At 37.8% G+C, this 64,897-nt stretch overlaps 4 protein-coding genes and 1 pseudogene across 4 annotated transcripts; 2 read left to right on the top strand and 3 right to left on the bottom strand.

Annotated features, from left to right (window-relative positions):
• The first annotated feature begins 4,740 nt into the window (after window positions 1–4,740).
• Window positions 4,741–12,268, top strand: ppp2r2d (protein phosphatase 2, regulatory subunit B, delta). Its single transcript, XM_038305876.1, has 10 exons — window positions 4,741–4,927; window positions 5,119–5,193; window positions 7,529–7,626; window positions 7,775–7,940; window positions 8,017–8,129; window positions 8,229–8,406; window positions 8,516–8,680; window positions 8,836–9,005; window positions 10,337–10,428; window positions 10,555–12,268. The coding sequence occupies exons 1-10, from the start codon at window positions 4,921–4,923 to the stop codon at window positions 10,832–10,834; spliced, it is 1,344 nt and encodes a 447-aa protein (XP_038161804.1). The 5' UTR covers window positions 4,741–4,920; the 3' UTR covers window positions 10,835–12,268.
• A 1,374-nt stretch (window positions 12,269–13,642) lies between these two features.
• bnip4 (BCL2 interacting protein 4) lies at window positions 13,643–18,694 on the bottom strand. Its single transcript, XM_038305901.1, has 6 exons — window positions 18,517–18,694; window positions 18,182–18,353; window positions 17,998–18,058; window positions 15,397–15,503; window positions 14,833–14,982; window positions 13,643–14,022 (listed from the first exon to the last, which is right to left on the bottom strand). The coding sequence occupies exons 1-6, from the start codon at window positions 18,557–18,559 to the stop codon at window positions 13,980–13,982; spliced, it is 576 nt and encodes a 191-aa protein (XP_038161829.1). The 5' UTR covers window positions 18,560–18,694; the 3' UTR covers window positions 13,643–13,979.
• A 19,129-nt stretch (window positions 18,695–37,823) lies between these two features.
• On the bottom strand, window positions 37,824–40,554 carry LOC119797037 (annotated as a pseudogene).
• Window positions 40,555–43,522: 2,968 nt separating this feature from the next.
• Window positions 43,523–50,555, top strand: smndc1 (survival motor neuron domain containing 1). The gene is made up of 6 exons (XM_038305891.1): window positions 43,523–43,683; window positions 44,027–44,153; window positions 45,766–45,908; window positions 46,379–46,540; window positions 49,708–49,861; window positions 49,948–50,555. The coding sequence occupies exons 2-6, from the start codon at window positions 44,034–44,036 to the stop codon at window positions 50,083–50,085; spliced, it is 717 nt and encodes a 238-aa protein (XP_038161819.1). The 5' UTR covers window positions 43,523–43,683; window positions 44,027–44,033; the 3' UTR covers window positions 50,086–50,555.
• Window positions 50,556–52,147: 1,592 nt separating this feature from the next.
• Window positions 52,148–63,065, bottom strand: LOC119797034 (max-interacting protein 1-like). The gene is made up of 6 exons (XM_038305890.1): window positions 62,673–63,065; window positions 60,319–60,421; window positions 60,118–60,147; window positions 58,972–59,086; window positions 54,010–54,181; window positions 52,148–53,931 (listed from the first exon to the last, which is right to left on the bottom strand). The coding sequence occupies exons 1-6, from the start codon at window positions 62,905–62,907 to the stop codon at window positions 53,768–53,770; spliced, it is 819 nt and encodes a 272-aa protein (XP_038161818.1). The 5' UTR covers window positions 62,908–63,065; the 3' UTR covers window positions 52,148–53,767.
• Window positions 63,066–64,897: the final 1,832 nt, after the last annotated feature.

The following is a 64,897-nucleotide window of genomic DNA, read 5'->3' as shown; positions in this document are numbered from 1 at the left end:
CCACGGATCAAAACTGGAAGCTCAAAAGAACTGGGAAATAGTGCATATCCAAGTCTGGGATGTTTTAGAACAAAGAGCAAAATGTATAAGAGGAGGACCCAACTTCGCTCTTTAAAAAAATGTTTAGTTTGTGCACTCAAAGGAACTAATGTGCTTACTTTATCCGCTCAAATGTGGCCCAGATATCAAGCATTCCCACGCTCCATAAGCTTTTTTTCCCCTCATATTTTCTGGAATGTGACTTTTTAATAGCACAATAAATCCCAGCGGGCAATGATTTTATTCCAAATTCATGACAGCCCTCATTGTACAGATAGCTCTTTACACAGCATCCTAAGTTTAAAACCATAAATTAATTCTGCTGCTTCAATATGTCTTTCTCTGTGTGTTTTTACATCCCACTTATTAGGCAAGCTTGATAAATACGTATGCATCATACATATTGGTGGATTTGGTAAAACATCTGAAAAGTTGTTTGTTTGATTTAGGAGGAATGCACTACTTTGTGCGTGTGTGGGTGGCTCATATTCTCAACTCTGAATTGATCTAACCCATGGTTTGAAACTCTAAGTTTTCGGTTTCATAAAGGCCGCTGTGAGTTAGTTTAATCAACTCTAAGTAGGTCCACTCAACGTTGAACACGTATGTAACAAATATGAAAAGCCATTATCAGTTAAGCTCCTATTTGACGGGTCATCATGACAAATGTGCCTATTTGACACCACTGGAAATAGAGATTTTAATATGGAAATAAAAGAAATACATGCAGAATGTGTTTAAAAGACAGAGCAAGAGCTGCAAAGGAGAGGAAGATGGTGAAGAAGAAGATTGCTGCTTACTTATATAGGATTCTTCCTGGTAAAAATCACAGTCCAGTCAGAACTGCAATAACAGAGGTTCTAAATTACATTTTTGCAGCAAAACTTGAATTTTAGAAAGAAAAAAAAAAACTAAATTGTACCAGTAAAAATTAAGTTGTATTTATCTAGAAATGTTTACACATTTGAAGTGGCCCTTTTGACATTTATTGGCTGGAAGGAATGTGTATTTATGGTATCTTTAATACATTTCCATATATTTAAAATAATAAAAATGCTGACCAGTAACAGTAGGAATATAGAGATCTAAATTTCATTTCTAGACATCCAGAATGTTTAGTCTAGATGTGAAGAATGTCATTTTGTTTGAAATGTTCATTTTGAAAAGGAAAAAAATGATTTCAGTTATCAGAAACACATATTCAGACGAGCTATTTAATATCCAAACAGCCTGCCAAAGTTTACTGTAATTATGATAACCATATAGGGGAAAACAAGTTTACTGGTTAAATGCTAGTGGTGTCAGGGTTTGGTTGAGGTTTTGAAGACCCAAATGCAGAGGCAGGGAGGCTTAGGTGAGTTATTGTAGTTTTAATTGAATTACTCAGTACTCAAAGGTAACTGAGGCAGGAATCCAAAAATCCAACATAACAAAATACAGAAGAAGAAAAAAGGAAGAACCTTGGAGACATCAAGGGAAACAAACATGAGGAGTCAGGAAAAGACAGGGACAGACAAGGAACCAACACTGAGGAACTGCACAGGGAGAGTATTTATGGCTGACTGATCAAAGACGGGACTAATGAGCTGATTAGGAGCAGGTGTGAAGAGAGGAGTCTAGAAGGGAGCTAGGGAAAAGGAGACCAACACAAGAGGGCAACAAAGAAAACCTAAGAACTCAAATATATCCAGAAAACACTACAAAAAAAAAATGAATTAAACCAATAAAACTAGAACACATGGAGCAAAGAACAACTCAACACTCAAAAAATAAATAAATAAATAAATAAATAAATAAATAAATAAATAAATAACAGAACCAAGACTGTGACAAGTGGATCAATGTATTATGGTTAGGTTAAATCTCACAGGGGAGAAGCGCACCTGGCAATAGGTGAAAATGAAGCATAAAAATTTTATTGTAACAGGTAGGACCTGTGCATCATCTCATGGTGTTCCTACTCATTTTGCCCCTGCCTCACATTGCACTGTAAATGCTAAGTGGTTTTCTGACTATGTTTTGTTTTTTTCTATGATTCTGTCATCAGACACATAAATGTTCTCCCACTAGTATCCAGTTCTGTTAAACATCTGTTTAAGAAATCTGCTCTTTGTGAAACGGAAAACTCAGAGTTTCCCTAATTTAAGTTTTAGAAAAGTAAAGTGGTTTTCAGTAAACCTGCTTTGTGAAACAGACCCCAACCTAAATAATTGGTTGTCTCTTAAGATATACAGACTATTAACGAAAAACAAAACCAACAGATTATCACACAAAAAAAACATTCAACCATAAGCAAATCGATCTCTAATCTGATTTTTTACGAGGAGTGATTTAATTAAAGGTGAACAAAGGTTTTACTGATAAAACCAAAAAATTAGTAGAAAATTCCCAAAAAAGGTAAAAAAACAGTTCACTGGACTTTGTTTCCAAGTTTGAAGATGTTTTGCATCCCATCCAGGAAGCTTTTTCAATTCAAATTTTTTTTAGGCTTTATACAGTAGCCGAACAAAGCCTTGTTTTGCTTAGAAAAGATTGTTTTAGGAAAAGGTTAGGACACTCAACACCTTATTATCTAGTCTTATGTTCTTTGCTATAATACTTGTAGTAAGAAGCCACAACCCTCTGACATCAACTGAGAAAGGTTTAACCACTTTCAGCTGTAAGGGTTTCTTTTATGATTACATAAAAAAAAAATTAAAGCATTTCAGTCTAAAGATCTGTGATTCTGACTTAAGACAAGAACATTCTATTTCTTAATTCTCAGCGACGTGTATTTCCTGATATGTTTGGGTCGGTGTTATGGTGCAGCGCACAATTTGGCTCCAGTTTAAAATATACTTTTTATACTATCTCATCTTTTCCTCAGGAATGGTCAGACATATAGCAGAATCTATGGTGGATTTAAAACATCTCCAAATCATTACCCTTCCACCTCCATGCTTTACAGTTGATAAGATATTCTTTTCCTAAAAATGTTAGTTTGTTTTATACCAAACATATTCTTTGCTCTATTGTACTTCAGAATTAATTTTAGACTTATTTTTTCAGAAAGATTATAGCAGAACCCCTGGTCTTACACTGCATTTTATCTTGGGAAACTTACAATGGTCGTTCCTCCTTTTCCTTTTCCTCCTTACAAACTTGCCATGGAAGTCAAACTTGTGCAATCTCTTTCTAATTGTGTGGGTATACACTTTCATAAGGTAGAAACATCCCTCTGTTTGTCTTTTGGTGATATTTTAGGATGTTTGGAGACTTCTTGGGTTGTCTTGCAGTCTATTTTTAGGGATTATTCTTACATCCAAACCTGATTATTCTAGCTGTTGTCTTAAACTTTTACACTATTTTCAAGTGTGGAAGGATTGGTATTGAATTGTTTTGAGACTTCTTTAAATATTTTATAGCAATCAGATCTGCAACAGCCTTCTATCTAAAAGCAAAAAGATAAGCCTTCAGGTTATCCAAAATGCTGTAGATGCAAAATGAAACATATTTTCTATTACTTTAGCTTTTTTTTTTATTTGCTCCCTTTTAAATCCAAACTAGAATTTAAAATCTGAAATCACATTTAAAGCCCCAAATAAGATCAATCTTACATCAGAGATCTGATTGTTCCTTATGTCCCCAACAGAGCACTTTGCTCCCAATCTGCGGGTTTACTAGTGGTCCCTTTAAGTTCTATAAATGGAATGGGTCTTTTAATTATTAGGCATATAAGGGAAGTGCATAATAGATCCAATTTTTATTACATATATATTTTTTAGTAGCATTGTTTAGCATTCATATTTGAACATTTTCTCCAGATCTTTTGATTGCTGTTCAAAAGAAGAAGGAAAAAAAAGTTTTTATATTTATGGCAATTTCTTTCCCGTAAAATTTCTTCACACGGTACAAGATAACTTTTCTTCATGTACTTCATGTTCTTCAAAACTTTTCCTTAACTTTCCTTATATATAAGAAACTAAAAGTTTTAGATAAATAAGACAAAATAGAAGAACACACATTTATGTCCAATTTCTTCTCATCAGTTCTGCACAGAACAGAACATATAAAATGTTAACATATAGTAGATATACATTAATTGATTAGCAAATCTCATTGGTTATTTAATTTTTAAGAAATATATTTATGTATTTTTAATGTTCTGGATCTCTAGTTCAAATCTAATGAATGACTTATTAAACTACTGCACCTCATCCCACGACTTCTAAGCTCTAATACTTGAATTTCTATCTTTTTACCACTAGATGTCAGTATTTACCCGTTAAATAGAACCAGAGGTATCGTACCCAGTCACCGTTCTTATATGAAATTCCAATTGAAAATCGCATTTATAAGATGTCATTTAGAAACTAACTACAATGTGATGTTTTATTTTATCTCTTCATGCATTTTATGATTTAAATTGCATCCACGAAATATACTACTCGATTTTTTTATTTGTTTTGCGACACATTTAATGAGTTTATTATATTTGATCTAAGAATAGTTTTCATCACTGTTCTGTGAGAAAAATGTTTGACTTAATCACCAAAGAAATAAATGTATTCAACACGTGAGACGCTTATTTTAACATCCAGTTTAGAGAAATTAAGTTGGATAGGTGTAAAATAAAAGAGGGGAGATGCATGTGTAGGAAAGTGATGCACCGGAGGATGGATGGAGCCAGGATGTGGCATGTGTGCATGACGTCGTTTCTCCATGTACCGTGCGCCATTTTGGAAGAAAAAAAAAATCACGGATAATTTCCGTGGTCTTGACAGATCTGGACCCGAGTCTTCTCACTGATTGCGGATGCTATCCGTTCCCCAGAGCGAGCGAGCCGCGTTGGGTTGATCGGGTGTCGGAAGCTGCGTGCAACAAAAGCTGCTAAATGAAGCAATGGCGGGTAAGCTACTTTTGAAGGGAAGGAAAAGGGGATCCACCTCTCTCTCTCGGTGTGGCCTGAATCTGTACCAACGTTAGCTCTGCCGAGCTAAGTTGTCAAACTGTGTCCCTGTCAGGTCATCTCATCACCGCTTAATAAATGAAAAGAAAAGGACGGTTTAACCCTAACTAACGCTGTCGTTCTTTCCCCAGGAGTTGCAGGAGGAAATGATTTCCAGTGGTGTTTCTCCCAAGTGAAAGGAGCGATAGATGAAGATGTTGCGGAAGGTATGTAGCTAGCGTTAGCTCGGCAGCTAAGCTAAAATTGCTACTCAGATGCCGTAGGGATGACGCTTAGTTGGCTTTAAAGGGAATTCTGGATAGTTAAGCACAAATGGAAACATGGTTAGTGATGAAAGGCCGCCCCCCTGTCTGCTGTGACTGTAGTTGGGGGAACGCCCTTACCCTGTGAATAGCTGTTTTCGCTAGTTAGCTTTAAGCTAGCTGGCAGCTAAATGTCAGTTTGCTGCTGGCGTGACATCATGGCTTGTTTTCATTCATACATGAACGGCCGCTGTGCGGCTCTTTAGCTGTCAGTGCCGCTGAATTATGGCCTGTTCTTCCCGTTTTCAGTACTTTGCTCCAATATGCACCTGGAAATTACTTCCTCATTGTATGTAAAATGACATTTGAAGTACTCATTAGCTACACTGTTACTCCCTATGATGTTGTATGCTTTTTCCTCACCTGTGTATAAATATATTTTTGTAATATGTTCAACTTAAACTCTTTGGAATTTGATTCTATTGGCTTTGTGTGGACATGAAACATTTCAATATGATATATAAGCCAGGTGTCTCCTGTTTATGATGCAGAAGTTAGCCTTTGGTCCAGCTGTAGAGTAACTGGCTATTTTGTCTTTTTGGCATCTGGAATATACTAGGTCAGCTCAGTTTCAAAAACTGGAACTACATGAGCAGAAATGTTTTGTATCATAAGAGTATTTGATCTGAAAGGGTCGTAAAACCACTATTAAATGCTGCCAAGTGCATTTGTGTGTGTTAAAGCTAGTACTTTCATATCTTTATAAAGCTGAAAGCCTCTGTGGTCATATATGTTCCTTGATTAACTTTGAATCTTGTGAAAAGTTATGAGCCATAGAAGAAAAAAAACACCTCATAATAATTACTGCTTAATTTACTTGTAAGCATCATATAATTCAGCCAAATGGTGACACCTGTAACTTGAGTATTTATCTCTGTACTTTTTAAAAGTGGCAGACATAAAAGCTGCAGTGGTGGTTAAATGTGCTGGTGTATCTGGCAGGGTTTTTATTTATTTATTTTTTTTCTTATTTTAATTTTGGAAAGTATTTCTGACTATTTGGTTTATATTTATATTTTACTTATCCTGAACTACATTATCATAGGACCAAGCTTTCTTAAAAGAAACCAAAGGCCATATCGCCAACACGATTTAAACGGAGGAAATAAGCTAACAAGGCTTGTTTATTGAATTTTCAACACTACAACCTGCAATGGCAATCAAAATGCACTTTTATGAGGGACAGTACGGCCCTAGCATATTAACCAGTTGATCAGCTGGATAACTAACATCACCCATCACTGCAGTATTGGGATAAATCTATAAAACTTCCTAAATGTTAACTGTAGTATTTCCAAAAGTTTCATAAAAAAGGAGACTTTCCTTCTTTTTTTTTAAGTATTGTGCCCCCGATCTTTGCTCAGTTGTGGGTTTTTCTAATTTAGACTATATATATATATATATATATATATATATATATATATATATATATATATATATATATATATATATATATATATATATATATATATATATATATATAAAATTAAATGTTTGTAGAATAAAAATCCAATCACTTTTAAATTTTTTTTTTTTTATAACATTTTTTATTGATCTAATTTATCCAAGCTCCTGTCTTGCTCCTTTACATCATCCTTTCAAAATAAGTATATACCAACTGTTGACATTGCTGTTATGTTAGGGATGATTTTAGATGCACAGCTTTTCCTGCCTATAAATGATTTCCAATCCTTTCAGAGTTCTCACCTGCCAATTGTCCATTCCTAATGAATATTAACACCTTAGAAGTGAAAAATGTGCTATGGTTCCTTTGATCGATCATGCTTCACTAATATTAGGGACATTTCAACTCATAGTGATCAAGTAAGCAAAGACATTGCATGCCATAGTGTTCTTGGTTTAACTAGAACTGCAAAACTTTTCTACTTATGTTAGTAACTCAAAAAGGTAGACAATGTAAGTCAACCATTTTTTGTAATTGCTGTCTCTGAGAATCTAGGATTCCATTGCTGTCTTCATATCAGTACAAATCTTCCTCCTCTGGACAACAACATAAACATGCTTTTCTCTTTTGACAGCATTTGAAATATCAGCATTCTGATGAGTTTAAAGTAAATTATAGATTTCATAGCTGTAGGTGTGAGAATTATGAGCGTGTTCAGGAAATCTAAAGCTTATTTCGTCTTTAAAAAATTGAATTTGTCCAAAAGGAGTTGTTGATCTCGATGAGTTTATGTGATGCATTAATGTATTGAATTTAATCTGTGTTTTTGCTTAGCTGACATAATCTCAACTGTTGAGTTCAACTATTCTGGAGATTTACTTGCAACTGGAGACAAAGGAGGACGAGTAGTGATATTTCAACATGAACAAGAGGTAAGATTTTTTTATAGTGTATAGTGAAACAGGCTTGAAATGAATTTCTGCACCTCCTCCCCCTCCTGTTGCATTGAAATTATTTAAACCTGGTGACTCATGCTTTTTTGTGTCTGTTTGTGTGTCTGTTCCTATCCATTTTTCTCAGTCTAAGAATCGTCCACACCTGCGTGGGGAATACAACGTCTATAGCACTTTTCAGAGTCATGAGCCAGAATTCGACTATTTGAAAAGTTTAGAAATTGAGGAAAAAATTAATAAAATAAGATGGCTACCCCAACAAAATGCTGCTCACTTTCTACTTTCAACAAATGGTAAGAGTTTTTTTTTTATGCAGTCTTAGACTTTTGCTTGCACATGTTAAAACTAACATGTTTTAACTTTTCTCAGATAAAACTATCAAATTATGGAAAATTAGTGAAAGAGATAAACGGGCAGAGGGTTACAACCTAAAAGATGAAGAGGGGCGACTCAGAGAGCCCTATAGAATCACATCTTTACGGGTATGTTGCAACAGCTGAAACATGTTTTCTTTTTGTCTTGTATTAGTGCTAATTTTTAAATTGATAAACAGGGTTTTTTTGTTTTGTTTTTTTAACTAGGTACCAGTTCTGATGCCAATGGATCTCATGGTAGAAGCAAGCCCGCGGAGGATCTTTGCAAATGCGCACACCTATCACATTAATTCCATTTCTGTAAATAGTGATCATGAAACTTACCTCTCTGCAGATGACCTAAGAATAAATCTATGGCACTTGGAAATCACAGACAGAAGTTTTAGTATCCTTTTCCTCTAGAAAAAGCAGATATTGAACGTGCGTCTTGTACTTATGGTCTGTATTCTAACTAATTGAAAGGCAGCTTAGTTCCTTTAACGGTATTCTCCCAGATATTGTAGACATCAAGCCCGCCAATATGGAGGAACTGACGGAAGTAATCACAGCTGCTGAGTGCCATCCACACCAATGCAATGTATTTGTGTACAGCAGTAGCAAAGGCACCATCCGCTTGTGTGACATGCGAGCAGCGGCACTCTGCGATAGGCACTCTAAGTGTAAGTTTCTCCTCTGTTGTTTTTTATGGTGCAGTGAACTGTTATTTTCTACCATAGGATATGGATGAAAGTTTTAATCACATCGGGAAAAGGATATTGGAATTAATTTGGGGATTTATTCTGCATTTTCTTTGCTTCTGGACATGTGCTTTTAGTCTTCGAGGAACCAGAGGATCCGAGCAGCCGATCCTTCTTCTCAGAGATCATCTCCTCCATCTCAGACGTGAAGTTCAGTCACAGCGGTCGCTACATGATGACACGTGACTACCTCTCCGTCAAGGTTTGGGACCTCAACATGGAGAACAGACCAGTGGAGACGTATCAGGTGCATAGATCCATCTTCTAAAGGTTTCTTTCTCTGATATTATAGGGATCTTTTTAGAGAACGTGTAAATATGCTCTGATTAAAATTACTTCTATCATTTCTTTTAATATTGAGTAAATTACACGGTCTACAACTTTGGTGAAATTTATATTCATTGTTAATTTTTAAATTAATTTAAATCTTTCGATCAAATCTTTTGTTGAAAATAATTTCTTACAATTCTAAAAATCATTTGATGCAAAGTCAATATGACAACCAATTATTTCCATATAATTAAAAAATAAAAGTTTAGATGGGACCTGCTAGATCTCATTTACTGGTCACCATCATCATATAATTGAAATGTAAGGCCTAAAAGGCATCATATTTTAGCTTTAAAGCCTCTTGAAAAATCTGGAAGAACTGTAATTATTAGAATGTCGTCAAACATGCTAGCATTTGTTTGCTGCTATCAATAAGCAACACATATTTCCAAAAAAGCTGAGTATTCTGCACACATTGGTTCATTTAGTAGAATAAGGACGTTTCTGTAAGTATGTAAGCTAACCCTGCATGTTACACAGTTTGCATGCTTATAATTAGGCATCATAAGCATAATGGCTAACACATTCCTGAGCTATAACACATTACATTGTTTGCTAGCACTAACAAATCCCATCTACTGTAAAATAAGTTATTGCTATAGGTTTGCCAAAATGCTAGTATTAGCTGACTTATGAGAGAACTGCTATCCTGTAACTTCTGAATGAATCCCTGCTTATAAACTGAATTATGGTTTGGAAATTTAATGCATTTGAAATATAACCACAGTTGAACCAAACTGTTTTCAAACTGCAGAGATCCTCAGTTTTTGTCATATTACATTTAACAAGAGTTAGGGGGTTTGTCGCCACACAGGAGGGAAGAGAGGGTTGCAGATCCGTGTATGTGGGTAGAAGTAAGAACAACAGTAACATTAAAGTGGACTCTGGAAAAGCAAGCTTCCAAGGTCACAATGAATCCTTGGAATGAAACATCTACATGCTGGTTGTTAGTACAGAGGAAAGATAAAGTTAAAATAACAATGACAATATTTGAAAAAATCCCAATTTAGATTTTTGTCAAAATCATTCAGCCCTAATGTGACTTAAATGGCTGAATTCCCTTATTGTTATGTCCTTCAGCTCTTCAGAAGCTTCACAGCAAGACATTTATTACATGCAGGTTTGTTGAAGAAGAGTTGCATCTAAAAGTTAAAGAAGAGTAACTCTACCGGAATATGTGAAGTTTATCTATGCTTTGTTGTTTAATTAAAGTATCACTGAATATTGAAGTTTATTAAACCTTTTCAGGTCCATGAATACCTTCGCAGTAAACTCTGCTCCTTGTATGAAAATGACTGCATCTTTGACAAGTTTGAGTGCTGCTGGAACGGCAGTGACAGGTAAATATTTCCCCCGCTGCTGCTTTAGATCATTCAACATCATCTGTCCAAGGGTCTCCTTGCTCTTCTGCTTGTTTTATGATAAGCCCCCCTGTGCACATAATCAACTCTCACTTCCTCCATCAGTGCCATCATGACCGGATCCTACAACAACTTCTTCCGAATGTTTGACCGCAACACCAGGCGGGACATCACACTGGAGGCATCCCGGGAGAGCAGCAAACCACGGGCCACGCTCAAGCCCCGTAAAGTGTCCACCGGCGGGAAGAGGAAGAAGGACGAGATTAGCGTGGACAGCCTGGACTTCAACAAGAAGATCCTCCACACTGCCTGGCACCCCAAAGATAACGTGATAGCTGTGGCAGCCACCAACAACTTGTACATTTTCCAGGACAAAATCAACTAAAAAAAAAAAATAAAAATGTTTTGGGGCTCCAGAGGATAGGGCTTTTACCATACCTGTGTAGTTAAGCCTACTACTTGTCTATCTGTATAAGAAGAAACAGCCTTGTTGTCCTCCTGGTGAAGAAATTGAAAGCACGCGTCTACTTTTTTTTTGCCACAGGAGGTTGATCCATAGGCCTGTTTTATTTTTGAGTCTGAGCTTAGGTTGTTTTTTGCCTTTGGCACCAGGGCAATCAGCACGATCCCACCCATCCTCTCCCCCTGCCCCAGAAAGCCCGACCCGGGTCTAACTGATGGAATGGCACTCCCTAGAGGTCAAACTCTTCAACGTCGGTATTTGTGTTGACATTTTAAGCCTTCATTTCATGATTTAACAACAGAACTCTTGGAAGTCCTTAAAATGACGTCTTGTCAAGGTTGTATTCATCTTTCAGATTCTGGGGTCCTGTGAAGCACGGGTGAATGACCAACAGGCCTAACTGTAACATTCCCCCTCATTGGTCTCGTATTGAGGCCAAATAACTGCTGGAAAAAGGCCCATGAATTTGGAAAGTGGACTTGTTTCATTTCTTCCCTTCCCCTTTTCTTTTCCCCCATCAACATAAGTTCACTGTATCTACTCGAGTACACCTTGTCATCGACATAATAAAAGAAACTAAAACTACGGATGTGTTTTTAAATTTAGAAGTAAGGTATTAAAACATGTTTATTGCTTTGCATGTTTTTATGTCGTAGAGAGGTGGAGAAATGTCCAGTCACACCACTGTCTTTTGAGCAGATCTCAAACAAACTTGTCGAGGAGATACTATTTGGGGCAATCGGTTCGGAAACTACTGTCAGAAAATGTCACGAAGAGATTGAAGTCCTACTTTTTCATGATGTTTGAGGATGCAGACTGGAAACTGAATGGCACAAAAAAAATGAGTCCAGGACAAAGGGAATCTGCAGCCTTAATACCTACTTCAACCAGTGACAGCTACGAGTTGCGTCCCTGAGCGTTATATGAACCTCATGTGCATTATTTGTAAATCCTATTTTATAGTTATGTCCTCATACACTGCTGCTACAAGTGGCCGTCAATGAAAACACACAGAGGAGGAAAATTGCACACCATACATACAGTTTATGTGATAGTGCCTCCAAATCTTGTAACAAGTAGGTAACAAAGACAGGCCTCATACATGTGCCCTTTTTTTTTTTTTTTTTTCCGATTTGATTAGGGATGCCACCCAGATCTGAACCACATATTCTGAATGTGGATCTTGGTAGTTGTGTATGCAGATATGAAGGTTGACTACACAAAGCGTATACTGATGACGTTAAAAACACACATAATGCATTGTCTTTGTCCATTGATCCTAACATGGTGGCAATGTATTCACATGTTTATTATTTTGACCAAAGTTAAATAAAATTTTAATTGTGTTCATCTGAACCGTTTCTTTTCCTTATGTGTGGTATCGTCCAGAATAGAGTCCATCAGGAATTTATGATTCACACATGAATAAACTATGATGGGCTGAAACAATCATGGTTCTATTGATCTTAAGATCTAAATGAGATTGAAAGGAAAACCAAATAATATATATATTGCATTTAATAAAAATGTGCTTTTTTTTAAAGTAACCATTTTATCCATCAGCTTTAGCTATTGGAGTAAGGGCCATCACCACTAATACTGCTAAATATATGACAGGAGTGACATATTAATGGAAAGTTAAGTGGAAGGAAAAGCAGCCATCTCAATCATGATGCCAAGTATTGGAAGTATGACAACCAGCTTTAGCTGGAGTCATAACTTCAAAAGCCAGCATATGCAGGCATATATATATATAAGACAAAATGCTGCATTCCTTTTTTTTTTTTTTTGTCCAATCCTGACCCAGAGATGAGATTAGCGGTAGCTTAGTCTGGGTACTGAATAAAAAATGATTCAGAAGATTAGAAATTGGTAAGGATACTTAAGCCTAAAACGGAAGTGTGTCAGTAGTCACCATAATAAGTGCTATCCGAATAGGGCTGGTAAGAGTAGGAAATGGTATTGTTCCTACCAATGAATCCTATCTGCAGCATAGTTTTAACTATTTAATTGTCAAAAATCCTTTGTGTGACAGAAGGTATAAGTACAAACCCCTTCCCAGACTACTCCCAGAGTTTAACAAAAAAAAAAAAATCATTTTGTGGCATATGCTCTATGACTCATGCATCTCAATGTTTTGTTTTTTTTAAAAATTGTGTAAATTGCTTTTTGTTGTTCTTTTCCAGAAGGCTGTAGTCCCAATGGCCTCTATGCACAGCTCCACTACGTCCTGAAGGCAGCTCCTCTGTTTCCTTTCTTTCTCTGCTGGAAAGACAGATTAATCTAGATGTGCCCAAACTCAGTGAGCATGGAGACATTGGCCAGACACACCTGGATTAATCAGTAAAAGATTGTGCACAGAGTCAATTTGACCAGCATCATTCATATGTGCGTTCTTGTCAAAAAGATGTCTGTAAGTGCAGGTTAACCAATCAAATGGTTGGATTTATCTGATGAGACAAAGTGAATTTTTGGTGAACTGATTTTAAAAGTCTATCTTCTTTAAGATTGATTAATATATATATTTGTTAGTCTGCAATTACAAAAGCAATTATCATTACATGTATTCCAATATCCTTAAAACACTAAATTCAGAAATGGAATGAATGAAAACAAATTTTCTAGTCCTTAGATTATTGTTATTACAATTCAATAATACTTTATTAATCCTGAAGGGAAATAAAACAGCTTATCTAAAAAAAAAAAAAAAAAAAGAAGAGACAACAACAATTTCAGCACAATAAATCAAATAAGGTTTTATTAAATCCCCAAAAATTGATTTGCATTATTATATATCTAATAATACATAATGGTTCCCTAACATGCAGATTTAAGGAGCAGTAAGCAGCAAGCATCTCTGTGAACAAGGGATACAGCATGGAGCTGCGGATTGATCGCTGTTGTATTTAACAACGCAGCAATGTGAGATCCTTTTTATGCCAGCGTGGCGTAATTAGTCAGAATCACAGGTCACATGGTAACATCTTCCATAATCTTCACAAGGTCCCATTTTAAGGCATACCAAGCTGCGTGTATTGCAGTGTCCCAAACCTTACTAGCCATTTGCTCAGTAGGTGTGATGGGAAGTGAGTCGCTTCCCAATAAATATCCTGAAAAAAAAGGCAACAATATTACAAGTCAGATGGAGCCAACATGTTCTCAACTGAGCCTGAGCTTAAAATAAGATTTTTAAATAACATCTTAAACAACTGAAATATTATTCAACAGCACTTTTTCAATGGAAAAATACTACAGGTCCATCTAGAATATACAACATGGGGGGGTTGAACAATGTTTTTTTCCAGTACTTTATTTGTAAAATAATGGAAAAATATCCCCAAAACACTCAGTGAAACTGATACAAATTCATTAAACACTCTTCGACATTTTAGGCATTCATTTCAGCATTTGAATGACTATGGATTACAGGTAACAAAATTCCGATTTCAGAGTTTAAAGACCAATCAAAAATCCTGTGTCATGTATAGTATATGCACATAGGCTTCAGTTCCTAATCTCAAAGCTTATTTTATTTCTGCAGCTGGTGCAAGTTTTTCCTTCCACTCAACTTCCTAAAAAATGCTTGTATACAGAACTTTGAACAAGCAGCTCCTTTAGGAATAACCTTTATGGCTTAAACGCCTTCTTAAGGTTGTACATCGGTGTTTGATAAACAATCTTCAGTTCAGTGCAATATTAAAAAAATTTAATTAAAAGTTATTGGCTTTCAATTAATTAAATGGGAACAAGCACTTGAAATATATCACTTTGTTTCCAATTAATCTATACTATATAAGTTCATTAACTTAATACAGGTTGACTATTGAGATGCATGTGTATGCTGTGTAAAAAAATAAATACATTCTTAGATTTTTGAGATGACACAACATTCAAGAGAGAATATAGACCCTGTAGCTCACCCCAAGCCAACAGCAAGAATGTGAGAAATGATTAAAGATGGCAGGAAGATCTTTAGAAAGTCAGAGGAGAGAATGCCGCCCTTCTTCATGACACTGGTGTTCCTAATGCTGAGCGAGGCTGAGCGCTTGGGGTTCTTGAGCAGGAACTCCCTGTAGGGCAGCACATTAATATTTCATTTTGTGCATAAAGATCAGCTGGTTTAATGTCATGCTCAGAACTGAACTCCTGCAGATACAAGCTTGAAGTCAGTGATCAACAAATACAACAGTATAAGAAAGATATTAGCAGTTAAATCTAGGTAGAAGCCCTAATTCTTTTATATATATATATATATATATATTACAAACAGAAAACCAGCTTCTCTTTTTGATAGTTTTAATTGTTCAGCCACTTTCTCTGGAATCTCATCAAAAGGATTTTATATTGTAGGATCTGCATGGAAATCTCTGTATATCTGGATAACAGCACCCGGCTCATGTCTAGACGCAACCATGCACCACCTCAATCAGCAACCTTGCCTCAGGTATTTAAAAATGTGTGCTTTAAAGAACGGAGCTCTTTACTTCGGTGGGCTGCTCTCGGGCCGACTGGACCAGTCCCATATCCAATCAGCATTCTTCTTCATCAGATTCTCTACTTCACGTCTCCTCTCTTGGAAATCTTCATCAGACTGAAAAATAAATAAAATAAAATGATATATAAACCTATGTTGTTATAAGACACTGAATTATCAAGGCAAATAAAGAAGGACCTCCCATAATAGGAATGCTGCAGCTATTATATGCTCCGCTTCCTGCTTTGACATGTCAAAAAGAATCTGGGTACAGTCTTGTAAACGTACACCATATTCTAACAAACCACTTTAACATTTCTACATGGAGCCACATGCCTGTGTTATAACCACATGTATTAATGGGTCCTTTTTATCAACACTTTTGAAGGGACGAAATAAGTTTTTTTAAAGAAAAATCTGAAAAGTGTGGCATGCGTTTTAACATTCAACCCTACCTAAACTGCAGTAAGTACTGATGGGTTCTAAATCAATAAATAAAACTATAGAAAACCCATCATCAAAATAAAATAAAAAAACTAAGGGTGAGCATCTATCGTATTGTTTATTGCTATCACAATAAAACTCCTCATGATAAGAATGTTTCACTTTATGCTCCGCTGTTGCTCCATCACAACACTTATAATTTCAGAAGTATATGATAAAATGAATACTGTGTCCAGTGTAGTGAAAAAAACATATTTAAGTAACTGGGGTCCCGATGAAGCGTATGGTATGTCTTTTCAAGAGTTGTAATTGTGGGGCTATGGTTATTTTGCCATGGAGTCACAGCCATGTAGTTACCTAAATAGCCAGTAAAGATGTAATGAATATGTATTACTGCCAAGGAAGCAGTATATTAATCAGAGCAGCAGCCAAGAGGCTCATGGTAACTCTGGAGGAGCCGTAGAGATCCAAAGCTCTGGTAGGACAATGTTTTAACAACTGTTTTCTGCCCTTTATGGATGAATGACAAGATTCTGGACAGATGTCTTAAGCCCGGCGTACACTGTGCGATTTTCGGGGGGATTTTCCAGTCGTGCGAGAATCTTTCGATCGGGCCGACTTTCAGCTTGAACGTACGTCATGAGTCGTGTAGTGTACAGGGGGTTATGAGGGGCGAACAGCCTCTCAAGACCACCTCCTGATCGGGAATCGTGAGGTTGGTTTGCCCACAAACATGTTTGGTTTTCTCCTGACCGTCGTGGGCAAATCGCTCAAGGCGCATGCGCAAAGAAGGAGTTTTCTTTTTATTCTTCCTCTCAGATGTAAGCACAGAAGCATGGCAGGGATGGAATGAGTGAAATGCAGTCCTGTCTGTAAAATTGACAGACTGTAGTAGCCATGTTTGCTCAGCCGCCATGTCTTTGTCCAAATATGTCGTCGCCTTTTCTTTTCAGGACTTTTAGCACAAAATTGCTAAGGCAGCGCGTTTCACTATAGTGAGCTTAATATCCTCCTTCTATTTGTTCGGCTTCCAGATAGATGAGTCAGAGCAGCTCCATCTCACTGCGGAGCTGAGTCCGAGATGGTTTTTATTTGTGCAGTGTGAGCAGGTAGATCGCATCAGAGCGTCAGGCCAAACATAAATCGTGAGCTGTGAACTCACACTGTACGACGAAACCCTGCGGTTAGTCGTACAGTGTGAGCAGTAGCTGCGTGCAACCATTGAAAAACATCACACAGTGTACGCCCGGCTTTGGATGATGCCCATTCTATCTGACTAAAATGAACTATTTTGGTAACACCAACAAAGAAGGAACACATTGATAGATGCCTTTAGACAGGCTCAGACTGGGAATGATTTTTGGCCCTGGCATTTTTCTATCTACACCGGCCCACTAATGGGCTGCGTAACGTTTTCCAGCCCAAAAAGTGTTTATAAACTGCCTGGATATACAAAATCAATTTGAACCAAAGTCCATTGATCTATTAGGCCATAAATATAAAGAAAAAATGTACCCATAGATTGCCATCCTAAACTGCCAGATTGGGAAACATCCCAACTTGGCAACAATGCACATAATATGTTAGCCTTTAGATGCAAAACCCCATCATGTACCGCAACATATTTGCAAAATATTCTAACATAAATTTGCCAAATATAAGAGGAAAATCATAGTTTGGTTTGGTAATGCATGCATCATTTAAGTAGTTAACATAGTATTATTTCTTGAGCTCCTTGAGATATTTGCTGTCACAGGTAGGAGCTTCGGCCGGAAAGTAGGTGCTGAAATTAGGACCGGCCCACAGGGGGAAATACCCGGTATCACAGATTACCAGTCCGAGCCTGTCTGTAGACATGCAAACCAGGCAGTGACATACAGCAAACGTCTTGCAGTTGAATTTTAGGCACCATGTGTGTTACAAATTTTTTGCAAATTGTTGCACGAAGGGGTCCACCTATTCCAAATGGGTGTTCCACTTTACATGTTTTCAAAACAAAAACAAGGCTATGTTCGGGCTACTGTATAAAACCTCCATCTCAACGCTATTCCTGACATTTTGAATCGAAAAAGCTTACTAGATGGGATGCAAAACGTTCGAAACCCAAGTCCAGTGGATTTTTTTTTTTTTTCAATCCTGATACATGGCTTATTGCAAAATATTCTACCTGAGAGCTGTTTCCCTCTGAGCCTCTCCACAGCAGAAGGGGAGTCTGTGATCTGAGTGGGCTGAGAAGAAAATATATAACAGAGATCTGAACACACCTACAGCAACAGCTTCTTGGATACCAGGTATTACGCAACAAACACTGGGTGTTCTTCCTCTTTTTTTTATTTATTTTGCACACAGACCTGTTGCATTGGGAGCTTCCTTTGGAACTGCTCCTGCCTGACTCATGTTGCGCTTCTAGAAGCATTTTCTCCACGTCACCCTCCTGGATGGACGTGGGGATTTGTTCCTGGCTTCCTCGATGACTGGCACCTTGGGAGCCACTTCCACTGAAATGCAGCTCTACCCAGGAACCTTAAAAAACAATATCTGAACATGAATACGCGTTTCCATCCTCAATTACAGGCGTTTATTATTATTATAAGGTTGAAGGAGCGCCATCGAACAATAAACATGGTTGCGCTGTTATCCTGGTGCGTCTCAGCTGTTTTGTGTCGTTCAGCTTTAAATACTTTACCTTGCAAACTCTCGTCAGATGAAATGTCCCTCTGATGCGACATTTGAGCTGCTATGTGGCGACTGTTAGTCTGAAACAGAGAATTAAATGTAGGTGAAATGGTGGCGAAATGTTTCCCAAGCAGCTGGAGCCTCAACTAACACAATGATTGTGACGCAATATTTTGTTTATCCCAGCTGGGATTGGTTCCAAAAAGGAGGGCACGTATAACACGCACAACGAGTATCAGACACACTGCGCATGCGCAGTGCACATTCACCGTCCAAAGCTCTTTTCTTTACGAGCTATTGATGCATTTTGAGTACTTGGAAATATGCAATATAAGAAATATGCGAATGTTCATGCCATGTAAGTTTTTTTTTTTTCAGGGAAGGCTTTTGACTCGCTGTAATTCCCCTCGGCCGCCTGCAGGTGGCAGCAACGACTCACCTCGGTCATTTTCTTCATAGCAATAATTCCAGCACTATGCAGCAATATGTGATAAATGTTGCATTTTTTCTCCCGGTTCTCCATTTTCCTCTGCATCCTCTTAGCTTTTGCAGGTTGTGTACTGGTAAATATTGCAACAAAAGTTTAAAGGTTCAATCATTTGTTTCATGAAAGATAATTTGATTCACTGAGAGAGACAGACAACATAACTACAAATAAAAAAATAACTTTTTTTAATAATAGGCTTGACAGCTTTTTCTGTTGTGTTGTTTTTGCCATGCATTTATTTGCTGTTATTCTTTTATTACCATGAGCCTGTTATTAAAGGTATGTGCTGCAGTTTTCTTACAAAGTCACCACATTTAGTAGTTTTAACTTATACCCTATTTGAGTCATTTTAATTCCCTTTAGATTATCAAGATTTACTCCTTTAGGATCCTTTTCTAATTTATTGATTTTAGTCATGTGCAAGACATTGTCTGGACGAAGTAATGAGTCTGTAAAAGCAGAGAAGTTGCAGAGAGGTTTATTAAACAATGAATCTGCTTCCTGGTCTGTACCCTGCACCTTGTAGTCCTGTTTCTCTCCAGCACATAGCTATAAGTGCAGTTTTTACTTTGACTACCTGAATGTGTTCTCTTTCATCCCTTATGACAGCTTTTTTCCATTTAAATAATGAAATTGACACAATATAAATAAATAATATATTTAAAACAAGATGTAATATATGCAAAGAAACCACAACTTTTTTAGCAAACTAAAAACATTAACAATCAATAGCAAATGGAGGGAGCAGCACTAGAAGTGCTTCATGTGCTATCAAGGCATTGGCTCTAAATGCATGAAAGAATCGGGTGGTGTCCATACAAAAATAAAGCTAATATTGGGCCGAAATATTGGCCAGCAGATGTATTGGATTACCTCTAATCATGACACTGGATCAGGTGATTCAGCTTCCTCTCCATTCACTTCACCACCCATTCACATGCTACATTTCTTCTACACACAAACTCACATTCTCCATCGACCAGGTACAGAAGGAGCTATCCAAGGTTCACAAGAGCAAACCAAGTGGCCCTGATGATACATCATAGTTAATAGTTTTTTCTGAAGAAATGGAAGATCATCTCTTTATTAAGCTTTCCCTGAAGAGGTCCCTGTGTTCGGGGAGAGATTTGGCATGGTGTGAGCCAAAGATCAACACAATGGTCTAAAAAAGTACATAACAAACATGCTCGGACAACTCATTATATAAAAACCTTTGGGTTGGTTCTACAGCAGGACTCAGCTAACAGCATTTCCAGACCCACTGCAGCTTGGTCATCCATGCAATGGTTGTAGAAAGCCATCATTTCGAGTTTACAACTTCAAGCAGATTTGCAAAGAGAAAGGTGAATTAAGGTATCTCTTTCTGAGGATAATTAAGTCTTTCTGGTTGTGTAAATGTATTCTAAAGATCTTCTACCACTCTGAGGTTGCCAGTTTCTTCCTTTATCTGTGGTGTGCAAAGGAAGCGGGTCAAGATTTCCTCAATTTTGAGACAAAGAAACTAAATAAGATGGTAAATGACGCTGCAATACCCAGGAGCTTTGGGTCGAATTTCAGAAGAACTTATGTTCCTGTTTTCATTTAGTGTGAGAAAGAAGAGAGGGGGAAGATCTCAAAATTTGTTTAATTAAACTGATAACATAAACAAGAAAATACATAGTTGACTGTTCTTTGTCTGTAGGGTGGAGGCAAAACAAAATGGTAAGAAAAAAAGATGGCGATTAAATCCAGCTCTGTGATGGGAGTGGGACTGAAACACAACAGTTTGGGGTGAAGTTGGGAAAATTGGATGGTGTCTATATATAAACACTTTCCTTGTTAACCTTTTTTACCCATGCTCTGTGTCCAAGATATGAACATGTATTTGTGCAAAACATGTTTATCTAACCGAACAATAAAGAGATCTCATCAATGTGCTGGATTTTGGTGCTGTGTGATCTAGGGTAAATTAGTCCTCGTAATGAAAACCTAATGGGTATGGTGAAATACATAACTTAGGAAACAATACAAAAAATGATAAATATAATTTGTAAATAAAATTGTTGGAAGCTGGAGAAGTACCTCTCTTCTCCAGCAGAGTCCGCCGTGGATCCTCCTGAGCAGAGCCCTCTGCACAGCTGCTGCTCGTTACCATCATCAGGAGGACCCTCTACTTAAGCTGTCTTCAGACCTTGCCTCAACGCCGCAGTGTTGAGCCAGTTGGTTAGCACCTAAGCCCAGAACCTCTGAGAACTTTGCTTGCTCTGAGATCCTGACAGGATCCTAATCTTGTCTCTGTCTCTCCAGGAAAACCTGATCTTCCTTCGTGAAGCTCTGGTAGAGCTTAACCCGCCGAGCCTGCCCTCAGAGCCAAACCTGAAGACTTCCCCTGGATTCTCTTGCAGCTCTGGACCAAGAGCTGGAAATCCAAAGTCAAGGTCTGCTACCTTTCTAGAAGCAAGACGCTGAAGCAGCTAACGGACTCAGCTAATCAGACTCTCTCCAGTTCCAACAACCTTCCTCTCCAAGATCCATTCAAGGACCCACAGGTACAAACCAGAGACTATCAAATGACAAACCGCTAAAAGCCACAGCTAACTAACTGTCTTCCTCACAGACTCCGGTGAACCCGTTTGCCCAGGACCAGAACCAGAACATACTACCATTGGATTGTATTCAATAAACTCTGTTAACTTTTCATCTGTTTCCTGTGTCGTGGTGTTCTGCATAATTGGGTCACATTCGTGTACCGATCATGACAGAACACTGCGGCCAAACACCAGGCCCAGCAGAACACATCCGCCGTCGATTGGAGGAGCAAGATGCACAAATTTATGGACAAGCTCAGACTCTCCGTGAGTTATACTGTCTTGTGGAAACTAACAATCAAAAGCTTCAGAGCTATGCTAATTTCATGAACAGTGCTAACGCCACACCGGCAGCGCAACCTTTTCCGGGTCCAGTTCCCCCTCCGAGGTCACCAGCAGTGACGTCATCAGAGTTCCGCCCAAGCCTTCCTGAAAAATTCTCTGGTAATATGAAGGATTGCAGAGGATTTTTATTTCAGTGCAGATTATTGTTCCAGAACTCTCCAAACAGCTTTTCGACGGACTTTAAGAAAATAACCTTTATTCTCTCTCAACTAACAGGAAGAGCTTTGGAGTGGGCCCAGGCCAGATTTCCCTCAGATGAAAGTCTCAACTGCCGATACTCTGATTTCATTTCTGAATTCTCCCAGGTTTTTAATCAGGAAACTGATCAAACAATTGACTCTCGTGCTCTTTTCAGTATTAAGCAGGGAGATTCATCTGTGGCTGATTTTTCGATCAACTTCCGGGTTAAGGCAGCAGCTTCCGGATGGAATCAAAGTGCTCTGAAGGGAGCTTATTTCATGGCCTTAAATGAGAATATTAAAGACGAACTGGCAACTCTCGACGAACCAGCCTCCCTTGAGGATCTAATTAAACTAACAATTAGATTGGATAACAAAATTAGAGCCAGAAACAGCTCTAAGTTAAGAAATTCTGGGTCTCACGCCTCTACTTCTGCATCAAATATTGTGACTGTTTCTTCTCCTCCCACAGACAGACCAAAAGCCCAGTCCCTCCCTCTGCCTTTTCAGGCTTCATATTCAGGTGGTACGGAGGTCGAACCTATGCAGGTGGGACACACTCGGCTTACTCCTGAGGAGAGACAAAGACGTTTTTTGAGCAGACTTTGCATCTATTGTGGTGAAAGTGGACATTTCATTGCTTCCTGCCCGGCAAAATCAAAAGGCAGGGCCCGCCAGAGGATCTGAGGAGTCTGGCGGGCCAAACCAACTCTAAGAAACCTCCTCGATTGATGCTGCCTGCCACCTTGTTTTGTAATAATCAGAACCTCTCTTTTTCTGCCTTTATTGACTCAGGCTGTGAACGGAACCTCATAGACTCTAACCTCGTTCAACAATTGATGATTGAAACTGTTCCTCTTTCTCAACCCCTCCGTGTCTCTGCCATTGATGGGAAAAATCTCCACCAAGTTACTCATCAAACCCAACCCCTCGAGCTCCTCCTCTCAGGTAACCATCGTGAAACTATCACATTTTTTGTTATTCCCTCCGCATGTTCCCCGTTGGTGCTTGGATTCGAATGGCTGGAGAAACACAACCCACGCATTAATTGGACTGAACGTCACGTTGAAGCATGGTCTACGTCATGTCATGAGACTTGTCTTCGGTCGGCAGCCCCCGTGGTGGGGCCTCCTAGGGGTGGGGGAGAGATGGACTCTCCTGACCTATCTTCAGTTCCTTTTGAGTACCATGACTTGGCCCCGGTTTTCAGTAAGGTCAGTGCTACGTCCCTTCCACCACATAGACCATATGACTGTGCTATTGAGTTGTTACCTGGAGCACCGTTACCCAGCAGCCGTTTATATAACATCTCCAAGCCAGAACGAGAGACAATGGAGAAGTATATTAACGAGTCTTTAGCTGCTGGAATTATTCGCCCGTCCTCTTCTCCTTTGGGTGCTGGTTTCTTTTTTGTTGGCAAGAAGGATGGTTCGTTAAGACCATGCATTGACTACAGAGGGTTGAACCAAATCACCATAAAGAACAAGTACCCTCTACCTCTCCTAGCCTCTGCTTTTGAACCTGTTCAGGGGGCAACAGTCTTCACCAAATTGGATCTGAGAAACGCATATCATCTCCTCAGAATCAGAGAAGGAGATGAATGGAAGACTGCTTTCAAGACACCATTAGGTCAGTTCGAGTACCTGGTAATGCCTTTTGGTTTAACAAACGCCCCCGCCTGCTTTCAAGCACTAGTGAATGATGTTCTCAGAGACTTTTTAAATGTGTTTGTCTTTGTCTATATAGACGACATACTCATTTATTCACGGAACTTAACTGAGCACAAGAAACATGTCCGCCTGGTGTTACAGAGGCTACTGGAGAACAAGTTATTCGTCAAGGCAGAAAAGTGTGAGTTCCACCAACCATCAGTGACCTTTTTGGGGTTTGTGCTCGAGGGCGGGCAGGTTAAGCCTGCTGAGGACAAGATAAAGGCGGTTTTGGACTGGCCGATTCCTGAAAATCGAAAACAGCTTCAAAGGTTTTTGGGGTTCGCCAATTTTTACCGTCGTTTCATTAGAAATTATAGCCAGACGGCTCAACCTCTGACCTCTTTAACTTCAGTTAAGAGGAATTTTCAATGGACTCCCGAAGCTCAGTCTGCTTTTGACAAACTGAAATCTTTGTTTTCCAGAGCACCAGTGTTAATTCAGCCCGACCCTTCTAAACAGTTCATCCTGGAGGTCGATGCTTCGGATTCTGGCGTTGGAGCCGTCCTTTCCCAGAGACTCGACTCAGATCAAAAGATTCATCCATGTGCCTTTTTCTCTCGCAGACTCTCATCAGCAGAACAGAACTACGGCGTTGGAGATCGAGAACTATTAGCCATCAAATTGGCGTTGGAGGAGTGGAGACACTGGTTAGAGGGAGCTGAGCACCCGGTTCTAGTCTGGACTGATCACAAGAACCTTGCTAGCATCCAGTCTGCCAAACAGGCCAACCCTCGTCAATCCAGGTGGTCCATTTTCTTCTCCAGATTTAATCTCGTTATCTCCTACAGACCCGGATCTAAGAATGTGAAACCAGACTCCCTCTCGCGCCTATACTCCGTCGATCAACCCGAGACACCAGAGCCAGTCCTCCCGGCCTCTTGTACTGTGGGAGTCTTGAACTGGGAGATCTCCGATCTTATTAACTCCGCCCTGGCCACGGAACCCGACCCAGGTAACGGTCCGGCTAACAGAACTTATGTTCCGTCTTCCGTCAGGTCCAGGCTCATTCAATGGATGCACACTGCCAAATTCTCGGCCCACCCTGGAGTCAGTAGAACCATCGCTCTCATCACCAGACGCTTCTGGTGGCCCACTCTCCACAGGGACGTAAAGGAATATGTGCTGGCCTGCCCCATTTGTGCTAGAAACAAGGCCTCGCATCAGCCACCCTCTGGTCTGTTACAACCCCTTCCGATTCCTTCACGTCCATGGTCCCACATTGCCATAGATTTCGTCACTGGTCTCCCCATCTCTCGAGGTATGTCCACTATACTCACCATCGTTGACCGTTTTTCCAAGTCCTGTCATTTAGTCCCTCTCAGGAAGCTCCCCTCGTCGTTCCAGACTGCTCAGCTTCTCGTGAAACACGTCTTCAGATTACATGGCATTCCCCAGGAAATCCTATCAGACCGTGGTCCTCAATTCGTTTCACAAGTTTGGAAAGCCTTCTGTTCAGCTCTGGGCTGTAAGTCTGCCTTGACTTCAGGTTATCATCCACAATCCAACGGTCAGACCGAGCGCATGAATCAGCACCTAGAATCCACCCTCCGCTGCCTAACTTCCAACAACCCCACCGACTGGAGCGAGTATCTACCTTGGATCGAGTACGCCCATAACTCCCAGAGATCAGCTTCCACCGGCCAGTCACCATTTCAGGTCAGTCATGGATACCAACCACCACTTTTCCCCGCAGATGAAAAGGAGATAGCAGTCAAGACCATCAACCAACACATCCGTTGCTGTCAAAGGATTTGGAAAGAAACCATCACCACCCTCAACAAATCATCAGAGACCACCAAACTTTTTGCCGACTCCAGGAGACGTCCCGCTCCCGAGTACGCCATCGGACAGGAGGTATGGCTGTCCACCCGAGACATTCCCCTCAAGGGAATGTCTCAGAAACTGTCTCCCAGATTCATAGGTCCATTTAAGGTTTCCCAGGTCATCAGTCCGTCTCCAGTTACCTCCGAGTCTTCGCATCCACCCCACCTTTCATGTTTCTCAGATCAAGCCCGTAGTCTCTAGCCCTCTCTGCCCGCCATCCGACTCCCCACCACCCGCCCTGGAAGTCGATGGCCACCCGGCTTTTACCGTCCGTCGCATCGTGGACTCCCGTCGACGAGGTCGCGGCTGGCAGTACCTCGTCGACTGGGAGGGCTACGGACCTGAAGACCGTCAGTGGGTTCCCGGCTCTTACATCCTCGATCCTTCCCTGATCGAGGAGTATGAGCGTTCCTGCCCATCTACTTCCTCCGGAGCGCCAAGGGGCGGTCGTTGAGGGGGGGGTACTGTTGGAAGCTGGAGAAGTACCTCTCTTCTCCAGCAGAGTCCGCCGTGGATCCTCCTGAGCAGAGCCCTCTGCACAGCTGCTGCTCGTTACCATCATCAGGAGGACCCTCTACTTAAGCTGTCTTCAGACCTTGCCTCAACGCCGCAGTGTTGAGCCAGTTGGTTAGCACCTAAGCCCAGAACCTCTGAGAACTTTGCTTGCTCTGAGATCCTGACAGGATCCTAATCTTGTCTCTGTCTCTCCAGGAAAACCTGATCTTCCTTCGTGAAGCTCTGGTAGAGCTTAACCCGCCGAGCCTGCCCTCAGAGCCAAACCTGAAGACTTCCCCTGGATTCTCTTGCAGCTCTGGACCAATAGCTGGAAATCCAAAGTCAAGGTCTGCTACCTTTCTAGAAGCAAGACGCTGAAGCAGCTAACGGACTCAGCTAATCAGACTCTCTCCAGTTCCAACAACCTTCCTCTCCAAGATCCATTCAAGGACCCACAGGTACAAACCAGAGACTATCAAAGGACAAACCGCTAAAAGCCCAGCTAACTAACTGTCTTCCTCACAGACTCCGGTGAACCCGTTTGCCCAGGACCAGAACCAGAACATACTACCATTGGATTGTATTCAATAAACTCTGTTAACTTTTCATCTGTTTCCTGTGTCGTGGTGTTCTGCATAATTGGGTCACATTCGTGTACCGATCATGACAAAAATCAGGGGAAAAGAGCCTACTTTTTTGTAGACATTTGCTGAGGTATGATGTAAAACTAAAACATCACACGTACACACATACATATATATATATATATATATATATATATACACTACCATTCAAAAGTTTGGGGTCTCATTGAAATGTCCTTATTTTTGAAGGAAAAGCACTGTACTTTTCAATGAAGATAACTTAAAACTAGTCTTAACCTCAAAGAAATACACTCTATACATTGCTAATGTGGTAAATGACTATTCTAGCTGCAAACGTCTGGTTTTTGGTGCAATATCTACATAGGTGTATAGAGGCCCATTTCCAGCAACTATCACTCCAGTGTTCTAATGGTACAATGTGTCAATTAAACGCTCAAAATGGCCAGAAAAAGAAAACTTTCATCTGAAACTCGACAGCCTATTCTTGTTCTTAGAAATGAAGGCTATTCCATGCGATAAATTGCTAAGAAATTGAAGATTTCCTACAACGGTGTGTACTACTCCCTTCAGAGGACAGCACAAACAGGCTCTAACTAGAATAGAAAAAAAGTGGGAGGCAGCGTTGCACAACTGAGCAAGAAGATAAGTACATTAGAGTCTCTAGTTTGAGAAACAGACGCCTCACAGGTCCCCAACTGGCATCTTCATTAAATAGTACCTGCAGTAGCCTGTTTGTATATATATATATATATATATATATATATATATATATATATATATATATATATATATATATATATATATATATATATACAACACATTCAAATTATAATTTCGGGATGCTAAATTTATTTTTTTCGATGTGATAAATATTGTGAGTGATCTGCAAAGATTGCTTCACAAGTGTTAAGAGGTACAAACTAGTTCCATTCTGCCATATAAAAAATAGCAGATTATATACTTTGCGAGATTTTAATAATTATGTGATTTTATTACATAATAAATCCCTTTACCTTGTTTATATAAGCTTAACACAAACCTAATATAATAAAAATTACAAGATGCATATTTGTTTATATAATATAGGTTATTTTATTAGAATAAATCCCTGTTAGGTTGATGTATTTTTAATTAATGAATTATACTTGATCAATATTAATACTAATAAGTGGATTTATTTCAAATACATACAGTTTAGTTGTTTAAATTTCTGAATTAATAAAGTGACCTTTATGCAATTTAAACAATAGCTGTTATGTCTTTTAAATAAATACATTCATTATGATTCATTTTGAGTATACATACTTGATAGGCAGTTGAGGGTGTTAATAAAAGAAAGATGTTCTAAGCCATGTAGTTGAAGGTAATAATGATAAAAATCCTTCATATAAAAAGTGCTATAAAGCACTTCAGATACGTTGACTATCTGTCATGAGCAAAAGTAAAATGATGAAAACTAAAATATCTTAAGATATGATAAAGTTGTAACAATGACCACAGATACTTTCGAATATAAGTTTGCACCTGGTTTTAAAAGTACTAAAAGACACACAAAAACTGCAGACATAATTGGGTTTCAAATTTGGAAAATCCCTTTGCATGTGGTAAATGTTTACATTAACATATTCCCCACCTATAAATTTGCAAAGTTTGGATTTTACAATAGGATCAGCATTGTACAAAAATTTTACAGGACATTTTGGGCAGCCTTTCCTTACATGTACCAACATTTATACCCTCAACTTTGAGAAAATCTGCTAATTTTCTATTAGTTCTTTTGTCAATGATGTTATGTTAAACATGTGTGTTCCTATATGAGGTGCCCCCAGGGACATAAATCAGAATTAACTTGCATATACACATATTAAATTACACTCTTCCATATAATATACTGAAAACCTCACACAAACACTAGTAAAAAGCTCTCACATAAACTAGTGAAAACATTTACCTCTTATATAATCTACTCAAAAGTTCTCATAAAAAGTAGTGAGAACTGTTCATATAAACTGGTGAAAAGCTTTACCTTTCATACACACTACTAGAAAGCTTTCATATACACTATTAAAAAGCTCTCATATACACTACTAGAACGCTCTCATATACACTATTAGAAAGCTCTCATATACACTATTAGAAAGCTCTCATATACACTATTAGAACGCTCTCATATACACTATTAGAACGCTCTCATATACACTATTAAAAAGCTCTCATATACACTACTAGAACGCTCTCATATACACTACTAGAACGCTCTCATACACGCTACTAGAAAGCTCTCATACACACTACTGAAAAGCTATTAGCGGATTTCAGTTGAAACGGAAGGTGTTTCAGTTGAAACGGAAGGCGTTTCAGTGAAACAGGAAGGACCGTCATTACACCGGAAGTTGTTTTAAACGGAGGTCATTCTGGCTAGCTCCGTACATTTTGTGCTATCTCCGGCCGAAATTGTATCAAATAAAATTATTGATTCATGCTCAGCTATCCGCTAAACAACTCAGAAGCATGGGCATTACTCAACTTTATTTTTTATGTTTTTGCTTCAACAGAGATCCTTTTCCGGTGTTGTGCGAAATTCTGTTCCCATGTGAAAATCTGTTCCACCTGTGTCGGGAGCGCGCCGCGCATTGCAGCCACATAAGCGGATCTGACCATTTCCCAGGCCTTTCGGATCATCCATCCATCCATCCATTATCTTACACGCTTGTCCCAATTGGGGTCGCGAGGGGTGCTGGTGCCTATCTCCAGCAGTCAATGGGCGAGAGGCGGGGTACACCCTGGACAGGTTGCCAGTCCATCGCAGCCTTTCGGATCATTTCTTGGTTAAATAAAAAGTCGTAAAATTATACAAGGTTGAGACATTTAGTTTAATCAGCCGCTGTTGTTTACAAAATTGTAAAATAAAAAAAATAAATGCGGTTTTCTTATGCTGTTTTGTGTTGTTATTTTAAACGCCAAGAGAATCAGTCTCTTTCCAAGTTTTTTCACTTCAGCCTGACAGAAATAAAAGTCAAGTCACCAAATACCAAATTTGTATTTATAATTTTTTATTACTGATATAAGATGATGGGAAGTGCCTGATAGCAGTTCCATAATATGGAAACAAATTAATTTAGCTGCAAATCTTAAACTGTGTTTATTTCTCTCTTCATCAACAACAAACCATCTGGATTCGGTGATATTTGAGCAATGTTTGCCTAAATTAAAGGAGGGGGACCATATATTTTAGCTTTCTAATAGTGTGTATGAAAGCTTTCCAGTAGTGTGTTTGAGAGCTTTCTAGTAGCGTGTATGAGAGCGTTCTAATAGTGTATATGAGAGCTTTCTAGTAGTGTATATGAGAGCTTTCTAATAGTGTATATGAGAGCGTTCTAATAGTGTATATGAGAGCTTTCTAGTAGTGTATATGAGAGCTTTCTAATAGTGTATATGAGAGCGTTCTAATAGTGTATATGAGAGCTTTCTAGTAGTGTATATGAGAGCTTTCTAATAGTGTATATGAGAGCTTTCTAATAGTGTATATGAGAGCGTTCTAGTAGTGTATATGAGAGCGTTCTAGTAGTGTATATGAGAGCGTTCTAGTAGTGTATATGAGAGCTTTTTAATAGTGTATATGAAAGCTTTCTAGTAGTGTGTATGAAAGGTAAAGCTTTTCACCAGTTTATATGAACAGTTCTCACTACTTTGTATGAGAGCTTTTGAGTAGATTATATAAGAGGTAAATGTTTTCACTAGTTTATGTGAGAGCTTTTTACTAGTGTTTGTGTGAGGTTTTCAGTATATTATATGGAAGAGTGTAATTTAATATGTGTATATGCAAGTTAATTCTGATTTATGTCCCTGGGGGCACCTCATATTCCTATGCCTGGCAGCACTACAGTAGAATACATTTGCAGTCACCCATAGGGTAATTTGGTAACTGCTGAATATAAAACAGCTGCCTTTATCTGCTTAGACCATATTATGCTAATTACCTAACTACCAAAATAGCTCAGCTGGTGAAATATTTGTGAAACTACTTCTGCATGCATTATGCAGTTTTACCTTTTTAAATCGGCACTTTCTTCCTAAATTTAATAAGCCGTTTTTCCCTGGAAAAGCTTTCCTACAAGCTTCATAAAATATTAGCCAAGAGTTTTGTTAATTATTTTGCTGAGAAAACATAAAGAGAGGAATATGTGGTTTTTAAAGTTTATTTGACCGTATAGCCCCAGTTACCATTGTGATTTTGCCAAACTCTTCTTAGTAGCTTTTAAATTAAGCTTTTTTTGGGCTGAAGACAAAAGACAAGCTGTGGCAATATGTGTCTGTTTATGTGAAATGTGTGAGTATATTGTACTGAAATAAAACAGGACAGAACATTATAGAGTTGGCATATAACAGGCTTATAGAAATCCTAATAATTCTGATTTATTTTTCTGAATTCCAATCTATCCATGTATTCTGGCTCTTCTTATTCCCAATGTGGTTTTCTGCTCCCAAAGGTTTTCTTCTTGAGATCAAGAGTGGCCTCCAGTCAATGAAGACAAGGAACATTTGGTGGTAAAGTCCTTGAAGATTTAATCAGATTCAGAAAAACCCCATTGGTCCCTGAAGCAAAACTGGATTTTAAGAGCTGCTCATGATTGTGGAAAGATTGAAAATTATGCAAAAGTGCAAAAAATACATGAAAGCACTGGGGTATGCTGTCTCCATCGGACCGTTTATAGGTTATTGTCAATCAAAAGATGACCTGAAGCAAAAATTTGACTTTATTGGGGATCAAGAAAGGCAAAAACTATAGAAAGTGGAAAATGGAAACAAAAATCATTTTGAGGAGATAACAAAGTAATTTAATAGTCTTTCTACTATATCTTTTGATTCTAAAAAGAAAACTCTATTTTTGATAATTCTTTTTTTTTTTTTTACTTTAAACTCACTGTGTTATTAATTTCACATGACAGAGTAAGCATTTCGGAATATAGATAGTATAAAAGATTATTGGGTCTTACTGCTGCTCGCATCCCGCAAGTATTTTCTAATGTCTTTATTACAAAGGACATATAATATACCCTAGTGGACCTTGGGCATTCTAATTAATAAATAATAAATGGCACAATATTAAATTAACAACATTCTATTCATTTCCTGGTCTTACTTAAAATGTTAGGGCTCCTGTACTGCTCATGTTTTTTGTGTGTAAAAATTGGGAGGAGAAAGAAAGGAGGATGACATGCAGCAAATGACTCTGGCTTGCAGATTTCTATATCTGCAGCACTGTGATAACACAAGGTTAAACACTTTCTTCCAGCACAGTGGCTACTTGCCACAATAACTTATATCAATGAACATTAGTAAATTGGTCTTACAGGATGAAAATGAGACTTCTGTATCCAGCTATTCATCAATACAAAGACTTAATGCATTGACTGCGCTTCACTTTAATGCAGTGGTTCTCAAACTTTTTCTGTCATTCCCCACTTTGGACAAGGGGGAATTTTCAAGCCCCGCCTGTCCCCATCGCCCCAACACAATGCTAATGAAATATTCAACAATCTTAAAATGTTCCAATTTTATTGAAGTAACAAGTAGTATCTAAATACAAATCTACATCAAATAACAGCAAGCTCAAAAATAAAGAAAATAAAAATGCAGCTGTGTCAAAATTTGTATCAAGCTCAAAGATAGAAAAAATTAAAGTGCCACTCTGCAATCTGTTAATAAAAGAAAAGAAGTGAAATCCATCTGGCAAGACAGGTCTATTTATCCCTGCATTAGTGGCTGCAATGAGCCTGTTTTGCATTGCAGTTTCTCAAAACGGGGTTGCAGGCTTGATACTGCCACTCTCAAGTCATGCTCAATGTTCTGCTGAGATCTGTATTTTGTTTTCATTGAAGCAGCAGCTGAAAAGCCCATCTCACAGAGATATGATGTGGCAAAGGGAAGAAGAATGCACACAGCTCTCTGTCCGATGAGTGGATACTCGCTCTCCACTCCTAACCAGAAACATGAACATGTGGCTGTGTGAATCAAACGCCGTTATTTATTTAAGATAAAATATTTCAAATTCAGTTATTTATGATCAACCTGCGCCGTCAATCCCGGCGCATGTGCGCTTTATTTGCAGTCTGGACGCAAAAGTTAAACATGCTGTGTCTCTGCTCTGACTGCAGCGCTGATAGGGACTCCTGCAATAGCGGGGGAGAACGGGGTTGGGACGGGGGAGGCGCCCCACGGCAGCACCTGCCGCTGGAGGACAAGAAAAGGAACGATACGTGCTTTCACGTAAGAGTCTCCAAAAGGCGCTAGATTTGTTTTTTTGAAAAAGAGTCGCTGGAGGGGTCTGAAATATAGCGACAAAGTCGCTGAGTTGGCAACACTGGGGCGCGAAAGTTTATTCTGTTACAAATAATATGCCGACGTCACGTCAATCATTATTTTGGCACTTCAGTTCCAGGTGAAATTTTTCTCATATCTAATGTTCTTTTAATTAGACTGCATGTAGGCTAGTAATGATTACTTTGTGGGTTTGATTGGTCTAAAAAGCGGCAACATACAGCTATAAGGACAGTTTGCTCTCACACGTTCTACATTTATAGTCACACACACACACACACACACACCGGAACTTGGCGCGCCCCACCTGTCACGTCTCAATTCCCCACCAGTGGGTCGCGCCACACACTTTGAGAACCGCGGCTTTAATGCAAAGAGGAAGAATCCATCTACCCGCTCCCACTTTCCATCAGGTTGATCGTGGGTCTGATGCTTATCAGCAGGAGTCTGTGGGCAAAAAGCGAAGCACAGTCCTGGACAGGTCGCAAGTCTGTGGTAGGACTGTTTTAGAACCACATGAATTTTTAAATAATGTTATAAAGTTTTTTTAGCTTTAAATTGATCAAACTGAAAACATCATAGTGTCAGGATCTGCCCTAATAGCTGACCTTAATTGTTCATGTCACTCACCTGCCTAACTCTGCCCAGTCTTTAATTATCACTCATCTCCTGCACCTGCACATTTTGCCAGAACCTCTCAGTTATTCTTGATTTCTCGAATTTTCAGGAGGCTGGTGTTGTCTCGTCTTCCCTGATCGTATCCTCGCTCTTCTCCGCTGAGTGCTCGTTGTTTCTGTTTTGGCTCGACGTAGGGGGGAGTTAGTTTAAATTGCCATAGTCCTGGCTCTTAGGTTGAGTACAGTTTAAAGTTTTGCAGTTATCCTGGTACCATGTCTTGTCTCTGTCCCTCTCAACTACTAAGTCCACCTGTCTCCATCTGAGTGTGTCTGTCTGAGCTCGCTGCTGGACCCATGGAACTCTGGTCCTACCTTCATGCTCTGTGGATTCCTGGAACCCTGGATCTGTCTATTCCTGTGTGGATCGGAAACCTGACCGGGCGGTGGACTCCTGGATTCCTGAACTGTTTGATCTGTATCCCTGACCTGGATCGGATTCCTGCGTGCTCACTGGGTCTACTACATAGGGGGACACTCTGGGCGCAGAGCCGCCCAGAACAGGACAGGTACCTGTTTACCTGGTGTAACATGGACTGAACTGTTTAACCAGGTAAGTGACTCACACGGATTATTATCGCCCCTCTGATGATCACGGTCACTTACCTGTCTTCCTCCCTCCAGAGTGTCAGTTATTGGGTGGTGCCCCGCCTCCCACTTTCAGCCATTGCGGTCTGCTGCTCCGCACTTCTGTCTGTTTATGTTTTGTTTTGATAAACGTTTTGAACTTTCCCTCTGTCAGTCTCACCTTAAATACTGGGTCCATCTGCCTCATTCTAGACACATAAATGCTAACGCTAAATCCACATTGCTGCCTTCCGCTGCAGCTCAAAGAGGAAGTTTGCTGAAAAAAAAAAAAACATTCAAAATATGATCTAAGCTCCTGCCTAAAATGATACGTTTACCAACCATTCTTTCCGTTGTAAGGTAAATGGTCTATACGTGCTTTTTCAGGTCAGGAGATTGGATCAAAGCGCTTATTCAGAGATATGTTCCTAGTGTTTTGGTTTATTTATTTTAAGAACAGCTTTTATTTAAGCTTTAAGATTACAGTACCTCCATCTCTGCAGTGACTAAAGGGATAACTGACCTTCAGAAGGCATTTCTGTCTGCTAGAAGTTAATCAACTGCTAGCAACTGTTGGCTCAGCTTAACTTTTCTCACTTTAACTGCTCTCAGATTACACTAAGGTGGTGGGCCTCATCTGAGATGACAACAACCAGGGCTACAGAGAGGAGGTGGAGCAGCGAGTGGCCTGGTCCAGAGACAACAGCCTGATCCTGAATCTGGAGAAAACGAAGGAGATCATTGTTGACTTCAGAAAAAATCGGCCTAACCATGCTCCACTGCTCATCTATAGCTCAACTGTAGAAGTGGTCAGAAACAACAAATTCGTGGGGGTGCACATCAGAGACACCCTCACATGGACTATGAACACCTCCTCACTGGTCAAAAGGGCACAGAAGCGCCTACATCCTGTAAAGGATGAGGAGAGCCTACCTGCCCCCGCCCAACCTCAAGACCGACTACAGAAGTACCATAGAGAGCGTTCTGACCAACTGTTTCACTGCGTGGTGTGGAGGCTGCAACGCCTCAGAGTGGAAGAAGGTGAGAAGAGTGTTGAGAACAGCACAGAGGATAATCTGGCTCCTCTTTCCTCCTTTAAGGACATTTCATCCCAGCACTGCGTGTTCTGAGCCCGTAATATCATCAGGGACTCCTCACATCTCCACCATGGACTGTTCTCCCTGCTGCCATCTGGAAAGAGGCTTCCAGCTTATGATGCAGGACCTGCAGGTTCTGCAACAGCTTTTTCCCGCTGCCCAAAGGCTGTTGAACTGTTGAAAGTCTAATCAAGTCACAATTCAAGACTCTGCATCACATATAATTTTTGCACTACATTTTCAAATCCCTTTAAATAGAACTCAACTCAGTGTTCTACTGCATTTTGCACCACATCCTTCTGATCCCTTCTGCACTTTATAAATGGAAATGTTCATTTCACTGCTGTAAGCTGCTCATTCTCTGTTAAAAAGCTATATGCATTGAAATAAGTTTGTCTAAATCTCTAAGTCTGTCTCCCAAACAAAATTAATGAGATGAGTTCACATCCAATGCATAGGGAAAAGGGCAAAACCAATTTTTGATAAAGTTCTCACAAAAAAAATAACAAAAACATACAATGCCAAGGAAAATAGATTAAATCAGATGTGATGAGATGGATCATTCTGGAATTAAGCTCGCTTAGATTAGGTTTTGCTGGGCTCTCAAGTTCTGTCTTCTCTATCTGTGCTGGAGCTTTGCTCTTTACAGCGCTTATGCATCTCTGGGAGAGGAACCTTTGCAAAGAGCTGATCATCCAATCGGAGTTGAGTTTAAAGAAATGTGTGGGAAATGTCACATTACACAAGAAAAATTATTCTGCTACTGTCTCTAAACCACTTCCTCACAACAAGACAAACAATGTCGACAGATGAAAGACTAATATGTCATGATTGCAGTTGTTTTCATACTGTATTAAGGCTGAAAACATTATCAGTATTGAAATCAAGTGTGAGTTCTCATTCAGTGTGAGTTCAACACGTGGTTTAATATGTAATTTAATATTAATAATGAGATTTTTTAATGTGTCCTTATTTAAACATAATTAGATTTATTCATACTGTATTCATATGCATAAGATAATTATGACATATGATGTTACCTTTTGAGTATAAAAGTTAGAAAGTGGGTTGACTGATTATGAAATGGCATTGAAACTGTGGGAACTCTGACTGGGAGTATCTAAAACGATAGTTTTACAAGTTAAGCCATCATGAGCATAAATTGTGATGCTCTGCAGTATTTGCAGAAGGAGAGTAATCACTGTCTCAGTGAACAAGTAAAGTGGACTTATGTGCAGTTTAGCTGTCGTAATTATAATGTTCGTAGCTTATTACAAGCATGAGTTATAATGTATTTTGACATGAGATAAAATGTACCAGTACATGTAGTTTAAAAACATACAAAGCTTGAAAAAAGGCGTGTTATTTAGGTTTGAACAAAACTGGCTGAGCACATTAATATGATTAACACTGTGTAAACTTTCTGGGCAAGAATGGAATGTTCATTTTGGCATTTTAATTTCCCCTTCGATAGGTTTTAAAACACCTCCAAATGCAAGTTATGCTAAATTTAGCTGAACAAGAGCTTCACACTCCAAGAGACTATAGTTTTAATTAAAGGGGGCATTTAGTAACCAATCACAAGAGTTTATTTTTCTAAACATACAGATGTGTGATAAGCCAGAAAAAAAGGATAATATATTTCTTCTATTCAATATTTAATCAAATACACACTTCTTTTTTTCTCCTTCCTTACCAATCCATAGGTTAGTACTTTAAAATGGATTAAGGGTAATGTTGGAACATATTCATAATTAGACTTCACCACAAAACATCAGATTTGATTTTTCTCTGTATCTCTCCTTAGTTTGTTTGTGGGAATTCTATTAAATTCCATTTTAAGCCTCTGAGAAATTCCTGAACCACTGAAGTCTTATCATGCCAAAATCCCAGAAAGTAAGTCCTGGGAACCTCTTGATTATTTTCAGCAAAAAAAGGAAAAAGAAAGATGGCGGGAAATGAATGACTTTTGATTATGTATTTTTCTTGTTTTTGAGCTTGTTATGCAAGCTTGCTTTGGAAAGCCAATAAAATATGTCTAGTTTTTTAGAAAAAGACTCACCTCTCACAATTTAGCCTACAATACAGCAGATAGCTGTAGCTAATGATTTTTTCTTCCTCTGTTCTTTTGACTCTGCTTAATTATTAAAACAAAGTGACACAGAGAAAAAAAATGGAAGGCCATTTATTGGTGTGAAAAGAGTGGAAGAATTGACCATGCTGGTGCACACCCATAACCAATTATATCCACAGAGAATTAAAGAAACTCCAGGCAGTTAAGTATATGAGGTCTATTTGTATTTCAATATGCTAAAAATAGGAAATAGCTGTTTTCATTTCCAAAAGTGTGTAGAATAAAAAATAAGAAATATACTTTCTAACGTCCAAGTCCGAAAAATTGGAATGTTGAAAAAGTTTGAAGGTAGCCATGAAATGCAGAATTCTTTTGTAGTTTTTTATTTTTTTAAATAAGGGAGAAATCACCAGCTGTTGCTTTAATAAATACAACATGGTGCTGTGCCAGGCCAAGGAAAAACAAACTTGGCTGGGCCAGCAGGGGGCCCACAAGTGCACTTTTCACACAGAACACCAATTGCAAAGCTTTAAGCTTATTGCTCCATTTATTACAGTTGACCTAAGCATAAACTATATGGGAAGTTTTACAAATAATAAATAGATTTTAAGTAAAAGATTCAATTTAGATGGGTATATAACAACTCTTAATTTTTAATATAACTTTTAATATTAGGTGACTTCTGAAGCCAATTTGTTGAAAAAAAATACTTTATGTATTGGAACCAGCTAAAAGTGAGGCATATATAAAGGCCCAACACACTATTTCATTTTTTTCTTTTTTTCTTTTAGGGATGGCAATACTTTTGAAACCTTCTGCATTTCCAGCTTCTTGTTTATTAATGTGAAGCTAATAATGTCAGGCTCAACCAGAATTCATCCTTGCATTTAATCATGTTAATAGTTGGCTTGCAAATAAACTGTGAAAGTAAGGGTCAGTCTATTACATGCAAACCTTCTAGGATGGACAATTTAAAAAATACTGGGGTTGTTGCAGATAGGAAGGCTTAACTAAAAATGGCTCCCCAAATAAAAAAGGAGTAGATACGTATAGAATCTCAGACCAGTTCTAACAGAGATTACACGACAGGCTGGCTTTGCTTATTTCATGCATCACATTGCCGTTTAATTTTCATTCCTGAATGACTGCTGCAGTAAGGATGTTAATCTGTTTGTAGAAATAAATAATGTCTCTTACTATGCTCATTTATAAACTTTGACATTTCAAGAGGTTTATACTATTGTAACATATTTCACAGTTAATGCATTGTTCCAGAATACAGCTGTGCCTGTTTAAATTTGCACTTTGAACCTTTACAACATTATTTCAATACAAAATATTTTGTTGAAATAATACGGCTAACTTTTAAAATCTCCCATTTCATAAATATAGTCATCCTTATTGTCACATATACTATATCAGAATCCTAATGTGCCACAATTTATGACAGGTTGAAAAACATGAACAATGCACATGTTAAGAAAGTTACTAACCTCCTCTTATCCGTTTGCAAAGAATTTTTTTAAATGAGTCCCTAAATTCTTTATTGAATACAGTATAAATAACAGGATTTAGAAAGCTGTTGCAGTAACCGAGCCAAAAGACGGTTTTAAACAGCGCCTCTGGGATGCAACATGTATCACAAACTGCTGCGAGTGTATAGGTGAAAAAAAAGGGGAACCAGCAGAGAACAAACACTCCGATGACCACAGCCAGGAGGAAGGTGAATCGTCTCTCTCTGTACTGCCTTTGTTTACCTTTTTTAGGTTTTACACAGTCTGGATCTTCCACCTTGGAAAGTGTTTCCTTAGATTTCACCTGGGTCATGTTGGATGTTATCCCACTTCTCTTATTTCTTAATAAACATAAGTTGGTTTCATTCCCACTAGAGGAGGAAGGATCTTCCTCTTCATCAAAGCCACAGATCTCATCTTCATTCCTTTCTTTTTCCTCTTTTTCTTGAGGGTCAGCTCCACATTTTGTTTTCTCCAAGTTTCCGTTCTTTTTCTGGAGGCCTCCTGGTAAGGCTCTTGTTTTTGACAGATTCTTGACAATCTGGTAGATCCGGATGTATACCATAATCATGATGAAACAGGGAGCAAAGAAGGATGCAGTGCTTGAAAATATGATATACCATTTCGCCTGATTGAGCTGGCACACTGGTTTGTCCTTTTCTCCCTCCTTCATTGTTACAACCGAAGGGATTGAGATTAAGGTTGCAAGAACCCAAATCAAACAGATGATGCATTTAATCCTGTACAAACTTCGTTTCATGTTATATTCGATTGGTCTAGCCACAGACCAGTATCGGTCCAAGCTAATGACACAGAGGTGAACTATAGACGATGTGCAAAAGAGAACATCCAAAGCCAGGTGGATTACACACCACACCTGACCAAAGTACCAGTAGCCCATTAGTTCATTGGCTAAGGAGAAGGGCACTGCTAAAGTGAAAACCAGGATGTCTGCACATGCCAGAGAGACCAAAAACAAGTTATGGGGTGCCTTAAGTGCTCGAGATGTGACCACGGCAATTACTACCATGATGTTGCAAAACCAGGTTAGTAAAATGAGCATGCCCACTAGGATGGTGAGAAGCACCAAGGTCTGCACTGCGTAAGGTTGTGTGACCGGCTCATTCATGTTGGTGAGATTGAGACAACCCATCAGGATGAACCTTAGTGTCCAAAATAATATTCAGAACTGTTGTGAGCAGAAAGGGAACTGTGCACCCCAAATAGTCATTAAGCGTTTATCTTCATTATGCTGAGACGCTGCAGAAGTCAATGTTTTTTGTCTTCCTATAGGATAAAAAGCAAAGAATAAATAAATAAAAACACAATTTTAATGTTCTTTTTTGTTGAAAGAAAAGCATCTATTAAAAGTTTTCATTTTTTAACATAATTTTTTTAATACTAATTGTTGGTAATAAAAATAAGAAATATTCATCCACCTACCTTTGTAATAAAAGTGTATATTTCAATCCCCTGAAAGCCATGTAATGAAACTCCTTTAAATTTCCTTCAAGTTCTGGTTCAGGACAGGACTTTGCAGCTTTTAAAGCTCAGGCGGTCCTTTAAGCTGTTGCAATGGAGCTGAAAACCTGCGATGCAGCCTCTACATCAGTTAGAGTAGGAGTGGGTGGAGTTCAGTGGCTGGAGCCCTAAAAAGGGATTTTGTTCTGCCTTCAGACACCTAAATCAGTGATTGATTTTAAGCATAATTATATTGTTGATTTAGAAACAATTTATGTACACTATGGAACTGCAATGCTGTATGGGTATATTCTGCATTGTTTTATGCTTCTGTGTAATGAACATATCAAATATATATTTGACAAAAAAACTAACTGGACATAATTGCTACCTTTGGAGAGAAGATGGGGCTTATTAAGATTTTCAACAATAGAAATGAAGTCATATTTTTTTTAATATGCTGTACATATGGAATTTGGATTACTGTTTTTTAGGATGTTTATTATTTTTGTGCTTCCCATCTGTCTCTACAAATTTTCTAAAAGTCCTTAGATTATACATAGGTTTGCTTCTTTTTATCTGCCCATTGTTTTACATAATAGGTGATTATTTTCATTCATTTGGTCATTTGCAACACCTCTATGTCACATTCCAGTCTGATGTGTGAAATTTAGGGTGAGTGAAGCTCTTGTTGCCACAGCCTTGCTGCATTACAGTGCCTTGCAATGGTATGCACACTCTTTGAAATATTTTCTAATTTTGTCACTACACAGTCATAAAACTCCATTGTGTCTAATTGGGATTTTATGTAATAGTGCAACACAAAGTTCATATTTGTGACGAGGAGGAAAATGAAACATGGTTGCTCCATTTTGTTAAAAAAAAAAAAAAAAAAACATCTGAAGTGTGGTGCACCTTTATATTAAATGTGCATACCCCCCTTCAATACTTTGTCCAATCAGCTATTTCTGCAGTTACAGCTGCAGGTCTTTTATTGTATATTCCTGATAGCTTCTCTCATTTGCAAACAAACATTTTGACACATTCTTTACAAGCTCAGTCAGATTTGAGGAAAAAGTGACTGTGGACAGCAACTTAAGTCTTATATTTCAAAAAATGAAGTGAAGCTAACTCCTACCACCCAGAAATGAAAGCCATCTTAAACAAAGCTCCGACAACAATGCAGACTAGTTCCACTAACAGCTTATAAAAGCACTTCATTACCCAAGAAATTTCATGAGACACTTTGGCTGATCAACAAACCAATTGCAGTTACAAAAATGGGTGAGTGAATATAATACATAAACAAGAAAGTGAAAACTGTAAGCATGGTTTTATCAAAGGTCAGGCTTTATATACTGTAAATATGGGCCCAATGCCACCCCCTTGCCTTTGATGCAGCTTATTACAGCATGTGTTCCTAAGTAATTAAATAATCTTACAAATCTTTGTAATCATACAAAGCTGTATATTGATTATTTATTCTTTTCAGATGCACAGTATTTTTATTGTAAAAACACTGTACTGTACACTATTTTATTTGTTATTTTCTTAACTCTGTGGCTTATTCTGTTATTTCTATACACTTTTTGTAAGGTCCACATTTGTGTGACCACTTTTGCTATAATATTTTTACTGCTCTGTCACCATAATTTCCCTGTTGTGGGACAGTATAGGCATTTTCTAATGTATTCTAAATCACTGTTGTGTCCAGCTGCTCATGAGGTCAGCAGCAATCCTTTATCCATCTTTCACATTTTTAAAAACTAATTTTTAATTGTTAAGTAAAGGGGGCACCTTTCCGGTAGGGACAAATTGGGACAAATCACAAATGAGATTTAGCCAGTAGTTGACAAAGCCAACTAGAATCATTAAAGGTGAATAACATGAAGTGGAGAACTCTGATTAAGCCATTCTAATATATAAATACACTTTAATCTAAGCTGCTTTATAGTAATCGTTGCAGTAATGCTTAATGTATTTGTCCTCTATGCGGGTCAACCTGTACCCCTATCTAAAGCCTTGCAGCCTCAAAGAGGTTTTCTAAATGGAGTGTCACTGTTAGCTATGATCCACTTTCCTGTCTCCGCTGAATGACAACCTCTCCAGCATAATGCTACCACATTTTCCCTTTTCTTCACTATTATTACATTTTATTTTATTTTTGGTCTATCGCATACAATCAAATACAAGAAAATTATCTTAATGGTTTTCTTTTGGGAATGAGATCAAATGGGGTGGGTCACTTTGCAAGATATTGTGATTCAGTTCACAGGCATAACTTTCTAAAGGACTGGTGTGGATATGTCCCCACCAATAATTTCAATAGACTTTGGCTCTCAGCAATAAGTGGGACAAATTTCTAAATTTGATTTTGCTGCTTTTGAAGGAGGATACTCACTAATGTAGCTGAAAGGTAAAACATCCAATCAATCAATCAATCCACATTTTTCTGGATGGATGGATGGATGGATGGATGGATGGATGGATGGATGGATGGATGGATGGATGGATGGATGGATGGATGGATGGATGGATGGATGGATGGATGGATGGATGGATGGATGGATGAAACGGAAATTGTGTGCATACTAGGGAGGCATGATATATTGCTGTTGGCATCAGAATCGTCTGTTATTCATTGTTTTTTTATACACATTAATGTCCAACTACCCATAGATATATCAGTGTATTTTTGTGTGTTCTCAACAATAGGAAAGCATTCAATAAATATATGTTTGAGCTCAATCTTTGGAAAATACGAACTCTATTGAAAGTTGAAAGCTATTGTAGGTCTATTAGCCACCACTCTTAGAGTGTCCCCACCAACTTTCATTACAAAGTTACACCCTTGATTCAGTTACATTTGTAGAGTAAATGTGAAATTCTTTAATTTTGACTACTTTAGTACAAAAAAAAAGAAGCAAAATATATCCGCCGTGTTGTTTAAGAACTTTTAGTAAAATTTAGAATATGTGTTAGGGTGTGCATCGTGTCTTATTTTTATATGTGCAGTGAGAAATTAATGGAAACGTTTTAGTTCAAACTCAAAGAGAGAATATAGATATAGTGATCAGCCATAGGGGGCGCTAGTGAGCCTCTACAGCAGTGTAATATAGCTGGGGTTTCCGGTGAGCTACTCACACACAAGGGAAGAAGAGCCCATTTTAAGATTAGTTAACGATTTTGTTAGACATAATCGACTTTGAATATTATTTATTGTTATATTGACAAGGCAAGAGTTTCGAAACAAAGGTAATACCACATATAATACCATCTTTGTTCTTTCTACTCTGGGTTTTAGCTATTGCTAGCCACCTTATGCTAACGTCCGTTGGACGAAAGGGCCTTGCTAGCAGTGTTAGCGCTAATGCTAAGGTTCATGTTTTAGTCACATTCTCATGTAACTTAAACCTTCTCGGGTTACGTGGGACAGTGTAAAGTGGTCTTCTGAGTGATTTAAATGTTTATATATATATATATATATATATATATATATATATATATATATATATATATATATATATGTATTCCGAAATCCACTGGCTATTCGTAGGATGCTGGGTGACTTCGCTTTCTGTTGTTCTGTTTATTTTAGCGCACAGATGTCTGAAGAACTGGCGAAACAGCTGAGCAGCTACAAAGCACAGCTACAGCAAGTAGAAGTTGCTTTATCAACCGATCCAGATAATGAAGACCTCCAAAAACTTCAGAAGGACTTGCAGGTTTGTTGTGTTCACCTTTCACTCTACTTGATTCATGCAAACATTTTATTTCTACTTCACTGCAATTTAGTTGATGACAGATTGGAATATGGCATCGGTTTAAGAGCATTTTTGGAGGAAATGTTACCATAATATAGTATGGAGTTTGATTCAAATGTGTTACAATTCAGGATAACAATTGTGAAAACAACATTTCTGTGAAATCTATCTATCCATTAACTCAATAATCAGTCGACCCATCCCATTTCCCCATTTTTTTCCATATTTCTCGTGTTTTAATTTTATATTTACGCTCATATTTACACTCTTTCCTTTCCATTAATTCTCAAATTTCTCGTGTATTTCATGCTTTTGTTGTACATTTTATAGGAAACAACTTTTGAAAAATTTTAAGAAAGATCCACAGTACAATATAAGTAAATAGTGATGTTTTGATGTTAAATAGATATTGGAAATATCTGATATCAACCATTGTAGCCTGAATCTTAAAAAACATGTAAAATACCTTTGATAGAAGCTCTCTGCTTAGCATTTAGCATTTCTATCTGGCCAGCAGCAGCTAAGTGTAAAACTTTATGTACAAATGTCCTTTAATGGATCGTTTTTTTTCTTATTCAACTGTTGCTTATTCTTTATGTGACTCTAAGGCTTGATCAAGCCTTTTCTATCATTCCATACAACAAAGTAATTGATAAACGTATGCATGATTTCTGCCAATATTTATACTCAAAGCTGCAATAATGGATATGCATTGAAAATGGAAAAGTTCTATCAGGATTCCCATTTAATAATAACATGGACTACTTTGGATAAATAAATTGATCCTCGGCTAAATACAGTTAAAGTCTTTCTGATCTTGATGATAGGCAAGCATAGTCTGATAACAAGTAACATCTGGCTCCATCTACTGCTTTAGTCTTAGATCTATTTCCCTAATAACTTTATTAGAATGAGATAATGCACAGTTCAAGCAATTATCCTCCATTAAAAAAACAGAAATCATCAAGTATATTACTGGGGTTGGGAGCCCAAATACAAATATGTTTACGTGTTATGTCATTCATATTTTTTTCCCCAGGTTTGAAAAATAAGCAAGGTTTGCTCCTAAAGTTATATGAGCCATATAATGTTGTAGCTTCCAAGTTAAACAAAAATGGACAGTTCAGAAAAGCCGAATGAAACAAGTGAAAAGTCTGTCAAGTTTATCTGGATATAAAAAAAAATTACAAAACATGTAGACAGGGGCCTGTTTAATGATCTTATGGAATTTTGAGTGAAAATGCTAGTTTTAATTTACTACAATATTTACAAAAAATAAATTAACAGAAAATTATAACATCTAATTGGGTTTACCTCTGTGCGTTCTGCTGTTCACATAGTTTAACTCTAGTTCTCAGCTTTAGTTGTGGCTTTTTTATGAACCGGTTTAGCCTTTATTCACCAATTTTGTGTATTGTTACTAGATTTAAAATGCCAGTTGCATAAAATATTACTAATATAAGCTTACATTAGCTCTTTAATTAGTTTAAAATTCATGAAAGGGATTTATTTGAACATAAAAATGAAAACATCTGCCTTGTAAATATTGCTGTTTTTTGTTATTCCCTTGCAGGAAGTCATTGATTTGACCAAAGATCTCCTGAGTGCGCAGCTCATTGATGGGGCTTCCAGCACCAGTGGTTCAGCGTCTGTACCAGTGAAGAAAAGCTGGAAAGTGGGTGACAGATGTATGGCAGTATGGAGTCAGGATAGCCAGTGAGTTTCAACATCCTCTAAAAATAAACATTTAGATGTACGTGTAATGCTTGCCATCAAACTGAAAAACACTTTTTTAGTTGGTTTAAAGTATGTTTAAAGTGTGAGTGTTTGGGTGTTAAAAGCATAAGGGTGTGGAAATTTCAACAACCTTATGCCAGAGTATTCTTGCTGTACTATTACTATATCATGATTTTCAAATGCATTGTGTTTATAATCTATACATGTCTGCAAGTCTTTCTACATAGCTTGATACAATCCATTGCTAAAGTATAGAATGTTTTTTTTTAAATGCATTTTATTAGCAGACATTTGGGAGATGATTCAGTTGCTCATTTTGATTAGAAATGAAAATGTATGTGGAATTTATAAGAAGTAGGTTATATGGTAAATTGTTGAACTTTGCCTGTTGAGTAGACCTTGAGTTTTTGGCTCATACTCACCTGCTTACAGACGTGATCTTTTGACAGGGTGTATGAAGCTGAGATTGAGGAGATAGACCGAGAAAATGGCACTGCTGCCGTTACGTTCATTGAATATGGGAACGCTGAAGTGATTCCCCTGCAGAACCTCAAAGTAGTGGAAGAAGGGAAGCGATCTGAGGAGGACGGAGGGGGAAAATCAAAGTCAAGGTAATAAAAATCTTATTATATCATTCACTTAATGTTCTGCTTCCCCCTAAAAGTCAGGCTTGATTTTTGTTCTTTTTTTGTGTGTGTGTGTCTCTTTCTGCCTCTTAATACGGACCTTGCTTTTCTGTAATTTTGTTTAAAGAAACCTATCAGCCTCTCGCTGAGCTGCAAATGTGTTTAGGGGATGCAATGTGACTGAATGAATACAATCCACTCATATGATGGTTTTATTCTGGGAAATTTCAGTGTAAATATTGAAATAAAAGGTTAAAAATTATCTAGCCTTCACAAGGAAAAATATACTTTTTACAACAAATTACTTGAGTGGACCCAGTTCATTTTGTGTTGCACATTACAAACAATACTTGAATGAAGTCCTTTCCGAAGTATACAATCCCCAGTATATTTCTCACTATTTACGTCAACTATGAAATATAAGTTGATATAAGGATTTACAGGGGGAGCTAAGGCTTGGCGATATGAAGAAAATCTATTATTTGGGGCTATTATTGCGATACTTGATATATATCACGGTTTAAATTACCTTCAAAAACAATAGATTGCATAAAATTGTACTGATATACTCATTCAAACCTTTGGTTTAAAATTTAAAATATTTTATTTTAACCAGCTCAAAGCTTTTCACTAATAATACTGCCACATTATGTCTTTTGATGTCAGTATTATACCTTTAACAAGATCCCAGCAACCAAACAGGAAATGAAACAAAAACAAACAATATTAAATCAAATGTAAATTTATGGCGTCACATTTATTTCACAATTCCCACGAGCAAGATAAACACACATGGATGTATGTTAAACTACTTCTGCGCATGGTTTGTCTACCACTGCACAATAGAATCACACATGCGTGAGAAACTGCCACTCTGAGAGGAAAAAAAAAGCTCTCCGCACGTGCCAGCTCCTCCTCGTACGTGTGCTTGGGATCTCGCCGCGGGCACAGTTTTCTATCCAGCGGCCGAAAGCTTGAGGTCGGCTACGTTATATATAAATAAAGGATAAATAAATAAAATAAATACGTTCTCGAAAGCGTCTCTGCCCTCGGACTGATTTTCTCCTCATGCAAAGGAAAATGTGTTTTGAAAGGTTGGGTGGAGACAAACCTTTTCTTTGAGCCTCCTCCTGATTGTGCCTTGCAGACACGATCACACAGTAAGTAGTGTCAGGAAGCCTTTGACTGACAGCTCGTCATCCATAAGCACAGACGACGGCTGGAGGCGGGACAGTGGCGGAGGCTTCTCCAAAGTTTGTGGTAGATGGGGTAAGTGGCAAGTGTCAATCAAAGGCTTCCTGACACTACTTCCCGCGTTATTGTGTCTGCAAGATCCAATCCGGAAGAAATCCAAACCACTGCCAGATATTGCTCAGCTCAAACACCTGATGTCACCATATTTAATTTGCCGGTTGCTGTAGTGTGCGTGCAGAAAATAAACCGGTTTTGGGAAGGGTTTATGATGCATTCAAAGTGTGTGGGAAAAATAAAACTCTCAGTGAAATAGATGTAGATGGCTTAATGTCGTCATGAATTTATACTCCATGGTTGCGATAGTCAAATTAACTATTGTGCGTTGGAAAACTCAAGATACATCGAGTTTATTCAACATATTGCCCACCCTTAGGGGGAACATCAAAATACTCTGCTCAGCTGCATCTAAAATCCAAGGATACCTGATGGGTTTGAACAAATATTCAGAAAAGGTCTGTTCATCTCTGATGCTCTGGGTGGAGTACAGGGGCACCAAGGATCAGACCAATATTGTTGCTGTCTGTACCATTGAGCCTCCAAAAAGGCAATAAACCTTTGAACCAGAGCCATCTGTTTAGTTTGTCTGCTTGCTTGACTTCTCTTGACATCTTATGAAAAAGAGGAAAAAGGCAGTTCCATTGTTTTCTCTGATCAATGTAGGAAAATACCCAATTAAAAACTAAGTAAAGGGTATTGCATTTAGAGGGTTTTGATTAAAAGGTTTCCTCTCCTGGGCAACAGTGCAGCTGTTTCATCAAAATCAGTTTCTTTTATCCAGTCCTTTGTGAAAAAGCTTTGCTTCTGTTTGCTTTACATTTTTCTGACAAAAGAAATGTTTAAAGATACCATTTTGAAACTTTCTTCATGAATGGCACTTATATCAGTCCCCAGTTTACCATCTGATGGCAATTTTCAACCCATTAAATGGCAGTTTTAGCTATTTACCTCTGAGCTAGGTAGAAATATTGTCAGTTTTTTTCATTTCATTTTGAGTCTTTTGTCCCCTTGGTCTTTATTATGGCTAACACTTTGAAAATGTGAATGTGTATTAGGTTAAAAAGTGATCCGATTAAATGAACAAATTAGCTTCGATGAATCTTTTTAACATATTCTTTTGGTGCACTGCCCAGATGAGGGCGCTGCTGTTCATTCTTCTTAAGAAGCATGCAACGTAATGAGGCCTGCTAAAGCAGTAACACAAACTGGGGGGTGGGGGCTTCATGTAGAGGACTTTGATTGTGATTTTAAAAGATGTAATAGCAATAAATGCAGTACATTTCAAGAGAAGCCTTTCATTTGGCTGTTTTAACATTTCCTGGAAAGCAATCATATCCACCTGCTTTGAAGAATTAACAGTAAAGGGTTGCTCCCACTGCTGGTTATTGGAACATATTTCCAAGTACAAGGAAGATGGAAAAGAAGTTGCAAGTTTTTTATTTTTTTATTGGCTAGGTTAAAATGATTGCATGTTAATATGGAGAGGATAAGGATTATGGTCCAGGTTACTTTCCTGCTCTAAATCTGCACTGTTCACTACTTAAATGAATTTAGACCCTTTTCTTTTATGAATTGAGGATAACAACTGTTAAAATAAACTACATTCATTTTAATGGTTGTGACTGAAGACACTTGACGTACAACATAAAACGCACAGAAAGGTTGACTTTCAATAAATGTTTACTTTGATAGAAGCATTTAAAGACTGTTCTGAAATTCAATTTCCAACACCAACAATGTCCATTAGGATATTTTTCTTTACAGTTTATAATTGGAATATAACATTGCAGTTCACCATATGTTGTGTTTACATTATCATTTTGTCTCAGTGAATTAAAAAATAGGGATATCTGATCTTTTTATTTGACCAGTTTTTGTTCTCTTTCATCCTGTGTCTCCAGAAAAGAGCAAATAGCAGAGCAGCGAGAGTATAAGAAGAAAAAAGCCCAGAAAAAGGTGCAGAGGATGAAGGAGTTGGAGCAAGAGAGGGAGGACCAGAAATCTAAGTGGCAACAGTTCAACAACAAAGCTTATTCAAAGAACAAGAAAGGACAGGTAACAGTATGAGTTTTATTATTAATATTTTGTTGTGATTTATGCAGTAGTTGCTCAGTTGTGTGTTTTGTTGTATTTCCTTTCAGGTGAAGAGGAGCATATTTGCATCCCCAGAGAGCGTAAATGGAAAGGTGGGAGTGGGAACATGTGGTATTGCAGACAAACCTATGACCCAGTATAATGACACGTCCAAATACAACGTCAGACATCTGATGCCTCAATGACCTAACATGCTCTGTACATAATTATCCACTGTGTACTAGTTGGATCAGTGCTTTTTGTTGTGTTTCTACATGATTAAAGTCCCTCAAGTAATGAAAGCTTTTAAAGGAACTGGTTGGACACCAGGATTTGAAATGTCGCTGTAGTTCTCTTGTATATTATAGAACCTCAACTAAAAAGAATTAGATATTTTTTCCCATTACTGTTGTTTAAAAACATTATGAACTATGGAAAAGCTGTGGAGTTTGTACTTATTTTAAGATGAAGCAAAACCTCCTCTAAGATGTTTATAAACTTAGGCCATTTGATTTGGAGCGCACATTTGATGCTGCATTGTTAAATTCTCATCAATAATGGCAAGGAGATCTGATTCATTATGTTAAGGCTTTGGAATTCCTGGACATTTTAATTTCTGTATATATATAAAAATGGTAAAATAAACGTTGTTTTGTTTTCAGTTTTTAGGAAAAAACTGCTTTCTTTTTAATGTCTCATTGTTTTCTTATTGTGGTACCTGTAGATGGCAGCAAAGACTTAACAGCCAGTAAAATAAGCAGAACAATACAGCAAAAACTGATAAATACAGAAATTTAAACTGCTTAAAGGTACAGGAACATCTTAGTTACTCCAAGGCATCCTTCATAGTTATTTCAGCTTATTTATTTGAAAATGTGAAACAAAACTGGAACAAAAGGTGATATACTTCAAAACGTTCATGTTGATCAAGAATTAAAGCTAATGATGAATACCTTAGGGGTAAAATTACTTTGGAAGAAGTGAAAGTCACTGATAAAAGTACTTGAGTTAAATGTCCCTGAGAAAACTAGGAAGTGGTCTGTAGGAATGCATAAAATATGTCCACTATGTCTTAAAGAGGAAAAACTAACAAATTAAGTGGATTCTTTCAAAATACAGATGTAAAGCAAATTTCACTACACTTTAACACCAATGGTTTAGTGCTAACTTGAGTTTAGAATAACAGTAGTATTAATAACTTTTTCATCCCTCTAGAGAAATACATTAAATGAACATGTTTTTAAAAGGGCATTCTCAAATAAAAATAAATCAAACCTGGTGCATTAATCCCACTGAGAAGTTAGAAGTGTGGACCAGGAAATTATTTTGTTCACATGCCTATTCGGGATCAAAAAAACTTTCATTATAAATCCGGGCCATATAATTATAGCGAGTAGCAATATCTCAGATTTTTAAGTCAAGAAGTAGTTTACTTTTCTATGGGAAAAAAAAGTCTTTATTAAAAAAGAAAAAAAATTTAAAGTATAAAATGATTTAAGTACTGTAATGAATTACATGTACTTAGTTACTATACACCACTGCTGTACAGCTTATGTAGAAGAAGGACGTTGTTTTCTCTATGAATCACTCTTAAATGCCCCGCGTCATGCAGACGATCAGCCCATCTCTACTTAGATGTCTTTCATTACTTTATCTTATTAGTTCAGGAAGGATGCATTCAATGTTTTTTTTTGTTTTTCTTGTCAGGAGAGGCTCTATACTTGGAATGTGAAAACGGGCTAATGCCCTGTGTGTGTGTGTGTATATATATATATATATATATATATATATATATATATATATACATATATATATATATATATATACATGAGTATGTGTGGTGGCTCTTGAAGCTCTGATTCCAGCTGCAGTCCACTTCTTATCTCATCAGAACCCTTGAATAGCCTTTGCTTCATAATCCTCTCAAAGCTGCAGTTGTTACTTGTGCTTCATTGTCACCCAGACTTCTCCTTCCTCTGAACCCTCCAATAATATACTTTGATGTTCCAATAAACAGCAAAATTCTATGAAAAAACCATCAGAATTCTTATGATAGATGGAAATGGATCAGAGGAACATGTAGGCCATTCCTGTAATTAGTCGTTTTTATTTTGTGCTTGATTTTTAGCTTATAATAAAATGAACAGAAGTTAATGCTTGAAATGTTTATTTTTTTTGGATTACTTATTAAGCTTTAATTGCACAATATATAGTAGTGCACTTTGATGTAGACCCTTGATTAGAAGCTTAAAGAACACATCAGCATGATTTTGTGTTTAAAGTTTTTATTAAGATTCTAGGAAGTCTCCAGGAGCTGATACAAATTCTTAGTAAGGGACCAGCAGCACATATTTTGCAAAAAAGTCATCTTGGACGGCTGAGTAAGCATAAGAAAAACATTCTGGGTTGTGCCTCAACATAATTGACATTTTCTTAAAGTAGTGCATTTTTGTGGTTTCCCAAACGTGATGGGCAGGGGAAGGCTCTCCAACAAAGCATCGGACGATCCCCTTGTTAAGACACAAATTGGTGGTGATTTACTTGGGGCTTTGTCCAGAAGAATGCAGATAAATGTTCATTTTTAAATATCGTTTTTTTTTTACCCTTTCAAACAAATAAGCAGTGCGATTCTGTATTAAATATATTTAGAATTTTAGTGTAAAGCTTTCAAATTTTCCTTTGCTACAGTACAAAACAAGATACAGTATTGAACGCTGAAGTATAAACCAATATTCTGTAGATTGCTGTTCATGCTACCAACATAATTATTGATATTATTAGACTCGTCAATCCAAAATACATTACAATATTTGAAAGGCTACATTCAAGACACATGCACCATAGCGTTTCAAGTCAATTACAATCATTTTACTGCTGATTCTACTACCAAAGCAGGTGTAAATCCTTGTATTTGGAGTTGAAGGGGAAAAATGAACAAGATCCAGCCAACATCACACACATGATCAGACTTGATATTATTGCTTGAGCTTTGTGCTTGGACAAGTGCTAGATTAGCTTATTACTGACTAAACTTATGAAATTTGTACTCGGTGTGAAAGCATTTAACGAAGCACTGAGTAATGGGTTAAACTCACAGCACATCAAATGCTTCTGTAGGGGATTTTCTGCCAATTAAGTGTGGCAGACATTTTAAAAGCAGTGATGAAAAGAATGCAGGTCAAGCAAAACTTAAGTACAATTAAATATATCAAAAATAAATAGAATCATGCAAAATATATTAGATTAAAAATAGTGGACTACATGCCACCTGTTATTGATTGGACTGTCTTATACGAGAGGGACACCACATGAAATCAGTGTCTGATTTGTGGGTCCTAAAGCAGACGTAGCAGACTTTAGGAGCATATTTTGGAATGCAAATTATACTTTAGCCCTTGCCGACTTGTATGTTGACAAGAAGTGCTGCTTGTATGAGTTATCCAGTAAAAAAAAAGGGCTTTCTCACAAGGCATATGGCGCAGATGTTTCCAATTGTGAAATCCTTGCTGGTTGTGTGTGCAAATAAAGGGGGTTTGCTGGTTTTCTAAGGATCAGCGTGATTAAAGCAGAGTCGCCCCTTCAGTGTTTGACACTGATTAAATAACCGGTCCTCCACAGGATCAGGAATATTTCATTTGAACACAAAGTAGAGAGAACTGTGGTTTGATATTTGTTAAATATTACCAAAGATTTATGGTGGTAATGTGCCGGAGAGTGGGAGAAGGCTGGACTGAACTGAACGTAAGGCTGGTTCTGGGGTTATGCTTTTTTCATGTGGGAGGCTGGTTCTTTTGAAGACTGTTTAGGGAGAATGGAGCTGTAGGCTGGTACTTTGAAGGGAGAAAGCCATAAAAGATTGCAGCTTCAGTATCGGTATAGGCTGGTTGTTTAAGCAGAGAATGCCAGTTTTAGACTGCAGGTAGAGTAGCCCTCATCGCTGGCCGAGCTCTGCCGGCTGCTGTGGTCGTCTAGGTCGCTCGCACCACTGGTGCTAACACTGTCCATTTCTCCATGGGAGAACTCAGTGCTTTCAACGTCCACTTCAATTTCCTCTGCATGCAGAACAAAGAAGTTAGTATTACACGATCAGTTATTAGAAAGTAAGTACAGAGTTGTATTAGAAGACTGACCTCTGTCCGACTCTGAGCGATCAGAGTCCATGCGGGAGCCAAGGCTGTCTGTGCGGACCCTCTCCCATTCCCCATGAGACTGCAGCAGAGCCAGCTGCCTCTGCAGGTGTCTCTGCTCTCTTTCTAAGGTCTCCAGTTGGTGCTGACTCCTTCGATCCGCCTCTTCAAGTTTCTAAAGAGAAATAAAAACATGTTTCAATGAAATCTCTTGTAGCTTATAAAAAATGTAATTATAATGTTTACACATTGATTCCAGATCATTTGTTTATGCAAACCACACTGTAGTGACTCATTTAGGCTTTTCTAGATATTTTCATGTAGTTAAAGAGAAACTACATGGAATATTTAGAAGCGTCATGCAGCTACTACCATGTTTTAATGCAAACTCTCAGCATGCAGCTGTTTTCCAACAAATATTTTCCAGACTGCTGATGATTGTAGCCAAACATCTGGTGCCTATGATGTTTACTGTGTCTTGCAAACACTCCCAGCCCCCCCAAAATGCATATTTTTACTCTTACTAAGAAACATCAGTTCATTTTTGGCTTATTCATTCATCCAGGTCCTGGAAACTAGGCCTCACCACCACATGATGCAGCCACCACTGTGTTTTATTGTGGGAGTAGTGCGCACAGAGGGAGGTGTTTTCCAGCTTACTTTTTATTTTGCAAATATTTAACTTGAATTTTGATCTAATTTGATTGGTATTACGTTGTATGAAGACTTTTGCAAGGGAGAAGGGTATCAAAAAGTTGGGGTATGTCTTTAAAGTTGGCGTAAGGACCCAACAGGAGTCTGCTAATCAACTGTTTTGGGTCTTGAGATACTCTTTAATCATGGTAAAGCATATTTAGGCTTTAAGTGGTTCACTTGTTAATGGTTAATACATTGTGAAATATAAATGATAGTGGAAGTAGCAAGTAGGTTTAATGGAGGAAAACGTGATTGTAAAAGGAATAAGAATTGAACAGAGCACTAGAAGCAACTAATCAAAAGAGGACAGAAGGAAGGCAGCTCATTGAAAGCGAAGATTCATCAACAACTTATGTTTAACATAAAACCATTATTCAGATCTGCAAACTCTATTCAAAACAAAGAAATCCACCGGTTTGTTTAGTCATTAGAAGATTGCCTTCTTTCACTTTATGTGACAGGATTGTAGGGGAACAGTTGATCAATACAAACCTACTTTTTGTCTTATTATCATTACAAATTGTTAAGCCTCATTTAGCCCTCAGCATGATGCAGCTACTGTCATGTTAGAATGTTGCAGCTTTATGCACAGAATTATTATATCATTTCTGACAGCAATTATGTTAGAAATTATAACCACACTTAAAAAGGAATCCCAGTGAAGTGAATAGTTTATAGATGCATCACATCAAACTATGGAAAAGCTCAGGGGATTTTAGCAAATCACTGGGCTAACTCCTTTTCTAAAGGGATTAATAATCCCAATACATAGCCAAGAGAAAAGCACCAACATACGTAAGGTTGATAGGTTCCTCCTATAATTTAAAATCTGTATTTTTAATATTGCTAGTTTGGTTGCAGCTGAAAAGCTGGTGACTAAATGAAGTTAATAATAACAAGTGTTCATTAAATAAATAGCTAATCCTTTCAGTTGTTAAAAAAAAAAAGTCTTGATTATTTTTTTATGCTGAACAATATTTTCTTTTCACAGAAAAAATACATAGACAATTATGATATGATCCTATAAATCCAGATTGATTTAAAGTTTAAAATGGGCAAAAACCTTCAAAAAGTTGTGTTCCTTTACATATTCTGCATATAAAAAAAGGCAAATATCTGAATCTATAAAGACCTTTTAATTTGTGGCAGATTGTTAAATTTCATTGGGAGATAAACTCTCAAACTTAGAGTTGCTTGGGTCTAAGAACTGTAATGCATAAGGCTTGTATGTTAAGGTAAAAGAGATTAAATCATTTGTTTTTAGGGAGCTCCCATTGCATGAGAAAACGTCTTTCTCCTAACCAGTTCATAGTTTTGGTTTGCTTTGTTTTTTTATGCCCCGGGGGCTTTTAGGCCCTGTGCCAGCTGCACTTGGTCTACCCTTTAAATACACATCCTATTGTTCCAAAAATAAAAGTACAGTAAGCTTTAAAAGCCCTCCTTTCCAGGACTTCACATGCACATGTCCGGAGTCAACAGCTGACATCACAGCTTTTTACTTATTACATGTCCAGGTGAAAGACTTATCGGCTGTTGCCAGGTTAGCTTTTTATGAGGCATCCCTGAGGCACCAACCATAACCTCCACTAGAAATGATTTGACTAACATAAGCTGTGTTAAACAGACAGTGTGTGTAGTAGTGGTGGGGCGCAATGAAAATTTTCAATCGAGTTAATTACAGGGTCTGTAATGAATTAATTGCATTTTAATAGAATACCATATATCAACAAAATAAAGCAACCCTTCAATTAAAAAACATTTTTCTCCTCAATTATTGAATAAAAAAAAAATCATATGAGCAAAGCAACACACATATTTCTTGTATTTAATTGATTATTTAGGTTCTCTAACCGTTAGATTGGTTAAAAGTCTAAATCATTTAGTTTTATTTTAAAAACCCTTATATTTTATGCAACTTCTTAAACTCCTCAATAGAAGAGTGAACTGTCCATGACCATCATTTGTAGCACAATTCCTTCAACTAATATGGGAAAAAAAAGAATATATATATATAAAGCAAAAAAGAATACAATAATGCCTGTAAGAGAAAAACATAGAAAGAACTATGATAGTTGAGCTCTGTATAAGGCATTGTTTAACCATTGCCCTTCATCATTTAGCATTTAGTGCAATTAGTTCAAAAAGGCCTGCCTTTCATTGGCAGGTAGGTGTCGATTATTAACATACAGTTAAACAAATTGTAAGCACCTAAATAGACAGGTTTTAAACGAGGGGCACGAGTTTAAAGGAATAGTACACCCAAAACATGATTAGCCTTCATTTTCTACTCACCCCCATGCTGAACAACACTCTGGAGTACTTTTTTGATATCTCAAATGCATCTGGAGATCTGGGAGGCTTCTTGCTGTCTGCTGACATTCAAATAATGGAGGTTTATGGCGCCCGAGACAGAAAGGTCCACAAAAGTCCACAAAAACGTGTCAATATTCCTCCATACTGCTCGTCCAATGTAATCCAAGTGTCCTGAGTGGGTAGCATCCAGAATTTACTCGAAACGAAGTCATTTAGAATGTTTTTAGAGCATAAACAGTAGTGTATAGGATTTCCTAATAGCGCCCCCATGCGCGCTCACGATTCTACGGAAGCCGGCAGACCAAGCCAGATGAAAGTGCGCATTCAGCGTCTGCTCTGCCGATAATACAAGCGTAGAAGAAGAAATGTGCCGTTTACCTGTGCAAAGAAAGAAACAATGAAAGAAAAATGTCTGAGGACTTCAGTGTTGAGGAAGAGCATGAGTTCTTTGCCGAGCTGAATGCGCTGGTTTGGTCTGCCGGCTTCCGTAGAATCGTGAGCGCGCATGGGGGCGCTATTAGGAAATCCTATACACTACTGTTTATGCTCTAAAAACATTCTAAATGACTTCGTTTCGAGTAAATTATGGACGCTACCCACTCAGGACACTTGGATTACATTGGACGAGCAGTATGGAGGAATATTGACACGTTTTTGTGGACTTTTATGGACCTTTCTGTCTCGGGCACCATAGACCTCCGTTATTTGAATGTCAGCAGACAGCAAGAAGCCTCCCAGATCTCCAGATGCATTTGAGATATCAAAAAAGTACTCCAGAGTTTTGTTCAGCATGGGGGGTGAGTAGAAAATGAAGGCTAATCATGTTTTGGGTGTACTATTCCTTTAAACGCTGCACATTGAGCCATGGTTTTTAAGCTTTTTGGGGCAACTACTCTTATACTTCTTGTGCATTAGATTTATGGGGGAACAAGGAACAGAGTACAAGGGGTTCCAGCTAAGGATTTGACTTTGTATATAAAAAAAATATATTAAAAAATGCAAATAATTTAGTAATTTTTTTTAAGCAGTAAAATGTTTTTCATTTATTAATCGAAATTTACAAAATATATATGATCCCACTGTCTCAGTCACTGTCCAATTAGCCAACCCAGCTTTACCAACTGGAGCAGGTGTGCAGATTTTAAGACCAGTGTTAGATGTTGGAGCTAAAAGATTTTATGATATATTTCAAGTGGTAGGTCAGAAATAAATCCAGTTTAAAATACAGCCTTAAATGTTGCCTGATTGGAGGATGGACTTAATTTGTGTGTATTTACATGTCAGAGAAAATTGTTGAACGAACAACATCATGAAGACCAAGAAATCCAGGAGGAAGCGGTGCAAGACCCCAAAGCTTTTTTTTTGTTCTTTTTTTCGCACATATGAAACAGGCCTTGGTGTTCATAATGATGATAAGTGAACACTGACTTTAAGGGATAGGTTAGCTACTGTTCCATGCTTTTCCATTTGTGGAGGGTTGTTTCCCAAAGCCCGAGAAGTTATTTTACTTTATGTGTCATCTGTTTTGCTTAGTTTGACCGTGATCTGTTGCTTCTGAGATCTTGTGGTTTCATGTTGATTTTAAAAGTCTTTTGGGATCAGGAAATATGACTACTACACCTAAACTCAAATGACTAAAAAGATGTGGTTAGTCACTTTGAGAAGAAAGTATGCTTTACATAGCATTAGGTTGAGAGAGATTTTGGAGAGATTTTGGTGAAAAGAATAATTTTTAAACCAGAATTTTGTGTTTACTCGGGCTATCTTTGCTTGTTAGTAAAATGTGCTATAAAGTCTCAGTATAATAATTTTCCTTTATAGAACTGACAGTAAGATATAAAAGAAAAAGATTAATTTGTGACAAAATTTGAATTAAAACAAAGTAGCTCTCCCAAAGAGGGAAACCTCAGCAGCTCCCACTCCCACAGCAGCTCAGTAGCTCTCACACTACGACACCTTGATGTGTGCTTTGGCCTTGTTGAGCAGTCCCAGTGTGGTGTGCCGGCTGCAGTCTGGTCCCAGAGGGATGAGTGACTTCAACCTTTCCAAACACAGGCGGAGATGTGCTCGCCTGTGGGAGGAGACATCGTTCAGGTAATTTCTCTGCAGGGACTGAACAGAACGAGCACGTCACATTCTCCACTCCTAACTACAGCAAAAATTGCTATAAACATTTTTGCATCATGTGTGATTATTTGTTGTGCCGATGAAGGAAAAAATGACATGGATTGAGATTTGAAAGTTGCTGAGTTCATCTATTATTCTGTTTGTGAGCCACAGAGGCCTCTGCAGTCGGACTGAGCACAATAACTGACAAAGGACTCTCAGTATGCCTGCATATAATGGAGTAAAATGTAGGTCAAATCATGATGTCATATCTGCATTAGCCTCCATTTTGTGAATTAGAATCATCTTATCTGAACTCCTCTTCTTTAGGTATATAATCCACTTTGAAAGAGCTGTTTTCATGGATGTATAGGTAGTGATTTACATTTAGAATTAATATATGTACTATTATTTACTTCAATTGTTTAAGACAGAAACTGCATAATTGGGAGCCAAAGGAAAATGGCAGTCAGCTTTCATAGCTTGAATCTTTCAGGAAAGAGCTCTGTTGTCTAGAAACAGATGCTTCCCGTGTGCTGACTGGGGAACTGAATACACGTCCTCGAGGAACACTGTTGCTATACTGTGGCTATGTTCGATTTGCCTTGCAAAACGTTCACTGATGTCCGGTACCATGTCGAAATGAAAAAGTTGTTGATTATGAAAGTTCCCTAAAGGTGCCGTGATGATAAGCTAATTTACAGTGCCTACAGAACATCTTATTTTTGAATGTTATGGTTAATGTATTTAGCATTTACCTCAGATATGCAAATGTAGCTGAGTGGAGGAAAGCTGTGGGTTTGTGCACCATGGGGTTCATTATGAAAGTTGGAGGTGGTAACATCAACTATTAGTTTGCTTTATGCCTCTTTGCTCATCAGCATCGTTAAGCATGCACTGCATTGCAACTGTGTTGACTGGGATTGTCTCTAAGAAAATTGCCATGCAAAACTCAAACATGCAACGAAAGGACCATTTTGGTCTTCCCTCTCTCACCTGTTCTTTTCCAGCTCATTGTGTGCTGATCTGTTAAAAAATAATAAAAACATTTAATATCAACTATTTCATCAGTAAAACAGCCTGATCCACAACGCCAAACCTAACATGCTAAAGCTATTGCTGTTTTTCATTAAGAGGTAGAAATATGAAATGAAGACTATGGTAATTGGGATGTTGCAACAAGTGCTATTAACCTACCTGTTGTGCATATTGTCCACTTTTCTGCTCTTGAACTTGCGATGTTTCTGTTGATGTGCAATCTGCGTTTCAGGGTATGCTGAAGCATAACCATGCTCACATTCTAATGGAGAGAAAAAATAGATGCAGGGAATAAGTATTCAGTGACATAAGAATAGCTGGATTTACTTGACAAAAAATTAATGTTCTTTGGGACTTTCCAAATAAAAATACTAGCTACTTCTTCAAATTTTTTTAGATAAACCATATTTAGTAATTGTCGATTACAAATATAACATTGGGAAAGATGTTTGCAATACTAAAGAATGACAAAACATAAAAAATATGTATTTTTTTGTGGTTTTTAGAAAAATTCTGCGTTCATCACTTATGGTTAAAAGGAGAATGGTAGCTATCAACAGAATGCTTTCTATCTATAGATGACAACCACACTGAAAAAAAAATACTTTACGATCAACTTAAAAAAATTGTGCAATTTCTTACACTTAATTGTATTACTTTTTCTCAAGTTACATTCATCAGATGTTTGAAAGTTAACATTATAATTTATTAGAAAAGAAAGAAACTGCATGCAAACAGAGTAAAACTATAAATTAACACAGATCATAAATAATTTTCATGCTTTGTTAAAATTTCATTGTTTTATTTGGAAAAACAATGTTTTTTATGATTAAATATAAGTATACATTTACTTTGGAATAAAGTAGTGACAAAAAATGAATATTGTATTTATTTCAAAGAGTAAATACATAACTTTGGTCCAACTATATCTTTTGACCACAGACACAGAAATCATGATTCATGATAATGTAGAGCTGGAGCTTTAGTTTTTAAAACTGTAAAAATCAATAGTTGCATCCTGTTGTTGTTGTTGTTTTTTTTTTAACAAGCTAAAGAACCTGTAATGCCTTGGAGTTCTTAAAATATCCTCCACATGATATCTGAGACATTTCACTCAATGACTACAATGCAGGCCCATCATAAACATTTCTATTCAGAAACTGCATAGACTGCATTAGTTATAATGGGAATGGTGTTTCAGTTCTTGACACACCTATTTTGAATTAGTCAGGTAATGAGGTCACATTCATGTGATTTACAGCATGTGAAATTCATGTTGATGTTAAGTCAACAAGAACAGGCAGTTTTTGAAATGATGTTACCTTTTTTTTTTTTTTTTTTTTGCTGCAGATGCATCCTTTGCCACAAGTTTTTGACATGAAAACCAAAGATTTGCAACGTAATTCTATTAGATATTTTGATATCTTTAACTAAAAAAAGGAAACAGAATTATTTGTCTTCTTGCATGTTTTTATGCATTTCTACATACTCATAAAATAAGCCTAAGTAAAATAAACTAAAACTAAACTAAACAATTTTTTTAGACAGTTACTCAAATTACATTTAAAATAATTGATATCACACTATTACTAAAGTGGTAGTTAGTTATAGCCCAAATGGATCAAAAAGTTCCACCTTTTACCAGCAGCTGTGCCTAATAAGTGGTCAGTGAGAGTATATATAATTAACTGTTTACAATAGGCTAGAATTAACTGAGAAAAACTTGTAAAGCTGTTTCTCTATCAGAGTGTTTTGTTATATCCTACTTCCCTTTAACAGTAGCTACTGTATTGGTTTTCCTACAGTTCCCATGAAGCATCTCTCTCAGTAACATGAGACGTCATAAATAAAGACTGTCTCTGATTGGTTATCTGCAAAGAAGCAGGGGCTGGGAACATGGTTTTAGACCAATAGAAACTTAACAATTTGTTCCATGTGCAAACCATGTGAACAACACATACAAGGAAGCAGCAGCTCCCACAGAACAGTATAACAAGGCTGGGGATTTTTACATTTGATAGGAAATAGAAAAAATTAATTAGTATCAATATGGTGAGGATTGCAGTAAATGCATTTCTCAGTAAATGCAATGCATCAGCCGAATGATCATAAATAAATAAAAATGTCTACAGGGAAAATGCCAGACTGATATAGGCAATCTAAATGTGTGTTCTGCCTCTGGAGGCTCTTTAACATCGTGCAAATGGCTTTGAAAAATGTGCATCTCATGGCTGCAAAAATAATCAGTTTAAACATCAGCGGGATAGCCGCATCTAATGCATCAATACTTCCCCAGACTCCAACATGAGCTGAATATACCAACTTATCTCCAAAACGCTGCCGTTTTTTAAATGTGTCAGGCTTAAAAGAGCAGAGTAGAATAAAGAGCAGCAGGTGAAACATCGCAGGCGCAGCTCGGGCCAGCAGTGCGTCTGTCCGCTGCGCGTCTTTTGTCGCCCTCGCTCTCTATTGTTGTCTGCTCGGCGCATTAAATGTCCCGTCTATTTACTTACTTCCGTTGCTCTTCTCGGCGCTTTCAATGTAACTAGCCGCCTCCAGCAGCACTTGCACGTTCCGCATAAAAGTGCCGAGCTGGTCCATTGCGGAATATTTGGAGTAGAAAGCGTCGCTGAAGGAAGAGTCGGACATCTCTCCCAATCTCTCCTGCTGCTCCTTGGACGCGTCAGACTTCGACAGGACCTCTTCGCTTCTAAGCTCGCTGCTGTGCTGCCGAATGTACTTTACCATTTTTTCCCCCTTTTCTTTCTTTTTACTTATGGCTTTATTATTATTATTATTGTGCGCAAAAATGTGTTCCCCTTGTGTGATTGAGTGCGCGCTCGGAGCGGATGAATGAAATGAACTAGGCTGGATGGAATTGCAGTCCTTAGCCTTAGCCACTTGCCCTACTTGGTGGATAATCCCTCCCACTAACGCATGCACATTGCATTCATTGTCAACTGTTCCATAATAAATCCTCATTATCAATACTGCAGGAGAGCGGTAAATGAAACCACTTAGAGAGCTTCAACTTACGGGAAAAAACATTTTATTTCCCCAGAAAAGAAAATTAGTCTCACCTTTTATTTTGTGCGCACTGATTGGTTGATATTTGGGGAAAACAATGTGGTGCTACTGTACTTGTTCAGCTTATATTGCAGCCATAACAAATACTGTTATCTATTTGTTTTAAATCATGAAAAATGTCAAATTTTAGATCCGGTTTTTCATATATGTATTTTTATTTGTACCACAGTTGGCCTATTTTTATTTAATCAACAGAACCAGTGTAAATAAGTCAGTTATTCAGTGTAACTTGCACACCAACACCCCCCCCCCCCTTTTTTTTTTTTGTAATATTCACACATTTACCACAAACTGAAAAACCATGGCTTTCTGATAGCCTTTTTAAAACACTTTGGTATCTTTGATCAACTCTATAACTACTTTATTGGTACCGGTATGTCTAGAGCTGATGCATTCCGTTTAACTACATAATGTTTCAACTTGTATATTTACAGTTATCAGTTTCCAAGAAATCAATGTCTTTGCCCCTGAAGCATTAATAAACCATCGCCTGGCTTTTCATGTCACTTTTATTGATAACATCTTCCTTTCTACATGTTTTTTAGTCCATTAGGCTTATTTCATTATAGTCAAGACAGCTGCAGCAGGTAGATTTTTTTTATAAAACAGTGGAAACAAAAAAAACACACAAAAGTTTATTTTAGACATGAAATTTACGATACATTTATTGTAGCGTAGACATAAAAACCAAGGAGACTGGAAAGGGGAGCTAGCCTAAGGCATAAGGGGACATTATAGGTGTTTAGGGCCTTTAGGGAACAGCAGGAAGCCTTGATTGAAAGAAAAGTTTTGCAAATGCATCAGTTTTCACTAGCTCCTTATAACATAGTGAGCCAAAAAAGGATTCATCTTTTGAAAGTAACTTCAGAGAAGAATCAAACGTCTTACTGCAAAGGGATTAGATGGATGTTTGCCCCAAAATGAAACTCAACCTAAGGCCTTGTGCCATCTTGGGGCAGCTCTGTGTGGAGCATGCATTAAAATCTTGTTGTTGTTACCTCGAACATGTGAAGGACACGAGTACTTCCTAGTGAGATGGTTGATTAGTATTATTAGAAGATACATTGTTTTCAAAGCATCCATGCAACTATTTCACTGTCACGTTATCTACAGTTTTGGAAATACATGCTAAATTCCAGCCTAAAAGTATAGCTATGCTGTGCAACAAGCACTATGGTATAAAGTATAGCACTTGCAAAACTTTCTGGAGTATTTCTTTTCTAGTAGTTTAAACTGAAACAACTGCTTTCTCTCATTCAGACTTGAAATGTTTGTGCAATTAAAACAGTTTACTTGTTATCTTACCATGTTCTAAAAGTGAACATTGTGAAAAGGCTCCCATTTTTCTTATCGGAAGTTAAAGTCCTTATATCAAAAATATTGAGTGAAATATTCTGAAACTATATGTCTTATTCATATTGAAAACCCCGAAATAACTATCAAACACTAAAATTAATAAGAGATTTGCATAGATTATCTTAAATTACAATTTAAACACAAATGTTTGTGTTCATTGTTATGGTCTAAATACATGTTTGTGTCTCCTTTTATGGATTGGTGCATCATTTTTCAGTGTCTTGGAGGTAATCAGCCTTTGCTTCTGCTGAGGTGTAATTGATGCCCAGGTTACTAGGATGGCAGCCTTCAGGTC

Source organism: Cyprinodon tularosa, unplaced genomic scaffold (assembly GCF_016077235.1).
Source record: "Cyprinodon tularosa strain WSP-4 unplaced genomic scaffold, ASM1607723v1 ctg569, whole genome shotgun sequence".
Taxonomy (NCBI): domain Eukaryota; kingdom Metazoa; phylum Chordata; class Actinopteri; order Cyprinodontiformes; family Cyprinodontidae; genus Cyprinodon; species Cyprinodon tularosa.
Note: the sequence above shows the minus strand (reverse complement) of the source record. Positions and strands in the feature narration are given on the sequence as shown.

Coding starts and splice junctions, on each gene's coding strand:
- ppp2r2d (XM_038305876.1), top strand. Junction 7,941..8,016: donor CTTTCTACTTTCAACAAATG/GTAAGAGTTTTT, acceptor AACTTTTCTCAG/ATAAAACTATCAAATTATGG. Junction 8,681..8,835: donor CTGCGATAGGCACTCTAAGT/GTAAGTTTCTCC, acceptor ATGTGCTTTTAG/TCTTCGAGGAACCAGAGGAT.
- bnip4 (XM_038305901.1), bottom strand. CDS start 18,559: ATGTCGCATCAGAGGGACATTTCATCTGACGAGAGTTTGCAAG. Junction 18,059..18,181: donor GGAAGCTCCCAATGCAACAG/GTCTGTGTGCAA, acceptor TTTTCTTCTCAG/CCCACTCAGATCACAGACTC. Junction 14,023..14,832: donor ATTCTTGCTGTTGGCTTGGG/GTGAGCTACAGG, acceptor CTTTTTTTTCAG/GATATTTATTGGGAAGCGAC.
- smndc1 (XM_038305891.1), top strand. CDS start 44,034: ATGTCTGAAGAACTGGCGAAACAGCTGAGCAGCTACAAAGCACAGCTA. Junction 46,541..49,707: donor GGGGGAAAATCAAAGTCAAG/GTAATAAAAATC, acceptor CTGTGTCTCCAG/AAAAGAGCAAATAGCAGAGC. Junction 49,862..49,947: donor CAAAGAACAAGAAAGGACAG/GTAACAGTATGA, acceptor ATTTCCTTTCAG/GTGAAGAGGAGCATATTTGC.
- LOC119797034 (XM_038305890.1), bottom strand. CDS start 62,907: ATGGTAAAGTACATTCGGCAGCACAGCAGCGAGCTTAGAAGCGAAGAG. Junction 60,422..62,672: donor CGCCGAGAAGAGCAACGGAA/GTAAGTAAATAG, acceptor TCTCTCCATTAG/AATGTGAGCATGGTTATGCT. Junction 60,148..60,318: donor GTGGACAATATGCACAACAG/GTAGGTTAATAG, acceptor ATTTTTTAACAG/ATCAGCACACAATGAGCTGG.